The sequence below is a fragment of the Crinia signifera genome, chromosome 19 (genome assembly GCF_055691185.1).
Source record: "Crinia signifera chromosome 19, ASM5569118v1, whole genome shotgun sequence".
Lineage (NCBI taxonomy): Eukaryota > Metazoa > Chordata > Amphibia > Anura > Myobatrachidae > Crinia > Crinia signifera.
The window spans coordinates 14,353,628-14,417,390 of record NC_139226.1 but is presented as its reverse complement, the minus strand read 5'-3'; the positions used below and the strand labels follow the sequence as shown (position 1 = coordinate 14,417,390).

The window sequence follows — 63,763 nt, the reverse complement described above, 5'->3', positions numbered from 1 at the left end:
TGTTCAGGGGACCTGCAACCGCTGTGGCTACATTTCCAGCCAGGGCCTTTGTAAGGCTTGCGTCCTCCTTGAGGGACTGAACCGTGGGCTGCCCAAGCTGGGCATCGGCAAGCACCATAAACTTCACCATAAGCTCCTGGCAGAAGAACCGCTGAGTGAAGCGGAAACACGAAAGCTGAAGGCTGTAGAGTTCTGATGACTAAGGACAAGAACCCCTGTTGTCCCCGCCAGCTTTTACTTGATAGCTTCGTATTGCCACCCACGCTGGCTGGAATGTGGCCGCATATGCTTGGAATTAGTGACATCATTGAGACACTAGAAACTCCGTGTCCCATGCCTCAATGATGTCACTGGGTACTGATAGGCTGCATTCTCCTATTACTGTAGCTCAGCACATAAAATGGCGGTCTTCATGTCTAGGACTCACATACACCTCAGAGGGGAATATGCCAAAGACTTTCATTCGAGATTTCACCTTTCTTTTATTTAGTATTTTATATTGCAATATATTTCCTGCCTCAAGCTTGATATGTTCTGGCTGCGTTATTGCGCCTTTTTACACAATATCGGTCAGAATTGAGAAAAAAAAAAAATATATATATAAAAAATAAATTAAGCTAGTAACTTAAAGGGGGTTTATTCAATGTGGGGTCACTGCTGTCGAGCTGGTTCGACAGCCGTGACCGTGTCCCGTTCTAGGTCCGCTCGACCGAGAAATCGCAGGCTGGATTCAATGTCCCGCCCTCTGCGGGGCGAGAAAAGGGCGTGGCCAGGAATCAGCCAGGAGGTTGGCAATTCCCGGCCATTCTCGGCAGAAGGATCCTGAACGCTTGTGATGTCGGGATCTTTCTGCGAGTTCCCCTGCACAATGCTGTCAGAAGACAGCATTGAATACGGCCCGGCGGCCATCTCCCTCGTTGGGAGATGGTCGCCGGTGATTGAATATCCTCCTAAGTATTGCAATTTTCAAAAATATATTAGAAAATTGTATTTTTAAATATCTATATTTTTTTTTTTTTTTTTTGTGAGCTTCTTGTAAGCACAGAAAAACCAGAATATGCTCCTCCTGTGCTTTTATTTGTTGCTGGAGACAGTGAACTGTGTACAGATGTTCGGAGAAATTTACCCCCCTTCCCCACACCCCCCCCCCCCCCCCCCCCCATGTAATATACTAAATGGCTGAGAACGAAAAACAAAAGAAAAATTCTATATTTTTATTTTTATTTTTTCAGTAAACTTTAGACTGAGCATTTACGTAAAATAGTAATTCCTTTTTTTGTTATGAAAATTAGCTACAGGAAACCATTTTTTAATACATGATCCACCTAAATCTCTATTTGATGCTAGTCAGATTGTCAATTTCCCCCCATTGTGAGACTGGCGTCGGACGTGACCGCTGCACCTAATGATTCGTTTTTAAGTTTGTATTGTAAGCGAAACATAATAAGTTGCGTTATGTGTAAAAGATCACAACAGGCTGTTTCCACATCACTAAGCAGCCAATCCGGTATGAGCCTTTATTACAGCTGAAAGTACAATATAATACCTGGTTTGTCTGGCTTATGACACAATGACTTATGATTTGTTCTTAAACTGGATGTTCCAGCCAATCACAGGAGATGCAGATATCTAATCATTTCTTCATTAAAACATTAGGGTGTCAGTCCCCCGGGCATGAAGGTGGGGTCCCGTCAGGCGATGTCTTGCAAGTTGGCGCAGTTGTCTAGCTGAAATCGTTTATGCAGTGTTTATTCTTTCAAATAAAGTTTATTTGGGTTACATGCAAAAGCAGACAGTATTTAAACTGCATGCAAAAGAATCATGGCATTTGGACCACTTGTATTGTGTAACGGGTTGTCCAGGTGCACAGTTGTTTGTTTGTATTTCTCCCAACTCACCGAAATGTCTCCCATAAGGGGTGTAAATCGCAGCCATGGTCCAGGGAAGAGCTGCATTTACTGTCCCCATATACCCACTTGAGCCGCACATGTTAGTGTTGCAGGAAATGCTCTTTGAAGCTGTTTCTTTAGTTGTAGAATAAGTCCCCAGCTGCTGCAGCGCCTGTTGCCGTGTTCTTGCAGATGCATCGTCTGGCAGCGGGACAGTCCCCTCCATGCTTCATAAAGCATATTACAGGCATCTGATATGCTCCGTGCTTGTCAAATACAGGAGGTCAGGGCAGCCAGAGGCCTGTGAGATGCTCCCTTCCCCGCCCAGGATCTGAACTGGTTTCTCTGAACTTTACCTTGTGAATGACTCATTTCTCTGCACATTGCACAATGATGATGTTCCAAGTACAAACCTAGCCCCGAGAGGGGGAGTTAGACGATGGCAGCGTTATTTAGGGACTGTGTGGTTGTCAGTCGTGTCATTGTTTTATGTAATCTATGGGTACAAATTTTAGATGTCCAGGTTTGGTATGTAACTGGTTTCGCTCTTTTCTATTGAGAACCGTTCCCAACTTCCGGTTATTCCTGGTATGGAGATGCCATGTCAGTTACTTGAAAAAGGAGAAACATTGTGGCGGCGAAGTGTCTGTGGTTCTGGACCAGCAACTCTGGGCTAACAATGTAGTTTTCTTACACCGCCAATGTTGAGCCTAGTGTAATTTACCGGCACGTGGGTCCGTTTTGTCTGTACAACCAACGACCCGCACGTACAGCAAGTCTCTCTGTGATATTACTATTATAGTTTACCAATATTCAATGGGAATCGGTACATCTGTCAGACCAGAAGAGGTCTACAGTCATTAGGTCGACCCCGGAAGGTCGACTGTCTCCAAGGTCAACATGGGTTTAGGTTGACAGTCATTAGGTCGACATGAGTTTTTCACCCGAATGTCGACACAATCGACATGGACACAGTTGGAGTTGAACCGCAGCCCCTCGCTTTGCTCGCAATGCTTTGGGCACGGTGCATCGCTACGCTCGGCACACTATTTTATTCTCCCACCACGCCCTAGTGGATGGTAGGGCATGAAATACCGCATGTCGGCTCAAAAAACAGTAAAAAAACTCATGTCGACCTAATGACTGTCGTCCTAAACCCATGTCGACCTTTAATCCTGTCGACCTTGGGGCCAGTCGACCTTCCGGGTTTGACCTAATGACTGTCGACCTAAGTGTGGTCCGTTTCCCATTCAATGTGTACACTGAGTAGTGTTTACCTGGGCGTTCAGAGGGAAACTAGATATTACTAAAGGTGCCCATACACTAGGAAGATTTATCTTCAGATCTGGCTGGTTGGAACAAAAACATGGTTATGGATGAATGACAGTTTGGCAGTTTTCCAGCAGTTCCAAGCAAATGGTCAACTGTCCTTTGCTCTCATCCATAACCATGTTTTTGTTCCAACCAGACAGATCTGCAGATAAATCTGCATGTGTATGGCCACCTTTAGTGTATTTCGACTTTACAAGCTGTATATGACTGGCAGCCATGTTTGTTAGTGCTCCAGGAAGATTGTGAAAAAGAGATTTTTAGAACTGCTAAAGAAAAATTCCACCGCCTCTCGCGGTGAGAGGCGCTGGCATTTTTAACGGCAATTTTGAGGATCTCTCACGGAAACGTTGACACTCAAAAGGTTAAAGGTCATTACTATAATCTATTTTTTACATCTAACTTTTTTTCTCACTACAGTATTATTAACCTCAATAACATAAATTTCCGCTCATGTCCAGTCTATTCTGAACATCTCACAATACAGAGGGTTGTACCAAGGTAGCTGGATGACATTGCTAAATGATACAAGTGGGCGGGACAAACACTGGACTGATACGGCCCACTTTGCATAACCTCTGGACTGATACGGCACACAGGGCAACCCTGCAGTAAAAAAAAAAAAAAAAATACTTGTTTCCTAGCACGGCGCCACCGATTTCAATTGTATGAAATCAGGTGGATCGATCGCATGGCTGATTACAATGTTAAATGCCACCACAGACCCGATTTTTTTTTTTAATTGTATACCCACCCTGATGGGTAATTACTATGTCAAATGCCCCCCCATTGTTAACGCCATGCCACCCCGAAGCGTGGCGAGGGCAGCGGTATGCGTCCTCCGACCTTTTCATACCCCCACTATCCACGTCGGCGCGGAGTTGATTTTATATAGTGTGGCGAGCGCAGCGTGCCCGAAGCGTGGCGAGTGGACGCGCATTACTTCACACGTATTACGCGTCCCTTGTGGGGCTTTCCACACTTCTGGCCACACTATATAAAGTCAACTCCGCGCCGACGTGGATAGTGGGGGCATGAAAAGGTCGGAGGACGCGCAACACATACGCTCGCCACGCTAAGGGTTCACGTTGACCGTGGTGTTGCGTTAACAATGGGGGGGCATTTGACATTATAATTAACCATCAGGGTGGGTATACAATTAAAAATCAGGTCTGGGGGCATTTAACAATTGTGTCCAATGTAAAATCAAGTCTCGGACCATTTTTACATTGGGTCCAATGTAAAAATCGGGTTCGGTCGCGTCACGTCGCATCGCATGCCATTATATTGCCATGCGATGCGACCGTTTTTTAATTGTACAGGAAATGTCTTTAAAGCCCGAAAATCAGGTCGGTCGGGTCTGATCGGGTCCCATCGCATACAAGTTGTGGTATGCGATGGGACCCGACGGGCACCGTGCTATGAAACAAGTACCAAAAAAAATTGTATTTCATTTTTTTTTTTCTTTTTACTATATTTTATTATTTATTTATTAGCAGTTATTGATCTAGCGCACACATATTCCGCAGCGCTTTACAGAGCATATTAGAACAATCACATCAGTCCCTGCCCCAGTGGAGCTTACAATCTATATTCCCTACCACATGTACATGCACACACAGACGTTCTACGGTTAATTTGTTGGGAGCCAATTAACCTACTTGTATAATTTTGGATTGTAGGAGGAAACCCACGCAAGTATGGGGAGAATATACAAACTCCACACAGTTATGTACATGGTGGAAATCAAACCTCAGTACTAGATCCGTACTATAAAAAATAAAAATATATTTTTAAATAAAGCAACCCTTTAATAGTCCCCCCTTAGTATCCCCCCACAGCCATTTAGTAGTCCCCCTACAGCAGACAGCACAGACACATCGGTGCTGTACGAGTGTCACAAGAATCCAACAGTGAAAAATGGAGCGGAAGATGAAACCCATGTCAAGCCGGCCTTGGATCCGTTAAGATCGTGGAGGTTCAGTACTCTAGGAGCAGAACCCGCTCATCTCAAATAGAAATCTTGGCTCTCTGTAAGGATATGCTTGTGCTGTTCTCAAATGTGTTTTAATCGTTATACTTGACCTCTACAAACTGTGATGGGAGGATATTCCAATTGCCCACAACCCTGTCTGTGAAGTATTTTTTTACACCTACATTGCCGCATCCAATCTATCACATGTAAAAAATCCGGGGAGCTGCAGGAGAGCAGGCGGTGTGGGAGCGGGGACCAGTGAGAGGGGGGGTGGGGTGTTTGGGGAGTGGCAGGAGCAGGCTGGTAGGGGGGAGCGGCATGAGATGTGCGGCAGGCGGGGACCGTGGCGCAGATGCAGAGCAGAGACCAGGGGCGCGGCGGGAGAATAGAAAGAATTCCTATTCAAAGACTGGACGGCCGCTGATTGGCTGGGAACTCAGTCTTGTGCCGTTCCCCTGGACCGGTCCCCACTCCCAGCCTGTTCCTGCTGCTCCCGGACAGGTCCCCACTCCCAGCCTGCTCCTGCCGCTCCCCCAGATGGCTGCACATGATTTATCTTGTGTGCAGACCGTCCGACATCTGATCCGATGCGCACGGACCTCGCATCAGATCAGATGTCGTACCCTACGCAATTTGGCCAATTTCACCCGATTTCTCTGCCCAATCCTCCAGAATCGGGGCCAAATCGCGTAGTGTATGGGGGCCTATAATTCTGTTGTGCCATGACTCTAATAGCCACAATATCTGGCTGATCCCTAGTTAGGCCAAACGGACAAAAACAGCGATTAATTTTTCTTTCGCATTTCCGACTCACAGGAAGGTTGGGGAGTGGGTAACCGGCCAATTTTGGGGGGAATGTCAGGGAAAAAGCAGGCGTTTTAAAGGCGTGTGTGATGTCATCTCTGACATAGCTCAGCTTGTATCTGCTGCAGATGTGTGGAAGGGTCAGACTATTACTCCCACTTGTACAGACAGGGAAAATTACTCAATGGTGAGTAACAGTAGTTGCGTATGTATTCGCAGCTGGCCGCCAATTGGCGGTTCCACTTCCAGGATTGGAAGTGCAATCTGCGAGCATTGGACAAGTATCCAGCTTTAGAGTTTAGGTTGTGGTCCCCATGTAAGGTGTTGTGAATCTGGCGGCCACGTGGAATGCCGTCTGAAGGCAGAATTTTTTTTGAAGGGACTTTACAAGGCAAAACCATTACTTGTAAATGACTGCCCCTTTAAAAAAAAAAAAACTAAGATCTTAGCCGGCACCCCACACAGCCAATCGCGTGCGTGCTGGGACATTCGCTGTGCGAGTGGGTGGGAGTTTGTTGGGGGGGGGTGTCCGTGCGGCCGGCATGTAGTTGGCTTTGCTTAGACATGCTCTTTTAGGGCAGTATTCAATGTAAAATATCGCCGTGTGCAGCTAATCCTGTTTAGGATTCGCTGCACACTCGCTGTGTTCCGGAGGGCTGGCTGCCACTCGCTCTCTCAGTATTCAATGTCGGAGGGGCTCGTTATATTTTTTATTAAATATATATTCATGTGCTATAAGCACATGAATAAAAATAGCATGCCCCTTCTCAGAATAAAATTCCTGATTTTTTGACACCAAAATTAAAACAAAAAACCTTTTATTTTAAAAGTTCACATTCCACTTCTCCATGAAAAGAAGGAGAATTGCTACACGGAGAGACACGGCGAAAATCACTTAGAAAGATGGCGAGAAGTGCACGTTGAATAGGGTTGTTCGCTTTTTGAGACCAAAAATTCTCGGTGCAACGCGAGAAAAGCACAAACTCGCCATAAAACACTGCAAATGGCGAAATTATTGAATACTGCCCTAAGTCTTTTCCTTTATTATGTTTGTCTATAATCTTCTTTCTCTTCTCAGAATATTTTCGGTACTTGTTTATTAGCACGGCGCCAGCGATAAAAATTGTATCCATCGGGACCCCAAAAAATTGCGTCGATCACATCGCATGCAACCAAATCACATGTGATGCGATGGATGCAATTTTTACATTGGAATCAATGTAAAATGGTCCCTGAGACCCAATTTTACATTGGCCCCTATGTTAAATGGCCCCCAGACCCCAATTTTTATTGTTTCCAACCCTGATGGCTCAAATGCCCCCCCCCCCATTGTTAACGCCACCCCACGATGAATGCCAACCCGAAGCGTGGCGAGCGGCGGCGGTACGCGTCCTCCGACCTTATCATACTCCCACTATCCATGTCGGCGTGGAGTTGATTTTATATAGTGTGGCGAGCCCGAAGCGTGGCGAGCGGATGCGCATTACTTCACAGATATTACGCGTCCCCTCGCGGGGCTCGCTGCACTCACCACGCTTCTGGCTCATTGGCTCGCTGCGCTCGCCACAATATATAAAATCAACTCCACGCCGACGTGGATAGTGGGTATGAAAAGGTCGGAGGACGCGCACCGCCGCTGCGCTTGCCACGCTTCGGGTTGGCGTTCATCATGGGGTGGCGTTAACAATGGGGGGGCATTTGTCATGTAAATACCCATAAGGGTGGGTATACAATGAAAAATCGGGTCCATTGGACCATTTAACTTTGCCTATGTAAAATCTCCTCCATCGCATCGGTCGCATCGCATGCCTTAACTTAAGGCATGCGATGGACGCGATTTTTAATTGTCGGGGAAAAGGCTAAAAATAGCCCTAAAATTGCGTCGGTCGCGTTCATCACATACCTTAAGTTAAGGTATGCGATCACCTACGATGGGCGCCGTGCTAGGAAACAAGTACCATGGTTTCTATTTGCTTTCCCTGGCCTGTTTTCAGTGTGGTGCACACGATGATACCAAACAGCAGAACTACATTTCTCCATTGAAAAAGACTGAATAGTAGAATGAAGATGTGTGATGCTAATCAAAGAAATAGTATGAAATATTACTATAATCCAAGTTACTACAAATTTTATTCTGTTTCCAGCTCTAATTTGACCCCAAAATATCCCCGTACTTCCTGAAGTAATTTAAGCCCCTTTCACATTGCAGCTTTAACACGGCATATTGCCGATTTTTAACTGCTTTAAAACGGTACCAGCTGCAGTATGAAAGCTCCACAATCAATTTACCGGTTACAGAATACCGGTTTTTGGAAACGTGTTAAAAGCAGGATCCTACACGTTTCAGAGCCGTTTTCCCTGCAGTCTGAACAGCTCAGAAACGGTATTTGCTACAAATGATAACCACACTTGATCCCCGCCCACAAGCAGGGAAAAAAACATTTAAAATGACATTGTATGGCTTTCTATGGGTGAAACGGGTTGAATCTGAAGGTACAAAAAAGTATTGAAACTGCAATATACCTTTACATTATGCAATATGAAAGGGCTTTAACTGGCTTTTGACCCGTTTTAAGACACGTTTACAAAAACGGGTTAAAAGCAGGTTTTTGCAATGTGAAACCAGCTTAATACCACTTTCACATCGCAGACCCGTTTTAAAAACCGGTATTTTAAACCGGTAATTAAAACGGGTCAGAGCCTTAATAGTGGCCAGATTAACGTTTTAAATGCAGGTTCAGTGTCATTACACATTGCAGTTGAAACGTTTCATTCTGAACACGTTTCAAGGCAGAGTGTTATGCACTGATCAGCGCCATCCCCGGTGCTCGTCCGTGCGGCGCGGAGGTACCTGTTAAGGGAGAGCCTGGAGGTCCCTGCGCCTGCGGCGCTGAGTATGATGCTGCCGGGGTCCCTGCAGTGAAGTGGAAATAACGCGCTATCTCCGCTGGAGATAGCGCGTTATTTCCACTTCACTGCAGGGACCCCGGCAGCATCATACTAGGCGGCGCAGGGACCTCCAGGCTCTCCCTTAACAGGTACCTCCGCGCCGCACGGACCCCCCTGCCAGCTCCCGGGGAGGTCTTTTAACGGGAGACATCAGAAGCAGCAGCGGGAGTGAGTATGGCCTGAACACGGGGGAGACATAAGCTGCCAACAGGGGAATGTGACACAGCATAGGAGACAGTTCTGTAGATGATTCAGCGACCCCAGTCTACGTGCAGTCCGCAGTCATGTATCTGCATGTCATTTCTCAGTTATTTAGTTTTAGTTAATGCGATTGTCAGCACCCCTAGCATTTAAGATTTTTTTTTAAGTTAGCTGCTATGTGACACAATGTAATGCCATGGCCAGGCATGAGTATGACACAAGGTGACGATAGTGGATTGTGTGACGCAAGCTCCCGGGGAGGTCTTTTAACGGGGGGGGGGGGGGGGGGGGGGGGGGCAGCTGCAAAATTGTCCGGGGGGGGGGGGGGGGGGGGGCTATCAGTGCTTGTGCTTGTGTTGTTTGCCTGAAATACCGTTTCAGACAAACTGCACACATTCACATTGCACAAAAAACGGCAAGGAACCGTGTAGGACTCTGCTTTTTACACGGTTCGAAATGCCAGTTAACTTAAAACGGTAAATCGGCTGTGGTGCATTCACAGTGCACCCTTAAACGTTTTAAAAAGGGAAAAAAACGGCAATATACCGTTTTAAAAGTGCGATGTGAAAGGGGTATAAGAGGCATCTCCACCAGAAGAAACCCCAACATACGACTGACAACAAAACACAACTATTGCTAAAGTAAATAAATCTTGTTTTTGTTTAGTGTTCACTCTGTGCCCCTTAGAAGCCATACAGTAAATCTCTGTGAATCCTTTGGGTTTGGAGAGAACGCATGGCTGGCGCCAGGACAAACATATCTGTGACCACGGCGTAGTCAGTGGCACAAGCATGAAGAGCTGCTGTGTGGGAGACACTAATGGAGCAGGTGTATCAGCCGCGCACACACACAGTAATTGATGTAACCTTTGTAAATCCCCTGAGCACACATATGGCGGATTAGTGCTGGTCGCTCAGGTGCATCGGAGATGAGAGATCGTCTCTCCCACCTCTGTGTTCACGTTAATCGTCATCTGAGGATTATTCAGAAATGTGACTCCACGTAAACCTGTAGTCACTGGGGTTACCCCCTAGTAACGTGTAGCAGGAAGCCACGTGCTGATATAGACTCATGTACACCGCGTGCATACATTGGCCCTTATTCAGATGTGATCGCAGTACAACTTTGTGGCAAAACCATGTGCACTGCAGGTGGGGCAGATGTAACATGTGCAGAGCATTGTGTGGATACATATATATATATATATATATATATATCCATACAAGACTGCCGGCACTCACTCCAAGCAAATTTTCCAACTGGCCCCGGTGCCCGACGGAGATTCTAGTATACCATGTACAATAAACGGCACTCAGGAGGCAGGATACATCTGGTTTCAAAGATTTGGTGTATTAAAGCATGACACTCAGCGGACAAGCTTTCGGGGGATTAACCCCTTCTTCAGGTCACAACACCGTAGGTGTTGTGACCTGAAGAAGGGGTTAATCCCCCGAAAGCTTGTCCGCTGAGTGTCATGCTTTAATACACCAAATCTTTGAAACCAGATGTATCCTGCCTCCTGAGTGCCGTTTATTGTACATGGTATATATATATATATATATATATATAGTGTATGTCACACATTCTACACACCTCTTCATACATGTCCCACATCACATACACCTCTACATACTTGTCCTGCATCATGACACTTCTACATATGTGTCCCACATCACATACACCTCTACATGTGTCCCACATCACATACACCTCTACATGTGTCCCACATCATGAGACTTCTACATATGTGTCCCACATCACATACACCTCTACATGTGTCCCACATCATGATACTTCTATATGTGTCACACATTAATTACAACTCTACATACGCGTGCCGCATCCTTAACACGTCTTCATACAGGTCCCACATCATTACACCTCTACATACATGTCCTATTCATATGTGTCCCATATCACATACACCTCTACATACAGTATATGTCCCACATCATCACACCTCTAAATACGTCTCCCACATATACACCTTTGCATGCATGTCCCAAATAATATACACCATTACACGCATCATTGAACCCGTTTCCTTTTTGAGAACACCTGAACTTGTCCATTGTCCGAGTTATACCATGAAGCCTTTCTCACCCTGTCATCTGCTCAGGGCGATGCCCACACAAAGACATAAATAGATGTCACCATAATAATTGTCCATGACAAAGATATTCTCACATACATATTCCTTGTACAGGAGTCAATTTGCCGCAGAATGCCCTCATTGAATTATCCTATAAGGTTGATGTTATCTTTTCCTTAAAGGAGAACTCCAGAGGGATACTTCTCTACAGTCAGTGCCGTCTTTCCCATTGGGCACGATGGGCAGTTGCCCGGGGGCCCTAGGACCTAGGGGCCCCCGGCCCAGCCCAATGGGAAAGATGGTGGCCGGGGTCCGGGAATCCGCTCACCCTCGCTGGGGGATCCGGGCAGGGGGATCAGGGCGGTGGCGGCAGAGGCGTAGCGAGGGCGGTGCCGGTGGAGTACCAGCTCCGGCCGATGGAAGCTATCCTGGCGCCGGAGCCGTCCCAGCACCGCCAGCTCGCCCGCTCCATCTCCCCCGCTAGCTCCCACCGCGGCTCGCTGTGTGCGGGAGACGTGATGCTATTTAAAATTCACGTCTCCCTCTGGACCGCCAGCCAATAGGCGCTTGCGGTCCAGCAGCCAATCAACTGGTGGCTGCTGGACCGCGAGCGCCTATTGGCTAGCGCGGTCCAGCGGGATATGTGAATCTTAAATAGCAGGCGCAGCAGCACACACTAGTGCACTGTTACAGCGGGGACTGGGAGCGCCTGGGCAGCGGACAGCTGGGGGGTCCCCACTGTCAGATGTCGCGAGCAGGGGCGATCCGCGGCACTGCTCCCCTCTCGTGACAGCCATCACAGCCGCCGCAGCTAACATCATCATCCCGCCCACCCGGCTCCCAATGTGCTGGTAAGTTGTGGCCATCAGAAGGGGGACCATGCTCGAGCTCCAGGATAACAAACCTAAAAGAGGTCCAGACTCACCACCCTGGTGTTGGATGGTATGGGTATGTTGGGGACAGTGAAAGAGTAGGGTGTGTAATTGGGAGTGGTGAAGAGGAATAGGGAGTGAATGTGGCACAAACAGGGGGACTAGGGTGTATATGTGAGTACAGCTTTATAGGGGGTCTGTGGGTGGAACAGGGTGTTTGTGGTGGGGATAGAGGGTTATGGGGTGTATGTTGGGGGACAGGGTGTTTGTGGTGGGGATAGAGGGACGTGGCAATGAGGTCTCTCCTCTTATATGGAATCAGTATGGGAATTCTGTAAGGGGCAGTAATATGGGCAATGTTTAAGGGGCACTACGAGGGGAATTATGTGTAAGGGACATTACGCCGGAAGCTGACTGGCTGCCGCACGGAGCCAGAGAGGTGAGGGTTGCGGAGGTGACTGTGGGCTCCTGGGCAAACTAATTTGGGGGGGGGTCCAGTGAACTAGGTTGCCCAGGGGCCCTTCCTAATGTTAAGACGGCCCTGTCTACAGTATATAACTCTTCCTGCATATAGTCATCTGCAGTTTGGGGTATATCCCCTCCCCCAATTCCCCGCCAGCTGCTGTAATCAATGATTCAGTCCTGCTGAAGACCCCATGGAGACCCAGGCAAGTACCAAAACCAAGATGGGTTATAGTCATCCCGGCCCCTCCGCCACACTGGTCACTAAGCATGAGCCTTGGTTACCCATGGACTGATTATTGGGCCTAATTCACACTTGATCATATGCCTGTAAATTTGCAGGCCAGGCAATTACCGATAGACTGTACATGTGTACAGACGTAGTACGCACCAGGCCGCCCTGCGACGAAATCCTCCTAATTTTAAAATTGATGGCTGTACACAACTTGATAGACAGGAAGCCGACATTCGGGGGGGTGGTAACCGCCCGTTATCTAGGAGTGTCAGGGAATACGCAGGCGTGGCCAGGTGTGTGAGGGGAAGTCATGTGATGTCAGCTCCGCCCCCGATCAGCCTGATTCTATCACACCCACTGAGTAAGTCCTGGGCTACACACAGACTGCACACACTGGGGAATCATTACATGGTGAGCGGCTGTTATCTGGGAGTGTCAGGTAATACGCAGACGTGGCCAGGTGTGTGAGGGGAAGTCATGTGACATCAGCTCCGCCCCCGATCAGCCTGATTCTATCACAGCCGCTGAGTAAGTCCTGGGCTACGCACACACTGCACACACTGGGGAATCATTACATGGTGAGCGGCTGTTATCTGGGAGTGTCAGGTAATATGCAGGCGTGGCCAGGTGTGTGAGGGGAAGTCATGTGATGTCAGCTCCGCCCCCGATCAGCCTGATTCTATCACAGACGCTGAATAAGTCCTGGGCTACGCACACACTGCACACACTGGGGAATCATTACATGGTGAGCGGCTGTTATCTGGGAGTGTCAGGTAATACGCAGGCGTGGCCAGGTGTGTGAGGGGAAGTCATGTGACGTCAGCTCCGCCCCCGATCAGCCTGATTCTAACACACCCGCTGAGTAAGTCCTGGGCTACGCACAGACTGCACACACTGGGGAATCATTACATGGTGAGCGGCTGTTATCTGGGAGTGTCAGGTAATACGCAGGCATGGCCAGGTGTATGAGGGGAAGTCATGTGACGTCAGCTCCGCCCCCGATCAGCCTGATTCTATCACAGCCGCTGAGTATGTCCTGGGCTACGCACAGACTGCACACACTGGGGAATCATTACATGGTGAGCGGCTGTTATCTGGGAGTGTCAGGTGTGTGAGGGTTAGTCATGTGACATCAGGTCCGCCCCCCAATCAGCCTGATTCTATCACAGCCGCTGAGTAAGTCCTGGGCTACGCGCACAGACTGCACACACTGGGGGAATTGTTCCACGGCGAGCAGCAATTCACAGGCTTGCACGGGGCGGGATTTCACTGTGGCGGGACGGCGTATACCTGATAGCAGGGCTCCAAAAATGAGCTGGTCAGAATTTGGCCCATGGTGAAGACTGTAGTGCACTGAGCTTATCGTGCATGGCATACTAAGGCATATCCAATGTGCGCAGTTTCGTTTACTGTTCCAAAGGTAAGTATCCTAAGAACTAACTTTGGGGCTAAGTATGTCCCCCTGGCAGGACAGTACCTGCAGTTGTACTATTTGGGAGAATAACAAATAAAAAACGTCCCCATCACTCTGACATTACATATCCCCAAATGTGAAGAACATCTGACTGAGGGGGTATTCATTTGCCTGCTGTATAATAATGAGGAGGGCATTTGGAGTTTGCTTCTCAGCATATAAGCCTGTAATGCAGACAGGTGTGTGGTGACCTGTAAGGAACTCCCCCACAGGTACACACTTATAAGGTGTGTGCCATCTGCTGCCAGTGCCCTTCACTGAGACAGAGGAGACGCACAGGAGGCAGGTAGGCACAGGAGATGCTGCTGCTGAGGGCAGGGCTGGGGCACTGTGATAGACCCATTCCACCTGCTGAGTTACACCTGTAGGACGTATGCCCCTGAGTGAGTCGCCCACTGGTACAAAAGCCTTCAAAGGGCCACAGCTTAGTCTAATGTCTCTATAGAGATATTTGCACCTCATTTATATTATACAATGGGGGAATATATATATATATATATATATATATATATGCAGCTTTTGTAACAGGTTCTGTTACATGACAGCCTATTATTATGTAACTATTTATTAATAAAACATAACTGGGACCGATTCAGGAGTTGCACGGAAAATTGCCTGGTGGGGGCAAATGGGCGAACAAGGGTGGTGACAAGGGAAGCTCTGCTCAGGGGGGGTAACAGACAAGGGCATTTAGGTAAATTTACAAAGATGGGATGTTGCCCATAGCAACCAAATTCTGCTTTTTTAGCTTTTTTAGCTCCTTCTAGGAGATAATAGATATAATCTGGTTGGTTGCTATGGACAACGGGGGAAATTTACTAAAGAAAATTTGTAAAAAAATAGGTGGATTTGTATCCGGAAATACACCTATTTTTTACAAATTTCCTTTAGTAAATTTCCCCCAACATCTCATCTTCAATAGAACTCTCATCTTAGTAAATTGACCCCTTTATGTTACTTGTATCTTGTTCTGAATTTCTGTTATGACATTTTTTCTTTGGTCTCTCTCTCTCTCTCTCTCTCTCTCTCTCTCTATATATATTTAATATAATTTCTTTATGGACAAAATCTTTTTTTTTGGTGAAAATAGTAAAAACTCAAATAGGGGACGCACAGCAGCTGCCACCAACCATTTCACACTGACTCGCTGGCAGTTGGCGTTGCTTCCCTTTTGAATTTTGGACTCTGCTGCTGCTTCTCCCCTGGAGCCGTCACTGCCTGGGACTGTGTTCAAAATCCAATTTACTGTACCAAACAGTCCTTTTTCTGTTACAGTGAAGCCTTACCACAAACGCACAAGGACAGTGGTTCCCAAATGTTCTTGAATCAGAGCACCCGCCTAGAGCATCAGCTTTTTTGGTACTTGTGTATTTTGGCGGCGCCCCCGATTTCCATCGCGCAATGTTTTAATCACATCGCATGCCATGCACCCGATGGCATGCGATGCGACGAGATTTTTGCCCCATATACGATGAAAGATTGTATAAGCACCCTAAAGGGTGCTTTTAAGCACCGTAATGGGTGCTTACAATGTTAAATGCACCCCCACGCCACCCCCCCACTATAAACGTGAACCCGAAGCGTGGCGAGCGCAGTGAGCCCGCTAGAGGTGGCGGTACGCGTCCTCTGACCTTTTCATACCCCCACTATCCACGTCGGCGTGGAGTTGAGAATAGAAAGTGTGGCGAGCGCAGCGAGCCACCGAGCCCGAAGCGTGGCGAGGGGACGCGGATACCTTCACAGGTATCGGAGTCCCCTCGCGGCCTTCACAGGTATCCGCGTTAGGATACCCATTAGGGTGCTTAAACAATGTTTAATCGCATCACATCGCATTGTATGGCATTGTATGCCATATACAATGTCATACAATTTAAAAATTGTATGGCATTGTACAATATCGCGCGATATTGCGTCGCATCGCATACCATCGTATGCCTTATGGTATGCAATGCGATGGGCGCTGCCAAAATACATAAGTACCGCTTTTTTTATCACTGCACCCTAGGATAAAAAATTTTTATTGATACATTTGGAGTAGGAAAAAATAAAGTCAATTTTTCCTACTTGTCACCCTTAGGGTTAGTTATGTGGATGTGGGCAATTTTGCTTCTGACTGTTAATATGTTTTTGGTTGTTAGGCGCTAGTGACTCTCACTTTGACCATACATAACTTAAATTGGTCCTAGACCACCAATCCGATGCCCCCCTGCAAGAGCCCCATGGCAACCGGGGGCCCCAGGGTGCCTAGAGACACAGTTTGGGAACCACGGCACTGGTTTAGTTTTACACACAGCTGTATCTGGACAATGGGGAATAAATGTACACAATGGAGTTTATTTAGACACATGGATACATCTCTGCTGGGAATTGGTTTTGTGACCTCAAAGTTGTCTAACGGCAATGCTCTCCACTGTGCCAGTGAGACAGAGAGAGGAACGTTATATTCACTGTTATATTCATTAACCAACATACGATTATATCACTCCGATACATCGGTGATCATGGGTATTTGTAGTTACATCTATTTAAATTAGAGTATTTTTGATACAATGCTCATACATGTCATGTTTCATACACATACTCTTACATGGCAGTTAGTAGCTGATTGGTTGGTGCTTTATGTTTCGCTATTTTTCCTGTTATCTCTCTGGATATTATAATCGATATACAGTCTCCAGAACCTTGGGGACAAATTCATCTAATTTTGATTAATGAGGCTACAGTATATATGGATCATCAAGAGGGGAGCTGAGTTTCCTACACAGGGCCTAATTCAGCTTTTTTAGCAAAACCATGTTGCATTGCAGGTGGGGCAGATGTAACATGTGCAGAGAGAGTTAGAATTGGGTGAGTTATTTTGTTTCTGTGCAGTGTAAATACTGGCTGCTCTATTGTTACACTGCAAGGTAGATTTCAGTTTGAACACACCGCACCCAAATCTGTGCGCTGACTGACGTGTAAATATAGAAACCGGTGAGATGTGTATTGTTGGAAATATCAATTCTGTTACAAAAATGGAGTCACATTGCTCCTACTATTAAACATATATCAATTGCATCTTAGGGAAATACAAAATTAGGTACTTATGTAGTATCTGGGCTGCCGATTTTGTGATTGTATGCCTTACCCAGGGGCGTAGGGAGGGTGGTTCCAGTGGAGCTTGTGCTCCAGGCACCAGAAACACTAGAGGGCGCCTTCTCTCCCCTCACAATGGAGAAAACGAAGCAAAGCAGCAGTGGCCAGCGTTTTTCTCCCTCTGCCCCAGTGAGTAATACTTAGCATTAGCAGCAGCAGCATGCCTGGAGGCTGTGCTGTCTGCAAATACTACCTGACTGCCGGCTGTCTGGTACAGGCTCAGGCTGGATGCAGCAAAGGGCTGATGGTGCCATGTTAGTGTGAGGCTCTGTGAGGGGGCGGGGCTTAGCGGGTCGCGGGGGCGGGGCTAAGCATAACCTGTGCAAGTATGAGGGGTTAGGGTGGTCTGCTGCCCACAATGTGCTGAGCACTGCCTGGCTGGGTGCACTGTGCAGGCAGCAGCATCCCCACAGTTCCTTTCCACTCCTCCCCTTCCTTTCCATCATTCAGCCTGCAGAGGCTCTGCCCCCAAACACACTGAGGAGCTGATGGTCTGATGCAGCTTAGCAATGCTGCTACCTTGGAAAGAGGAGGGCAGCCAGTGATCAGGAGCATGCAGCTGTACAGCTGTAACCTGCAGCTGCTACTCACAGTAAGAGATTTTTTTTTTTCCCCCCATTTAAAGTCACTCTATCACCCTGCGGCTGTGCCCCCCCCCCCCCCCACACTCCCCCCCCCCACACTCTTCCACCCAATGGCTGTGGTGTCTGTGTGTTGGTGTCTATAGCGGGCCATACACTTGTCCGATTTTGCCACTTTTCACCCGATTCCGAAAGTGGCTAAATCGCATGTGTTTGACATTTGATTGATACCCAGTCCTGTGCGCAATTGGATAGGAGTCGGATTTACTTGCAGGTCTGACCTCCGACAGCCTTCCGGCAGCGTGGAATTGGATTTCATGCGATATATCGCATATAAAAGGACCACATGCGATATATTGCACGCGATCCTAACACCTGGGAAGCTTCCGGATGTCTCAAGAGGATCTGCGACTACTTACAGTATGTGTCACTGCCAATGTTTTAGTTTGTCTATGTCTGTCTGTGTCAGCATCCTTGTGTCAGCGTGCCCGCATCTGTCTGTGTGTCAGTGTATCAGCGTATGTGTGTTAACATCTGTCAGTGTGTCAGCATCCATCTGTCAGCAACTCTGTGTCAGTGTATGTCTGAGTGTCAGTGTTTCAGCAGCTGTCTGTGTCAGTGTGTCAGCATATTTGTGTCAGTGTCAGCATTTGTCTGTGTGTCAGTATCAGTGTGTGAGTGTCGGCATGCAGAGGAGTCTAATGGCATAATAGTGGTATGCGGAGGACTTTGATGGCATAATGGTAGCATGTAGAGGCGTCTAATAGCATATTAGTACCCCACTTGAAGGCATAATAGTGGTATGTGGAATAGTCTAATGGCATAATCGTGTCACACGTAAGAGTCTTATGGCATAATAGTGGCACATGCAGTGTATGGAGGTGGTCGTAACTGTCAAATGTGCTATAACCAGCACTAACCTCCCCATCCTGCAGCCTAACCCACCCCTTGTAGGTGCCTAAACCTATCCCTGGAGCCTAACTCTGATGTTTCCCTTCTTGCAACCTAACCCTAACCTTCCCCTCCCCTCAACCTAACCCTAACCTTCCCCTCAGCCTAACCCTAACCTTCCCCTCCCCTCAGCCTAACCCTAACCTTCCCCTCCCCTCAGCCTAATCCTCCCACTAGTAACTAACTCTGAGCTACCCCTCAGACTATACCTAATCCCCTACCCTGCAGCCTAACCACCCTCACCCTGCAGTCTGACCCTAGCCTTCCCCTCCCCGCAGCCTATCATAGTTACCACTGTCTGTATTCCGGCATAGGGTTCCTGATCTATTTGAAGTTCTGGGGTTGTGAGAGCAGTTGTTAAGCCAGCATCTGTATACTGACAACCAGCTTCCTGTAACCGCATGCCACACAGAGTGATAATATATAATAATCCATGGGGTATAGGTGATTGCATGATGAGCAACTGGATGCCTGGGGCAATGTCCGTACTCTTCCAGTATTTAAGCTTGTGTATGTATGTATGTATATATGGGGGCGCCGCTGCATGAGCTTGCTCCGGGTGCCATGACTCCACGCTACACCTCTGGCCTTACCTTAAGTCATACAATCAGATGCGATGCGATGCGATTTTGCATAGGATTCAATGTTAAGAAGGTCCTGTTCATTTCCCCACTATCCAAGTGGGCATAGAGTTGATTTTATATAGCGTGGCGAGCGCAGCGAGCCACCGAGCCCGAAGCATGGCGAGCGAAGCGAGCCCCGCGAGGGGACGCATATTTCTTAAAAAGTATTCTGTGTCCCCTCGCGGGGCTCGCTACGCTCGCCACGCTTCAGGCTCGGTGGCTCGCTACGCTCGCCACAGGTTTATATCCAACTCCATGCCCACTTGGATAGTGGGGAAAGGTAAAGGACCCCTTTTTCCTATTGAATTCTATGTTAAAATGGACTCAGACCATTTTAACATTGAATCCTATGGAAAAATCTTGACCATCGCATCGCATACGATTTGGTCACATGCGATGCGATCCGATCCGATTTCTAAATCGGACGCCCAGATACTACATAAGTACCCAAAATTATTACATTTATTGTCAGCCGATGTGTGACCAGAAACACACCCAAGATGGCCGCAACGGCACTGAAGCCGCCAGTGAACTTCTGCACCATATTCAAATGATCTAATGGTGTTAGATGCCAGTTTTAGTGATTAATAAACAGCCCAGTGTCCCAGTATTGCAATACACAGATCAATCATGTTATGTTTTAAATTGTTTTCAATGTGTTGAAATTGTATGTTTTGGGGATGCAAAACTGTTTTTCAGATCAATTCATGTTTAAAATAAACTGGCACAATTAAAGACAATAAACAGAAGTGTTTAAGGTGCATACACACTGTACAATTTTTTTGACCAATTTTGTTCATTTTGGCCCTTCTGAACGATACTGGTCAAAATATCTTTCAGTGTTTATGTGACGAACGACAAATGATGATGCGCATACCCACCAGTTGTTCATCAAGGTTGTTTGGCAACTGTGCATGCAGCTTAATTTGCGTATATTAAAAAAAAAAAAAAAGACCATAAACTTTAGCAAGAGTGTTCGTCTTTTGTCTTTCATAAACATCTTTTGTCCAGGACAATGGGTTCAAGGGAAATTGGTCATCATTGTCTTTCAACGAAATTGGTCGAAAAAATTGTATAGTGCTATACCTAAATAACAGAGTGTAATGCATTGTTTACTGAACTTACTGTAGCATTCAGTAAAGAGATGGATATTAAAAGACACAGAGGCGCACTATTCTATTAAGGGTAAACAAAAGGGATTTACCCTGATTTGTTTTTTTCTTGTTCACTTCAAGTACAGAGCATCCCATGCCCCCCACCCCTTTTGCACTAGGACAAGCTCGTACTCTATTTTACTATGCTAAAGTATATTAATGTACCTTTAGGACGTCCTGACATAGGCCCTTATTCAGATCTGATTGCAGTACAAATTTGTTCTTAAAATGGGCAAAACCATGTGCACTGCAGGTGGGGCAGATGCAACATGTATAGAGAGAGTTAGATTTGGGTGGGGTGTGTTGAAACTGAAATTTCAATTGTGTAAAAATAATGCAGCCAGTATTTACCCTGCACAGAAACAAGATAACTCACACAAATCTAACTCTCTCTATACATGTTACATCTGCCCCACCTGCAGTTTAACCCATTTTGAGAACAAGGGTGACACTTGATAGGGTGCAAATTGTGTTTTAGCCAAAACGGCCGGATTCGCACTTTTTTCATAAATCGACAACTTAAGGGGGTACAAAAAGCATAGGGGTCCCCCGTATTTCTGAAACCAGCCCCTGACTCTTGGACTGGTCCTGGTTCCAAAAATCTGGGGGACAAAAAATCTGGGGGTCCCCCGTATTTTGAAACCAGCACCGGGCTCCAACAGCCCGCGGTGTCATGCCTCAGCCGGGGGACACTTTTTATATAAGATCCCCCGTCCGTACTCTAAACACTGTGGCTGGTCAGCCTTCGATGGGGTACCTGGAGGAGTGGGGACCCCCCCAATATAGGGGTCCCCCCCCCCCGGGCTTCACCCATCCAGGACTGAAGCCCGGGGCTGTCACCGGCGTCCCTGGCCAGTGGACGCCGGTCTGATAGTGTTAAATCTCACATATGTAACATTGCTTTATGCAGGAGAACTACAAGTGCCAGCAGACCTCCCCCGCATGCTGGGACTTGGAGAACCACAAGTCTAGCATGCGGGGCATTAGTGGGCCCGCTGGGAGTTGTAGTTCACCTGTAAAAAGAATGTTAAAAGAAAACACTCACACACAGAAAAGTATAACTTTATTTTACACACAAACACACACCTCAGTTTTACACCAATATACTTACCGATCCAGGGTCCAGCGCTGGTCTGTCTGCAATATAGCCGGCTCACCCCGCACTGACAGCGGGGTGACCCGGCTTTCTCCGACGCAGCTATCACCTTCTGTAGCGCTGTCCCACCGTTGCAGAGGCTGAGAGCGTCTTCGGCTTATGCGTCTCCATGGAGACGCCTCGACCAATCAAGCTCTCAGCCTCTGCAGCGCTGGGACATCTTCATAGGTTTCGTAATTTTCACACAAAGCGATCAGTGTAAAGAGTATCGGAGCGCAGTTACCAATAAGTTGTAGGATTGCATTGAAGGACGATGAGGCTGAATGTGAAACGCGTTGGTGGTGCTAAGTAATGCACTCGGTGGTGGGTATCTTCTTTGCGGCATTATTCGTTCGGTGATACATGCTTAATGTGGTCACCGTAAATGAACGCCATGTAGGCCAATGTTTTTGAATAACCAGTAATAGTCAATGATTAATAATATGTTGCATTTTCAGGTAGGAAATAAACCCAAAATGAAGACCTGGACATGTTTAACGTTTCTTCTCCTGGGTAAGAAAATGAATGCAAATTACAAAACAAAACTCAGAACAAAACTCACCCCAATGAAACGGCACCAGAATTATTTACTGATCGGTGGCGGAACATTGTGACAGTATAATGGGGGTATGACACAGCAGACGTGGGCTAGATGAGAGGAACTTTGGGCCCGATTCAGACATGATTTCTGGGCTGCGAATCTGCGTGCGCAGACGCGCACATGAGTGGAAAACCATTCGGAATCACACAATCTAATGATGTTCCCCTCTGGTTGCAGCACTGAGTAGGCCAGGACTTACTCAGCGCCGCGATGGCCGTGGGGGAGAAGGATGATGTCAGGGTCCCTCCCTCCCAATGGTCAGGAACGCCTGCGTTTTCTGGTGAACTCCCAGAAAAGGGTTATCGCCCCCAAACGGTTGCAGGGTGTCATACATGGTCGCCTGATAATCAGCAGGGTTGTGAAATTGCAGCCCTGCATGCAGGCCTGAATTGGGCACATTGCACAAATGAGGTACATTTAAAAGAGTATTCACCCTCAAATGTTTAGTTTATGGGTTTGAACACAATTTTCCTATATAAATTGCATTACTTTGTAATCACAATGTTTGTCTGCATTTCTCTGGGTAACTATTTTGCCTTTACTCCCTGTGCATATGTCTGACTCAGAACAGACTTTGGAGAATAATAATAATTATAATAAAAACCACTAGCTGAGGTTTACTGGGGGGGAACATTTTTCCTATTTTCACCCCTTTAGGAGTCAAAATTCGAAAACAAAATCCCTGCTTAGTGGGTGGCAGTAAATAACCGTCACATTTTCCAAACCACCCAGCAGGCCACATATACCAAGTCACCCAACAGGTGCACAGGGTGAGATCACTAACTGTCTCATTTTCCAGAGCACAATGGTGATTCCTTGTGGATGGCAGGAAGAATTTTTGCCACATAACTCTGAAATGACGCAACCATTAAAATTATAAATCTGCAATCTATGGACCAATATCTTTCATTTGGCATTTGATGTGGACTGTTCAGACTCATAGGGCGGTATTCAATGAGGCTGATTCGCCATGTTTTATGGCGATTTTGTGCTGTAAGGCGATTTTTTTGACTAAAACGGTGAATCACCCTATTCAATGACCAGATGGCGAATACATTTCAAGGTTTTTTTCGCCATGATTCACCGAGTAGCAATCGCTATCTTTTTATGGTGAAGTGGAATGTGAACTTTTAAAATAAAGTGTTTTGTTTTTTTACATTTGGTGTCAAAAAATCAGGAATTTTATTCTGAGGAGGGGCATGCTATTTTTATTCATGTGTTGTAAACACATGAATATATATTTAATTAAAAACATTTTTTTTTTTTTTTACACAGAGCAGCCAGCAGGGGGCCGGGAGCCGAGACGCTCATTAGATATTCATATATTCACTGCACCCGATCATTACATATGCACGATCGGGTGTAGTGAATACCCGGTCCCCTGTTGGCTATCCCAGGGGGCAGCCTGTGCTGCCTGGCTCCCGGGGAGCCCACCTCCCCCCCCACAAACGTTCTGGGGCAGGCAGGGAGACTTCCATCTCCCTGCCTGCCGCCGTCCTCAGGCTCCCTGCGGCATCGCCGCAGGAGTTAAAATTCGCCGGTCAGGGGCAGTGAGCCCTGACTCGTTGAATACTGGAGCCGGCGAGGCTCCGGAACGTGGCGGGCAGTGGCGAATGTGCAGCGAATCCTAAACAGGATTCGCTGCACATCGTCAAAATTCTCATTGTATACTGCCTATAGGGGTAAGATGTAATAGGATGAGAGATTCAGAAAGTGAGAGATTTGGTAAGAAATCTCCGGTTTTTTTTTTAAAGCGGCAATCATTTACACTGCAAGATCAAACTGGTTTTGCAGTGTAAATGATTGCCGCTTTAAAAAAACCTGGAGATTTCTTACCAAATCTCTCACTTTCTGAATCTCTCATCATTTTAAATATCACCCATAAAGTAATTTTTCTACTATTAATGATAATAATAATAATAATAATAACAATAATAATAATAATAATAATAATAATAATAATAATACAATTACCACCAGTATTGACAGTTGATATTGGCTAACTATGCAACATTGAAATGTTGTTTACTTTATGTCTTTACATTCTTTCACTTTACACTTGATTTAATGCAATAACAGTAACGGAGGATTGTGTGCTGGTTGGCGGTACGTATGTGTATGGGCAATTTCAATTCCTAGTCATTTACAATGCTGAGCCCTCGGTCTATATACCTTATTATAAGTAACAGCTAAATACAAAATGCTTCTTTAATAACTACACCGGCACCAATGTCTACCTAACCCTCTGCCTCTTTATTACAGCGCTGCCGTCCGTCCTCTCCTACGCGTATACAGTTCCAGGTATAGTACATAGCTTACAAATATATTTGGAGCTACACTATTGGGTAAATTTACTAAGATGGGAGTTCTATTGAACATAGGATGTTGCCCATAGCAACCAATCGGATTCTACCTCTTATTTATTTAGTACCATCTAGAATATAATAGAAACCTATTGGTTGCCCATAGCAACATCCCATTTCAATAGAACTCCCATAAATTGACACTTACGGTTTTTGTTCTCGTTTCCGTGTATCGTAGTTGGAGATAAAGTAAGATTCTTACTAATATTTTATGTGCCGGGATACATACGGATGATTGGCGATTGGAATACCAATGCTGGCATACCAATGCCGGCATATCAATGTACGGAATCCCGACAGGGTCAGGAAAGCATACTTATGGTCATCCTGCCCTCCCTAACCCTCCCTCTCTGCAAACTAACCCTATCCCTCCCCCCTCGGAGCCTAACCTTCCCTGCTAGTGTCTAACAATAACCCCCACACCGCGCTGCCTAAACCTAACCATTAGTCTTTCAGCCAAACCCTTACAACCACTTTCTATCTGCCTAACCCTCCTCTCAGCCTGCGTGTGGCGGCAGGCAGTTGCCACAAACATCTCCGGAAACAGTCCGGAGACCTCCCCCACTATCATTCAGACTTGCAGAATTCCGAAGATCTGCAAACGTCGATTTTTGCCATTCTGAGTGATTATCATCAGACTGCGCACATGCTGTGTTCACATTGCACACGTGTGAAGGTGACGCTGCGTACTGGCACACAATAAGGTTACCTCGACAAAGTGATGACAGGAAGTGAACATTTGGAGGTGTTAGCGGGGAGTAGTTGGTAAAACATGTGTGTCATGACCATTTTCGGGGCGTGTATCTGACGTCAGTGGCGAGCCATAGAGTAGACAAACTGACTACTGCCATATCCATTTGCATAGCCTTACTTACTCGAGCAGTGGATGTTTCCCGTTCTTGCGTATAGGTTGAGTATGCTCACGCAACTGTGAATGGGTTTTCGACTGCTCCAGTAGGCATCTCTTTTCTGAGTGGCAACTTCACTTGCAGCTGCATTGGCATCAGTTGTGGCTCCAGAGGCGGGGCTGCAGCAGGGCTGTATTAAAGGGGGGGCACAGGGGGGTCATTACCCCCGGGGCCCCCTCTATCTAGGGGCCCCCTGTAGTGCTGGCATGTATTTTTTTAGCTAAATGTTTTGTGCATGGGAGTGGGGTAGTGCTGCAGCTTCACCTATCTGCCAATGTGACAATGATTATTGGTGCTGAGCATCGGGAGCCAAGGCACACTGACTGCACAAATGTGCAGTGCATTACTGGGAGTTGACTAAGTCCCATGAGACTTTGAACAAGAGGTCAGAGGCTGAGATGCTTGTGCTGAGCTCTGATTGGTGGAGCTCATCATATGCTTCGCAGGCCCATGGAGGATTGCAGCAGCAGCAGTGGCCTTGACATGGGAGGGTTTTAATTATTTATATATATATATATATATATATAAAACCAGCCCCCCCCCTGCAGTTACCCATTGACCAAGTTTATACTGCCTTTACAGTAATATTCTCCCATGCAGTTTGTGGCCAGTAATGACAAGTCAGAGGGGGCCCCCTGTCTAAAGTGCCCAGGGCCAAAGAAGGCTGGGCTGCAGCACAGTTCAAAACTCAAATAAGGGAGCCACACCTACTGCCACCAACTGCCATTCCAAATGTACTCTCTGGCAGTGGGTAGGTCTATGCTGCAACCTCTGGAGCTACCACTGTTAAGCATATGTCACTTAATCAAGCCCTAATTGCTACGGGGGTGACTTTTGACACTTTATTTTTCTAACATGAGTAAAATTACCCTTTTATATTTTGTAATTCTCCCTCTCCACTCTTAGGTTCCCTTATGTATCCGTATGGTCCTGCTTACAATGATCTGGTAACTGAGCAAGAGGATGACGGTGGAACCGACAAAATTGACCTGGCGCATTCATTCAAATTCTTCAATAAAACCTACAGACACTGTTATGTAAGTACTTATCATACCCTTCCAGAGCTCTGCCCACTTCTGCATAAACCCTGCCCTTTTTGAGGTCTTTGATTCGGAACTGTTATGAGTCATGATTCTAACATCAAAGCAATCGTCTAAACACAATTTTTTTTGCCTATAATTACCGGGTTCATGCCGGTTTGTTGTAGGTTCGACCCGGTAATTGGTGTAATCTAAAAGGGTTTACCGGGTCCAGCAAACTGGCAGCAACCCGGCATTATGTACAGGTAAAAAAGATGGGTTCTTACTGGTTCGTTATTGGGTTGCTGTGCAGTGTGAACGGGTTAACTGAATTGAATGAATGGAAAGTTGTGGCACAACTCCCTACCCTCTTTTAAGGGTCCTCTAAGGCACTTCAACCCAAGTTTCTCTTTCTGGTGCCTCCACGATCCCGACCAACCCAAATTCTCCCCCGTTTCCTTCAAAACAACCAGTTCCCAGTTCTCTCCAGCACCTTTACAACTCAGGCGTATTATTCCACTCTCTTTCCCAGTGTCCTCTAGCTAAGCCATTTCCCTCACTCAGGATTCTCTCTGGTACCTCCTCCCACCCAACCAACTCAAGTTCTCCCCCGTTGCCTTCACAACAACCTGTTCGCAGTTCTCTCCAGCACCTTTACAACTGTGGCATATGCTCCCCTCAGCTATGGCTTTTCCGTCTGAGGAGTCTCAACTAGCTATGATCATGAGGAGCTACAGCTCTTCCATCTCGCTAGCTCCTCTTAACTGACTATGATAATGAAGGAAAGAGCAGAGAGCTGGGAAACTCGGTACTTGTGTATTTTGGCCGCGCCCATCACATCGTATACCATAACGCATGCGATGGTATGCGATGCGACGCGATTTCGGTGCTTAGTGTACGATGGCATACAATTTTCAAATTGTATGCCATTGTACATGGCATACAATGCCATACGATGCGATGCGATTAAACATTGTATAAGCACCATAATGGGTGCTTATACAATGTTAAGCACCCTAATGGGTGCTTACAATGTTAAAAGCACCCCCACGCCCCCCCACTATAAACGTGAACCCGAAGCGTGGCGAGCGCAGCGAGCCCGCGAGGGGTGGCGGTACGCGTCCTACGACCTTTTCATACCCCCACTATCCACGTCGGCGTGGAGTAGAGAATAGATTAGTGTGGCGAGCGCAGCGAGCCACCGAGCCCGAAGCGTGGCGAGCGGACGCGGATACCTGTGAAGCCCGCGAAGGGACGCGTTTACCTGTGAAGGTATCCACGGCCCCTCGCGGGGCTCGCTGCGCTCACCACGCTTCGGGCTCGGTGGCGAGCGCAGCGAGCCACACTAATCTATTCTCAACTCCACGCCGACGTGGATAGTGGGGGTATGAAAAGGTCGTAGGACGCGTACCGCCACCCCTCGCGGGCTCGCTGCGCTTGCCACGCTTCGGCTTCACGTTTATAGTGGGGGAGGTGGCGTGGGGGTGCATTTAACACTGTAAGCACCCTTTAGGGTGCTTATACGATTTTTCATCGTATAGGGGGTCAAAATCGCGTCGCATCGCATCGCATGCCATCGGGTACATGGCATGCAATGCGATACGATCATCGTATGATGCACAAATCGGGCGCCGCCAAAATACACAAGTACCGGAAACTCTTTATCTGGAAAGGAGGATCAGAATCTCTGTCCATTGTGGACAAAATATGTTCTTCATTGCTTCTGCCTAAAGCCTCCGAACATTTATTTAGGCAATTTTGCAATACTTTTCCAGTGGGCTGGAGCCAAACATGTGCAGTAGTGCAGACAGGCCCAAACCTGACACCTTTGTTTGGCATGATCTTCCCTCAGAGGAAATTCCATGTTGTGTGGGAGCCGAAAACTTGGTGCATTTGAGATATTATGCATTTCTTTTAAGTGTTTTGCCATCAATTTCCCGACTACTGCTAAGACTCACTGGTTGGTAGTTGTTTGTCTTTTCCTTGCTACCACTTTTGTGCAGTGGTACTATGGTCACTAATTTTCTGTGCACTGGAATTCCTCCTGTAGCTTGAATAATAATGTTATTGGTGATGCCAGCACATTTTTAAGTTCTTCTAGTATATACTGTTATACACCACATTTTTATGAATGTCCTTGTATCTTATCTGTAGCTAATTGGATTGAGATCTGTCTTTTGTTTTTCTTATTTCACTTATATAATTAAAATTATTTTTGCTCACTTACTTACTGAGGTTACACCTCGTTGTCTTCATTGTTCCAAGTCTGCTCCTTTGCTTTCACACTAGTTGACTGCTCCTTTGCTTTCACACCAGTTGCTATCATTTTCCAGGTACTTTTCCTAACCCTATACTGCATTCACATGGCAAAATGCAGGGTCGCACCGGGACATTGAAATGGTTCAGTCCCAGTTCGACCCTGCATTTTGCTCTGTTCAGATCCCTACAGCGACCCGGCAATATTGGTGGTTCACTGACTTCATGCGGTGGAGAGTCACCAGTGGCGGGGCAGGAGGCAGTGCTTGGAGCTGGCACTGCTCCAAGCACTGCCTCCTCTATCAGTGTGAACAGGAACCCGGTCGCTCAACCTGGTTAACCCGTTCACACTGCACAGCAACCCAATAACGAACCAGTAAGAACCCATCTTTTTTACCTGTACATAATGCTGGGTTGCTGCCAGTTTGCTGGACCCGGTAAACCCTTTCAGATTACACCAATTACCGGGTCGAACCTACAACAAACCGGCATGAACCCGGTAATTAGGTGTGCTCTGAAAGGGTTATTAAACAAAGGGCCCAATTCAGATCCTGTCACAGTGCTGCAAATTCACAGCCGTGCCGATGATCTGTAGACTGCGCATGTGCACGCACTAAGTCCCCTTGTAAGCAAGAGGATTGACAGGCTACACGCTGGAGTTTTCTGGGAGTGCTGCTGCAAAACGCAGACAAATACTGGCCATTGGCAGGGAGGGGCACGAACGTCAGCAGTGGGCCTGATCTCCCCATGGCTATCACCTTGCCGAATAAGTCTTGGTTTACACGGTGCTGCACACAGAGAATGGGGTGGTGCAGAAATTCATTTGATGGTGCAACTGCGATGCACAGGGGAGAGATTTTACTCTGGTGGGGACGGGCTTACTGTTTGCTGCCCTAGACAATGGCTGATCTTGTGTGAGTGTCTGATCTCGTGTTAATGTCTGATCCTGTGTGAGTTGATGATCCTGCATGAGTGGCTGATCCTTTGTCTGATCCTGAGTGAGTGGATGAGCCTGTGTGAATGACTGATCCTGGGTCAGATTCCAGGTGAGTGGCTGATCGTGTGTTATTGGCTGATCCTTTGTAAATGTATGATGCCTTGTCTGATCCCCTGTACGTTGCTTTTCCTTTGTGAGTGTCTGATCCTGTGCTTGATCCCGTGTGAGTGGCTGATCCCATGTGAGTGTCTGATGCCGTGTGTCTGATCCTGTGTAAGTGGCTTAACATTTGTGAGTGTCTGATCCTGTGTCAGTGTCTGATACTGATACTGGTTCCATGTGAGTGTCTGATCCTTTGTCTGATTCCATGTGAGTGGCTGATCCTGTTTCAGTGTCTGATCCTCTTACTGATTCCATGTGAGTGGCTGAACCCGTGTGAGTGACTGATCCTGTGGGTGAGCATATGTGAGTGGCTGATCCTGTGTGAGTGTCTGATCCTGTGTCAGTGTCTGATACTGTTACTGGTTCCATGTGAGTGTCTGATCCTTTGTCTGATTCCATGTGAGTGGCTGATCCTGTTTTAGTGTCTGATCCTCTTACTGATTCCATGTGAGTGGCTGATCCCGTGTGAGTGGCTGATCCTGTGGGTGAGCATATGTGAGTGGCTGATCCTGTGTGAGTGTCTGATCCTGTGTCAGTGTCTGATACTGTTACTGGTTCCATGGGAGTGTCTGATCCTTTGTCTGATTCCATGTGAGTGGCTGATCCTGTTTCAGTGTCTGATCCTCTTACTGATTCCATGTGAGTGGCTGATCCCGTGTGAGTGGCTGATCCTGTGGGTGAGCATATGTGAGTGGCTGATCCTGTGTGAGTGTCTGATCCTGTGTCAGTGTCTGATACTGTTACTGGTTCCATGTGAGTGTCTGATCCTTTGTCTGATTCCATGATTTGTAAATGTATGATGCCTTGTCTGATCCCCTGTACGTTGCTTTTCCTTTGTGAGTGTCTGATCCTGTGCTTGATCCCGTGTGAGTGGCTGATCCCATGTGAGTGTCTGATGCCGTGTGTCTGATCCTGTGTAAGTGGCTTAACATTTGTGAGTGTCTGATCCTGTGTCAGTGTCTGATACTGATACTGGTTCCATGTGAGTGTCTGATCCTTTGTCTGATTCCATGTGAGTGGCTGATCCTGTTTCAGTGTCTGATCCTCTTACTGATTCCATGTGAGTGGCTGATCCCGTGTGAGTGGCTGATCCTGTGGGTGAGCATATGTGAGTGGCTGATCCTGTGTGAGTGTCTGATCCTGTGTCAGTGTCTGATACTGTTACTGGTTCCATGTGAGTGTCTGATCCTTTGTCTGATTCCATGTGAGTGGCTGATCCTGTTTCAGTGTCTGATCCTCTTACTGATTCCATGTGAGTGGCTGATCCCGTGTGAGTGGCTGATCCTGTGGGTGAGCATATGTGAGTGGCTGATCCTGTGTGAGTGTCTGAATCCAAAAAACATAATAATAATAATTTTATATATGTATAGTGCTTTCTCCAACAGCTATTTGCACGATCACACATTTTGCCATTTGCAGGCCTCTGACTGAATATTTATTTTCTCTCTCAGATAAGCAACAATGGTTTAGTCTCATTCGGAAAGGAAATGGAGGCGTATACTCCGGATGGATTCCCCATTAAGGGTTACAATCTAATCTGTCCCTATTGGGCAGATGTGGATAACGAAGAATACGGGAATATATTTTATAGACAGATCAATGATAAAGAGATGCTGAAGCAGCTTTCAGGCGATGTGAACAAATATTTTGTAGAATTAAAGTACAGCGCTGTGTGGGCCATGATAGTGACATGGCATGAGGTGGCGTATCATGGAACTGAATCAAACAAGGTGAGTGCCCAAACCAGAACTGTGCTTGTCATAGACTGTACTAAGCCGCTGCTCGACCGCTACCGCCTTCCGTACAGCCCCTGCACAGAGACAGCTTAGTGCCCCAAGAGTGATGTGCACATCTGGGGCATTCCCTAGTGGCTACTTCTAGCTAGCTGGAGTTTTGTATTTCATATGATAAGGGGTCGCTACATCCAGGGGCGGATCCAGGATAAAATGACAGGGGGGGCCTGTGCCCGGGTGCCCCCCCCCCCCCTGAATTCGCCCATGGCTACATCTGCATTCAAGCACTGGGTTCATCAATGGCAGATTCCGTTCATAAAATTATTGGGATCTGTGAATCTGGTGGTCCAACATGTTGGATTTTGAAGACCAATTAAGGCTGTACAGTAGATAGCCAGTTTTGGGCAGATCGTTGTGACAGATGAAACAATCTTTACTGTATGTGACCAGCCCTTGAGGTGTTGTATTGGCATTTTCATGATTGGTGGATCATACCATTAATAAGGGACATTTGTATTAAACAGATACTGTGGGGTCAATTTACTAAGATGGGATGCTTCCCATAGCAACCATTGAGATTCTATCTATTATCTTCTAGAAGGTGCTAAATAAACAAGTATTCGTATCCGTTTGGTTGCTATGAGTAACATCCCATCTTCAATAGAACTCCCATCTTAGTACAGTACATTTATCCCTATGACTGATTGTCCTTTTAGTCTCCATATAATCTGGTTTTAATCAGCCCCAGAACCTATGTAATTCACGTGTCCATTATTGAAGGAATGATATGGTAATCCTACACCCCGTGGGCTTACATGCCCACCAAGTCACCAAACATGCCACTGCAGCTTTTCTCAGTACTTAACATTTCCATAAGACTTCCCCATATGACATTAGACCTCCCCACATGCCCATTGGAACTCTCCACAGACTTCCTCACATGTCCTAAAACCTCTACATGCCATCAGACCCTCCCCATATTCCATCAGACCTCCCCATATTCCATCAGACCCTCCACATATTCCATCAGACCTCCCCATATTCCATCAGACCTCCCCATATTCCATCAGACCTCCCCATATTCCATCAGACCCTCCACATATTCCATCAGACCTCCCCATATTCCATCAGACCTCCACATATTCCATCAGACCTCCCCATATTCCATCAGACCTCCCCATATTCCATCAGACCTCCACATATTCCATCAGACCTCCCCATATTCCATTAGACCTCCCCATATTCCATCAGACCTCCCCATATTCCATCAGACCTCCCCATATTCCATCAGACCACCCCATATTCCATCAGATCTTCCTTTATGTCCTAAGGTCTTTTCATATGCACGTGAAACATTCTGAAATTCAACCAGACCTCCAAACATTCGCATTGTATGCCTGTCAGACCTGCCTACACACACACCACAGATCTAACAAGCCCACATGGCATGGCACAAATGCCTTTTCATGCCCATAACGAATCCCCACATGCCACCTAGATACCCATCAGATGTCCTCATATGCCTATAGGATGCTCTCCAAATGGCCATCAGATGCATGTGACATGGGCATGTGACATTTCCCCCACTTACCTTTTCATCTGTCCATAGACTCTGATTGAGAATAACCAGCTGGGGCCAACTCTACCTTTGACTTTCTCAGAAGCAGCTAGAGCTTTGAGCTATATTTACAGGTTCTAAGAGCCACTGGTTGGCCACACTGCTGTCATCCGGGGATGTAACAAAGACTGTTCTCTCTTTCTTCCTGCTAGACAAACACCTACCAGTGTGTCCTTATAACTGACAGTTTCCAAAGATGTGTGGTTATATTTAACTACCATGATATGCAGTGGACAACGGGCACAGCAAGTGGCGGAGATCCTAAGACAGGTCTTGGTGGTACCCCTGCCCAGGTATGTTTACTGGATGCTGGACGCATGTTCCATGTTATTGTCATATTTCTCACACCGCCTTTCCTGGGGATATGGATAAAAGAACATTGTGATGGCTTGTTTCCTGCTGTCGCCACTGCTAGGAGCATGCCACAACTTGTGGCTTAAGTCAGGAGGTCCATGCATCATAGACAGACGAGGCTTCATAGATGGGGCTGCAGCACAGTTCAAAATTCAAATAGAAGAGCGCCACCCACTGCCATGTCAAACAGACTCACTGGCAGTTGGTGGGGCACCCATATTTGAATTTTGGACTGTGCTGCAACCCCCCCCCCCCCTCACTGGAGCCTCCCATCCTCAAAGAACAATATAGCGTCCAAAAGTCCAACTGTGTGTCCCGGAAGCCGGAAGCTTTGACACATATTGCATATTTCTAGGATTATTGGCACAAAGTACTATGGGGTTATTCAGAGCTGATCGCATCCCTGCAATTTTGCTAGGTGGACGATGATCAAACGACTGCACATGCATGTAGGTCGTAGAGCACATTGGCGAGGCCATTCAGCATTTTCTGATCGCAAGCCGTTCCAAAGTTGATTGACAGGAAGTCGGCATTTGTGCGCGTCATCCAGCTGTGTCAGGAAAGGCGCAGGCGTGCCTGGGAGGGTCTGTGATAACAGCTCCGACCCTGATCAGCCTGTTTCTTTCACACAGGAAGAGTAGGTCCTGGGTTACGCACAGACTGAGAAAATCATTCAGAGGTGAGCGAGTTGCGAATGGATTTGCGGCTGGCCTCCAATCAGGGTGATTTTCACAAGCCATTCACAGACGGGACGGGATTTCACTCTGGGTGGTGGCTGTCTGATTGCAGGGCTTTGCCAAATCATGCCAGGTCTGATTAACCCCCATGAACTCTTGCAGTCGTATCTCCCAGAGTGCCACGGTATTGAATTCAGCAAAACGGCCTAATTTATGTTGTTCTGATTAGGGATGAGCACCGGACACTTTTCGCGTTTAGGGTTCTGATTACATTTAGGTGTTGGGTTCTAATGAGTTTTGCCAAAACACCACCCTCAAGATTTTGGGAACATCTGATTAAAAAAAAAAAGAATAAAAACGGCTATAATCACAGAAATGTGGGGTTTCTTTGCTCCTACGCTATTATTAACCTCAATAACATTAATTTCCACTCATTTCCAGTCTATTCTGAACACCTCACACCTCACAATATTGTTCTTTAGGCCAAAAGGTTGCACCGAGGTAGCTTGATGACTATGATAAGCGATACAAGTGTGCGGCACAAACACGTGGCCCATCTAGGGGTGGCACTGCAGCGGCAGACAGGATGGCAGTTTGAAAATCTAGGGACTAAAGAGCACATAATGCAAAGAAAAAAATAGGTGCAAGATGGAATTGTCCTTGTGCCCTCCCAGCCTTATGTTGCGGAAATAGGACATGCACACTTTAACAAACCAATCATTTCAGCCACAGGGCCTACAAAACTGTGGATGAAATGATTGGTTCCAGCAGACTGGAATTATATGTACGTCAGTAGGTATGAACCAGCAGACAGGTATTATATATATACGGCAGTAGGTATGCACCAGCAGACAGGTATTATATATATAGGGCAGTAGGTATGCACCAGCAGACAGGTATTATATGTACATCAGTAGGTATGCACCAGCAGACAGGTATTATATGTACATCAGTAGGTATGCACCAGCAGACAGGTATTATATGTACATTAGTAGGTATGCACCAGCAGACAGGTATTATATGTACATCAGTAGGTATGCACCAGCAGACAGGTTTTATATGTACATCAGTAGGTATGCACCAGCAGATATATATATATATATATATATATATATATAAATATATGGTACTTGTTTCCTAGCACCGTGCCCATCGCATACCATTACATAAAGTATGCGATGGTATGCGATGCGATAATCGGGTAAATGAGCCGGATTGTACAATTAAATAACACACAGCATCGCATGCCAGCAAATGGCATGCGATGCAATGTGATTTTTAATTGTACAACCCTGATGGGTGCTTACCATGTTAAATGCACCTCCATTGTCCACGCCACACCCACTATCAACGGCAACCCGAAGCGTGGCGAGCGCTGCGAGCCCGCGAGGGGCGCGGTACACGTCCTCCAACCTTTTCATACCCCCACTATCCACGTCGGCGTGGAGTTTATTCTAGATAGTGTGGCGAGCGCAGAAAGACACCGAGCCCAAAGCGTGGCGAGCTCAGCGGAATACATGTTATGTCATCCGCGTCCCCTCGCGGGGCTCGTTGCGCTCGCCACACTATCTAAAATCAACTCCACGCTGACGTGGATAGTGGGGTTATGAAAAGGTCGGAGGACGCTACGCACGCCACGCTTCGGGTTGGCGTTGATAGTGGGGGTGGTGTTCACAATGGGGGGCATTTAAAATTGTAAGCACCCATCTGGGTGCATGTACAATTAAAAATCGAATTGCATCGATTCGCATGCCGCTATATTGTATGCAATGCGATGAGATGTATAAGATGCTGTAAGATCAAAATCGTGGGCGCCGTGCTAGAAAACAAGTACCAAATATATATATGTCAGTACTAGGCACCAGCAGACTGGAATTATATATACGGCAGTAGGTAGGCACCAACAGACAGGTTTTTTATATATATGTCAATATATGGGGGGCGTGGCCCCCCATTTTCAGGCGTGATGGGTCCATGGTCATCGTTGTCGAACACAGTCCATGGATGGTTACGCAGCCTAGCCAATTCCACCCAAACATGAATCTGGCCCAGTGTGGCAGCCCATCAGCTAGAAATACCCTGATGGCTTGGTACTTTTTCTCCCTCTACTTTATGTCTCGCCCGCACAGTATATTATGTTCCAATCATTCAATTGGGCATGGCTGTCAGGATTGTTGACTATACAGAACTTCAGTAATTAATTCCCTCACGCAGGCTGGATTCAACACAGACGAGGAATTCTTTAATATGCCCAGCTCCAGAACAGCTCACATTGTGAACATTAAATCTACCAGCAACGTTAATTGCCCAGGCCGTTGGGTCTTCCGAGTGGATCACTTTCAGCTGCCAACTGGCTGCATGCACAAAGGTAACCTTTCTTACGCATTAGCAAACTCTAGGATCTGTCTCCTCTTTCACTGCTGTTGGTCATTAATAAATCATTCAGATATCACATCCCAAAGTCCCTCCCTTCTACTAAATACACAATAATCTATATTACGTCATCGTTTAAAATGATAGTAGGCCGAATTATACGTCATCTTCATCTACAGGAGGCGGTGACCTCTGGGTTTACATGTCTACTTCTTCAACGTTCACCTGGGTGGCGGCAACCTTAAGCTCTTTTGCATGGCCACCTCCCATCAAGGACTTCTGCGGTGTGTTCATTTTCTGGAGCTCTTCAGTGCTCCTCCAGCTTCAGACTGACTCCCTGGCCTTGCACGATATTAGCCATTACAAGAAAATTGGGTGACAATGGATTGAGCTGCGACTGAGTCACCACAGCTATTTTTGAGAATCCAAGATGGCGTGGTGAACCAATAGTGGCTTACTGCATCATCGCCTCATCCCTGTGTACCTGGCTAATATTAGCCAGGGTGGCAGTCAAATGGTGATGAAGGAGCGATGAAGAGTCTCAAAGATAAAAGATGCCGTTGATATCCTGAATGGGTGGCAGCACTTAACGCCACCGCCCACAAGATAAAGGATGCCCACTGCCCATAGTACATGCCCATAAAAAAAAAAAAATGACCAGTACATGTCCAATACACTTCTAAAGCCAGGCATCTGAATGGGTCTTGCGACTCTACATACACACCCAATGGGACAAATGGGCAGTATGAATTTTTAGGGATGAGGATGCGTGGGCAATTGAAAAATGTTGACAACTTTCTTGAACAGAATTGTGTATGACTCATGCCCTACACATCAAAATGTTGACATTTTGACATTTGACATTTTTAAAAGTGAGCATTTCGGCCGTTTCAGCATTTTGACCATGTCGGCACAATTAATGCAGACCAACATTCCAATGTTCACTTGTCCCAACATTCCTCCTGTCCCTCCAGCATCCAGCTCCCATCATCCCAGCCTCCTGTCCCTCCAGCATTCTGCACCCCATAATTCCAGCCTCCTGTCTCTCCAACATTCTGTCCCCAATCAATCCAGCCTCCTGTCACTTCAGCATTTTGTCCCCCATCATTTCAGCCTCCTGACCCTCCACCATTATTCCTGCATCATTCCAGCCTCCTGTCACTCCAGCATCCTGCTCCCAAACATTCCAGACTCCTGTCCCTCCAGTATCCACCTGCCATCATTCCAGCCACCGGCCACTGTCTCCAGCATTCTGCTCCCATCTTTTCAGCCTCCTGCCACTCCAGGATTCTGTTCCCAATCAATCCAGCCTCCTGTCACTCCAGGATTATGTTCCTAATCAATCCAGCCTCCTGTCACTCCAGCATTTTGATCCCCATCATTTCAGCCTCCTGTCCCTCCATCATTATTCCCACATCATTCAAGCCTCCTGTCCCTCCAGCATCCTGCCCCCAAACCTTCCAGTGTCCTGTCCCTACAGCATTCAGCTCCCATCATTCCAGCCTCCTGTCACTCCAGCATCCTGCCCCCAAACATTCCAGACTCCTGTCCCTCCAGTATCCAGCTCCCATCATTCCAGCCTCCTGTCACTCCAGCATTCTGTCCCCCATCATTCCAGCGTCCTGTCCCTCCAGCATCCAGCTCCCATCTTTCCAGCCTCCTGTCACTTCAGCATCCTGCCCCCAAACATTCCAGACTCCTGTCACTCCAGCATTCTGTCCCCCATCACTCCAGTGTCCTGTCCCTCCAGCATTCTGTCCCCCATCATTCCAGTGTCCTGTCCCCACAGCATCCAGCTCCCATCTTTCCACACTCCTATCACTCCAGCATTCTTCCCCCCATCATTCCACACTGGTATCACACCGGTATCTTGCCTAGGGCCCCATGAGGTCTAAATCTGCCTCTGCCATATACAGTAAACCTGTCTATAATTGATTCTTATCCACACTGATACCAGTATAAACCTTACACTTGTTCTTTGTTACTGTTCCATCCTTAGACAGCTCCATGCAATTCGGAGAAACGGTGTGGACTGACGACCAATGCAGCCAGAAATGTTCCTGCAAGTTTGATGGCAGAGTGCAGTGTGAAGCCAAGCCATGCGACGAAGGCCAGGTCTGCCTGCCTGCAGGCCGCAACTTCTTGTGCCAGATCAACGAAGAGGACTGTTAGGTCTCAGCCTATCGCCCTGTTGATGCGTCCCAGAGCCGCAGACATGTATCCCTGCTTGCATTCTTTCTCCAGCCAATCAGCTCATTTAGATCATGTTATTTAGACCCAGAGTATAGATCCTACCTTCTACCATTGCCTTATAATAATCTACTAGGAAAGCTGTAAGACCAAAGGCGGCTCCAGAGGTGGGGCTGTAGCAAATTTCAAAATTGAAATAAGGGAGCCATACCCACTGCCACCAACTGCCATTTCCAACTGACTTACTGGCAGTGGGTGTGGCTCCCCTGTTCGAAATTTAAACGGTGCTGTGCCCCCCCTCCCCACATGGAGTCGCCACTGGGTTAGACCATACAGTACTCCACTTTTCACATTGCATGACGAAAACCATTAACACAATGAGTCCAAATTCTTTCACCTGTAGCCCACCCTTTTCCCTGTGCTGCTGTCAGTATTCTAATTCTAAACCTAGCTTTGCTCCAGGATGTAACACCGCCCAAGTTTGTCAGCCGAGCGGGATGCCGGCTGAACTTGGACTTTTTTTAAAGTGGCAATCACTTACAAGGCAAAATCATACCTTTTAAGTGATTGCCTTTTTTTAAAAAAAAACATCTAAATTCGTCGGGCATCCCGCACGGCTTCCGCACTTGAGTGACATTACGTCCCGCCTTCTACATCTCAGAGAAAGTCTTCTTCTTCATACATGACCCAAAGAGGTCCTAAAGTTGTGAGTTGCAACAATTGATGTATTACCCCTTAAATTGAAGTATTCTGACTTTTACTCTTAGCCTATCACACATTAAAGGAATAGTACCCGCGTCCATTTACCTCTCCCTTTATTTATGTCTACTGTATATTTACTTTTATAATGGGACTTAAAACTTCATTCTTAACAGAAAGAACAGGGGGAGGGGGGGATTTTCAGATTGCAACTTGTCAGCTCAATAGAATTTGTGCATTCTCTGGGGTGAACCAGTTGTCAGGGCATATTGTACCCCAGGCCCCCATTTGTACCCCAAGCCAGGGCTGGGCAACACCGGCCCTCCAGATGTTGATGAACTACACATCCCAGCATGCCTTGCATCAGTTTCAGCATGGCCACATAGCAAAACTAATGCAAAACATCCTGGGATGTGTAGTTCATTAACATCTGGAGGGCCGGTGTTGCCCAGCCCTGCCCTAAGCCATAGAACTCTGATATCACTATCTGTCCCTCTTGTGCAGCAGCAGAACCAGGCAGTCAGAATGTCAGCTGGATGGAGCTTCCCGACTAGTGGAGAGAGAGGAAGGTGGAGAGAGCAATAAGGGACACCGGGATCCCAGCTTTTCCTCCTCCCTCCCTGCATATCTGGGTACTGTTAAACTATTAGTTTAACTCCAATGTACACCAATTAAATAGTTTAACACAGGTGACACCAATCATATACTAAGAGTGAAGTCCAAGTATTCGCTCCTGGAATGGGTCAGGTTGGGAGATTTGCATAATCGAATATAATCCCCCCTCCCCCCCGACCGTACCTTCCCCTTGTCTTAAATGCCCCGGGCACCTCCAAGGCTTAATTTGGCCCTGACTATATGACTATATCCACTGTGAGTACAAGATAGATGCGCTTGGAAAGTCAGCAGTATTTCTAAGGGGCATATACAGTTAAACAAGGGGATTACTGTGCGGGAGGGGAAATTTTGGGTTTCACTCCAGGTCTTATTCAATTGTTCCTCATTTCCCTGTTGTGGAATGTGCAGGATTTCTTAAATACTACAGACTCCAAAAGGTTTCCTTTTAATGCAGACGGTTCCTCACCGCTCTGGATGGATATGCGTTTGATACAAGACCTAACTGAATAGGTCAGAGCCGACAATGAGAGGGATTGGATTTGTCCTATAATCGTAGCTCTGTGTGTATCTTATGATTTGCTTCAATCTCTCTCCATGATGACATTTCAGGGACTAGAAATTCCAAAATTCACAAAGCTTTTATTGTCTCCTTGTAATATTCTACGGTCATTTCACACTGATAGTCACACTGCTGATAGTCACCCTGCTGATAGTCACACTGCTCATAGTCACCCTGCTGATAGTCACACTGAGCCTACACATTGAAGCCACACAGAAATGATGTCATGGGATGGATGTGTCTTCACCTATCTACTCTCCTTGCTGATATACAGTAACCTAATATTTTGGACCTGTTAGCTTGTATTAGTAACATCACCCAACCTTAGCATAACACATGACGGTGGATCAAAGTATAAACACGTATGCAATTTTTTTTTCATGTGGCCCTTGTACTTATTACATGTCAATAAAGGGAACTATCAAAATACAATCCCAAAAATGTTTTTGTATTGGATCTCATTCTCATCCTATAACGTTGTTTCTATGATACGCCATGATAAATATGGTGCCTACGGGACCCTATCTATATTCATGAGATTGTAGCCTATGAATTCAGGAACCAGTGGCATCGCTAGGTGGCATCTATTGTGGTCCTGACACACTTTCTGTGTGGCATCATGTAAATAATGCCATGACCTCTGGTGTATGACTTTTGGGGGCATTACTGCACGTCACTCCCCGTTTCCCATCATGCTGGGTGCTTGTATAGAGCCCCAGGAGCTCTGGGGGCAGTTCCCAGCCTCTCCTGGACCAATATGGATGACGAGCACATTTTCACTTCAACTATTAATTCTGCTGTGCTATTTTGGTGACACCCCCTTAGATGGTGTCAACCAATGCCACTGACATCAGTAAGGCAAAAGATTGGAGCCTTTGAATTCATTAGAAGCTAGTGACATCACTGAGGCAAAAGAATGCAGCCTACCCATGCATTAGAAGCCAGTGACATCACTGCAGCAAATGATTGCAATCCATACATTCATTAGAAACCAGTAACATCATTGAGGCAAAAGATTACAGCCTATATAGTCATATAGTCATTAGAAACCTGTGACATCACTGAGGCAAATGATTGCAACCTATCCATGCATTAGAAACCATTGACATCACTGAGGCAAATGATTGCAACCTATCCATGCATTAGAAACCATTGACATCACTGAGGCAAATGATTGCAACCTATCCATGCATTAGAAACCATTGACATCAGTGAGGCAAACAATTGCAACCCACGCATTCATTAAAAACCAGTGACATCACTGCGGCAAATTATTGCAACCTATCCATGCATTAAAATCCAGTGAAATCACTAGGGAGTACTCTAGTTTTAAGACTGTTCTTGAGATATTAATGTGTGTCTTCTCATTGCTGGAAACATGTCAAGGTCAGCAGCAAAATCTTGCAGAAATTAACATTTATCTTCCTGTGATTTAAAGTATGATTGTTGTAGGATATCTAATAAAATATTTCTGATGCTAAAATCCCCGTTTATTGGTCCTGTACATTGAACTTAAAGTCAGCATTCCTTCTAGAGAAGAAACTACTATTGGTTTATTCACTATCTCTGGGAACAGGGGCGTCAGTTACCCCGATGCAGTTACAAAAAGGGGGTACGGCTTTCAATAAGGTGACATGGCTTTGCACCCTGAACACTGAATTTGGCCACTCCGGGGGTCTTTGAGATGCCCCCAGTGACTGTTGTCAGCAAGAATGGCTTCTACCAAGTGAGAGGAGATGGTATTTTGATGCCCCCCCCCCCCCTCCCCTCACCACCACCACCAGCAGGCTGCATCCCCTACACTCCTGTCGTGAGTCCACTGCCTGGGAAACTCTGTATTTTATAGGAATTTATGCTCAAAATGTCTCCTGAAAGTCCGTGTACGACAGGAAAGCCTTGGTAAAGGTGTATTGTCTATTAAACCATACTGTGGAATGACACATGTAGGCGAGAAAGAACTAAAATGGGACTGATCTGAAATAGTTTTGGTTACACATAAAAGCAAACCAACACGTTTGTGAAAATTTATGTACAGTATAAGGGCATCGTAAAATATAAAGATATTATATAATTTGTTGTGGTGCATTTCATTTGACCTACAAATAGGATGGATTAACAAATACTTCAGCTGGAAAAATATGTTATCCAGCCGCGCCAAACTGGGGCTTATTATCATTAGGGGGTGGGGCTTGTTAATGCTGGGATCTTTTTCCACTGGCAAAAGATCAAAGGGTCTACGCAAGTAAAAGGTCAACCAATGAATGGAGCTCTTGGGACTTTTTTTTAATTTTTGGGCAATTTTGCATCTAGACCTAGACATTGTTTGAGATGTATTCCACACCCATAAGGATTTCCCTTGAAAAAACGGGCGGTGAAGCAGAATCTGAAGTGGATGACTGTAGCTCTGGAAATGTGCGCCACCGCAGAATGGCCTGATGAAGGTCTCTTGTCTGGAAATTTCCTTACAATATCACTAATCTCTATGGTTGCTCAATGCACACTATGGGGGTGATGCTAATTGGCTTGATTCATGGCGATTGCGCACTGGAGACCGATGTTTAGCATCTGTCCATGCACATGTTCAGGGCTGCTGTGCGGGCACCTTCAGCGACTTGCATAGTCGCCAAGGCGTTTGCACGGGGGGGGGGGGGGGTGATCGAGGCAGGCAGGGGGCATTCTCATTGGGATCTCCAGTGTTTCCTGGGTGTACCCAGGAAAATGCGGTGTGTGCCCAGAAAAACGCTGGTCATCCCCATGTGAACGCGGGTGGGCAGCTGCCTGCACAGGACGTCAGCCGCCTGCCCTTTGCTCGGACCGGATGCCACAAGTCCAGACTGACTTAGATTTGTGAACAGGGCAGAAATCAATTGATGGTCGGTGACCAGCTAATGATTTCGGCCCCGTACGTTGCCCTGCTAATGGAGGTTTATGCAAGACATTTGTACAGCAGCAGGCAGGGCCAGATTAAGCCTTCGGGGGGCCCGGGGCCACTTGTCATTACTGGCCGCAAACTGCATGGGAGAATATTACACTGTTAAAACACAGAGTAAAGGCAGTATAAACTTGGTCAATGTGTTTGTGGCAGCCCACCCCAGCTGTGTGCCCCTTTGCCCCAATGGAGCCCTTCAATTGCAGCCAATGCTGCCTAAATAGACCCCTATCTGCTGTCCAGCACAGGAGGAGTTAAAGCAACTGGGGATTGGCTGGCTGGGGGAGCGCGAAGCGGGGAGGTCAGAGGTCACTCCCCGGGAGGATGGGAAGAAGAGAGACTCTCACGTGCAGGAGGGGTAAGCAGCGCGGAGACCAGCAGCACGTGGAGCCAGGACCCGCAAGTGGCATGCTGCACAGGAGCTGTGTGGGCAGACAGGCGGCGAGAGGAGAGCGGGCGCAGCAGCAGAGATCCCGGCGGTGATTGACAGCTCTGCTTGTCCGGAGGAGTGCGCGCCAGCAGGGGGATGCCAGGAGCAGCCTGAGACAGCGGGCGGCAAATACTCCCGGGCCCGGCGGTGATTGACAGGCCGGGACGGCGCGTCGGCCGCATTGCACCCCATGGCAGGGGAGTCACATGCCACAGAGCAGCAGCATCGAGAAGAGAGCCCCTGACCGAGAGCCAGGCACAGCAGTGACCTCCAGGGCAGGAGGCAGCCCAGTGAAGGAGCCAGGAGGATCGTTACTGGCAGGAGCCAGCATCTGCAGCTGATTACACAGGTACCCAGGGCTTACCCCAACCCAGGCAGTCTGCGATACCAGGGACGTTTCAGTTGCCCCACTTACAACCCCGCTCCAAACAGCCCTGTTAACCCCGAGTCACAGGGACACCCCAGGATCCAGCTCCTACCATCCTTCTGTAACCCCATTGACCCCGTTGCCGAGGCCCAGATTGTCAAGGCCAGTTCTATTCTGAGGATACCCCTGAAGCCTGTTTTTGCCATTAATACAGGAGGTTGCCCCAGGAAACGGGAATCTGCCTGTCCCTCGATTCAGAGGATCGTTTTACGTCAGTGTGCATATTATAGGGACATACCCTTTTACATGTGAGGACCTGTCGACGTGGGACCATTATGTTGGGCCAGAGACTGGTACTCCGTGACAGTGTATGTTGATTCATTTGCCATTAGATTATATTGAGATTTCTGAGCCATTTAAATTGATTGCTAGATAGAGTGATTATTGTTTGATTGTATGCTTTACTGTAGACGTTTGTTCATTGAGTATTTCTTCTTGTCATTTGTCATTGAGATATTGCAGCGGTCAGTCCGTGTGTTAGTAAATAAATTATTATTGCTGCTAATTGTGGTAGAGTTGTCTTTTGTGGGTCTCCTTGGGTTGTGCCGTTCCCTGCCACAGGTTCTCCGGAAGAAGGCGTGAAAAATCCAGAAGCTGCCGCCGTCATCAGCTCCAGACTCAGGTACCATCTTACACCACACCGTTACAGGGGCACTGTCACACTTGGCGTCTACGAACAGGATTGCAAAGACCCCTGTGAACGACGAGATGTGGCGATCGCAATATGCAGCACCTCAGGAGATGCGGACAACCGCCAGTCCACCACCCCAAGTAGGTCCAGACGCTATCGAGACCATGATAGAACAAATCAAGGAGGCGACTAAGGTAATCCGTGAAATGCGTCGAGAACGGGAGGAAGATGAATATAGAAGATGGCGACGTGAACTTGATAGAAGGTACAGACACCAGCGGAATCCCCGATGGAGGTTGGAGCGACGACCCACTGACCAGGTCACTGTGTGCCCACAGACCATGAGAAGACACGGGAGAGGCGGTCCACCGGCAGTGTTCCAGAATACGACGAGAGCGTCCTGTGGAATGCAGATGACCGATAGGCCGCAAACCGGCCCAAGAAGAATTACAGGTCGTGTCCTATGGTTTGATGTACCACGCGGGTATGGATTCATTAAGCGCGCAGACACTGGCCATAGCGTGTATGTCCACTATACCGCCATCCAGCATGCCAACCCCCAAAACAGCTTCCGGAGCCTGAGCAACGGTGAGGCCGTAGAATTCGAATTGACAAGCGGGAAGAAAGGCACCAAGGCCGCCAACGTGACTGGACCGAATGGAACACCGGTGCTACGTAACAGACGCACCCCAGCACACTATCCAAGTCATAGAGAGCCCCAACCGTACTACCAGCAAGAGTACAGCCACAGCGGAAGTAGAGCTGAACTGAGGGAAGTAAATGGCGAGAGTGACCGATTTAATGCCAACCCTCCTTGACCAGGACAGATGCCCCGCCCACCAGAACCTGACATCACGAGGTCAAGCAAGAAACCGGTCGTGCGGAGTGAGGCAGTCCATCAGAACTGGCAAGAAGTGACCAGGCCTCAACTTCCAGAGCCGACGCGGGAGTATGTGCCCAGGATGGACGATGCCAATTACCGAGCGGCGAACCTAGGGCCAAGAAATATCAGAATGGCTGAACCAGAGAGAAACTCCAAAATTGTGGTCCATATGGCCGTGACAGAGACCGTGGAGCCATCAGAAGTGGAACCAGCTATACCGTTGCCTGAACCCAAGGCCAAGATAGAACCAGCAGAGAGAGATGAAAAGGCCGAGACCTGTTTCATCAATGGGAAGCCTGCAACGGACGGCGAGTACACGACCATCTCTGGAGAAGAATTCGCCTTCAGAATCCAGCAAGCAATACAGAGGTCGAAGAGGCAAGATCGAGAGGCGAGACGTGTCTAAAGCTGAGTGCAAGTCGTGAGAGTGGGCGCCATCCGTTGACAGCAGTGGAGAAGCTGGACCGCAGAGGGATGGAGTCCTGTGGCGGAGGGATGGTTGACCCGGGGAGCCCACATTAGTTAGGAAGGTAGTGACACTTGTAATGGTTATGTAATGTATAATTGTTCACACCTGTTTTCATTTAGCGGTTGAATGTTGTCATGGACATTGACAGGACTTTGTCAGGAACTTATTGGCCCTGGTGAGGTTGCCTGCGGACAGGCAAATTTCCAGCAGGGAGGTGTGTGGCAGCCCACCCCAGCTGTGTGCCCCTTTGCCCCAATGGAGCCCTTCAATTGCAGCCAACGCTGCCTAAATAGACCCCTATCTGCTGTCCAGCACAGGAGGAGTTAAAGCAACTGGGGATTGGCTGGCTGGGGGAGCGCGAAGCGGGGAGGTCAGAGGTCACTCCCCGGGAGGACGGGAAGAAGAGAGACTCTCACATGCAGGAGGGGTAAGCAGCGCGGAGACCAGCAGCACGTGGAGCCAGGACCCACAAGTGGCGTGCTGCACAGGAGCTGTGTGGGCAGACAGGCGGCGAGAGGAGAGCGGGCGCAGCAGCAGAGATCCCGGCGGTGATTGACAGCTCTGCTTGGCCGGAGGAGTGCGCGCCAGCAGGGGGATGCCAGGAGCAGCCTGAGACAGCGGGCGGCAAATACTCCCGGGCCCGGCTGTGATTGACAGGCCGGGACGGCGCGTCGGCCGCATTGCACCCCATGGCAGGGGAGTCACATGCCACAGAGCAGCAGCATCGAGAAGAGAGCCCCTGACCGAGAGCCAAGCACAGCAGTGACCTCCAGGTCAGGAGGCAGCCCAGTGAAGGAGCCAGGAGGATCGTTACTGGCAGGAGCCAGCATCTGCAGCTGATTACACAGGTACCCAGGGCTTACCCCAACCCAGGCAGTCTGCGATACCAGGGACGTTTCAGTTGCCCCACTTACAACCCCGCTCCAAACAGCCCTGTTAACCCCGAGTCACAGGGACACCCCAGGATCCAGCTCCTACCATCCTTCTGTAACCCCATTGACCCCGTTGCCGAGGCCCAGATTGTCAAGGCCAGTTCTATTCTGAGGATACCCCTGAAGCCTGTTTTTGCCATTAATACAGGAGGTTGCCCCAGGAAACGGGAATCTGCCTGTCCCTCGATTCAGAGGATCGTTTTACGTCAGTGTGCATATTATAGGGACATACCCTTTTACATGTGAGGACCTGTCGACGTGGGACCATTATGTTGGGCCAGAGACTGGTACTCCGTGACAGTGTATGTTGATTCATTTGCCATTAGATTATATTGAGATTTCTGAGCCATTTAAATTGATTGCTAGATAGAGTGATTATTGTTTGATTGTATGCTTTACTGTAGACGTTTGTTCATTGAGTATTTCTTCTTGTCATTTGTCATTGAGATATTGCAGCGGTCAGTCCGTGTGTTAGTAAATAAATTATTGTTGCTGCTAATTGTGGTAGAGTTGTCTTTTGTGGGTCTCCTTGGGTTGTGCCGTTCCCTGCCACAGGTTCTCCGGAAGAAGGCATGAAAAATCCAGAAGCTGCCGCCTTCATCAGCTCCAGACTCAGGTACCATCTTACACCACACCGTTACAGGGGCACTGTCACATGTTACTGCGGGGGGGGGGGGGGGGATTAATATAAACATAAATATATATATAAAATACCACATGAAAAGCCTGTGTTTGCCCTGACAGGCTCAGTGGTGCCTCTAATTAAAAACCCTCCCATGAAGAGGCCGCTGTTGCTGTCCTCCCTGGGCCTGAGAAACATATGATGAGCTCCACCAAGCAGAGCTCAGCATAAGCCTCTCAGCCTCTGACCTCTTGTGCAAAGTCTCATGGGACTTAGTCAATGCCCAGTAATGCACTGCACACTTGTGCGGTCAGTGTGCCTTGTCTCCCGATGCTCAGCACCATTAATCATTGTCACATTGGCAGATAGGTGAAGCTGCAGCACTACCCCACTCCCATGCACAAAACCTTTAGCTAAAACAATATATATATATATTTTAAATACATGCCAACCACAGGGGGCCCCTAGATAGAGGGGGGCCCAGGGGTACTGACCCCCTGTGCCCCTCTCCTTAATCTAGCAGGGGCATTCACACGCCCTGTGGGCGTCATTAGAAAGCCCGCTGTTATGCGAAGGGGACCCCTGCCGGACCCTAACTCCGTTGCCTCAGACAGGAGTCAGCAGCTGTGTGCAGAGCTAGGCTTCACCTGGGCCCGTCTCGGCTGGGGAGCGAGTTAGGCCCGCTCCGCTCCGCTACAGGCAGGTCTTAAGGTTGGACAACACCTGCTGCTGAGGCCAGGAGAGCGCAAGGGCAAAGCTAACTATACCTACAGAAGGCAGGGGGACCCCGGACGCCTGGCGTGTACTAAACGTAACAATACGTGAAGATGGTACTAAATGTAAATGGTGAACAAGGAAGCAACAATGCTACAAAGATGGGATAATATCACAACAACTGAGGGCAACAATGCCGAAGATGGAATATAAAGATAAAAGATACAGCTGGCAGCAATGCTTCTAACCAGGTGGAATATGGAGCTAGAAAGCACTGGCAACCAGGTCCTCTGATGACACTTATCTGTAGCCGGACACAGGTAAACGGGACACGGCACGAGGAACAGCACGAGGCACGACACAGAACGGGAAGGCACAGGACTGCAGAGTACTTCTGGAACCAGGAACACCAAGGCACACTAAGGTATGACCAAAGCTATAACCGGCGTCTGTTCCCAGCAGACGCCAGCTATTTATTTGAATCTGCCGCCTGTGATTGTGCTGACGTCAGCTGCGCTGACGCCGCACGCTGCTTGGAGACTCGAGAGCGTTGCCCAGCAACGCCCCGACGTCCAGCAGCCGGAACCACGGAGCCGGAAGCTCGGGGCGTTGCTAGGCAACGCCCCCGACGCTCCCCCGGCGCTCCATCTCCGCCGCCCGTCCCGGACGTGACATCACGCAGAGGCGCTCTGGGACGGCGGCGGCTGACAGTACCCCCCCCTTGAGGAGAGGTCAACCGACCTCCAAGTCCTGGCTTCAACGGATTTTGCTTATGAAATAATTCTTTTAAAGATGGAGCGTGAAGGTCCTTGTCCGGGACCCAGGACCTTTCCTCAGGTCCATAGCCCTTCCAATGGACTAGAAAGAACAAACGCCCGCGAGTGATTCTCGAATCCAGAATACTATCGATCACAAACTCCTTGATGCCTTGACGAATTACTGGGGCCGGCCTGTAAGCACGTGGCCGATGGGCAGGTTTAAGCAATGAGGCATGGAACGTGGGATTGACCTTCAGAGAGCGTGGAATCTGGAGTCGAAAGGCCACAGGATTGATCCTCCTAATGATCCTGTAGGGACCGATAAAGCGAGGACCCAACTTCTTGGATGCCTGATGGATATTAATATTCCTGGTGGATAGCCACACCCAGTCTCCGACTTTAAACGAACAAGGTCTCCTGTGACGGTCGGAGAAGCGCTTTGCGGCCGTGGTCGCAGAGAGGAGAGCCCTACGGACCATAGCCCAGATACTTCTCCTACTGGTCACCCACCTCGAATTACCTGTTCTGGCGGGAACAGGATCAAACGAATTGGCCCGAGGGTGGAAACCATAGTTACACAAAAATGGAGACATTTTGGTAGCAGAATGCCAGCCATTGTTGTAGGCAAACTCTGCGAATGGCAGATTTTCCACCCAATCCTGTTGGGACTTTGATACGTAACACCGCAGGAACTGCTCGAGTGTCTGATTCACACGTTCCGTCTGCCCATTAGATTGTGGATGATAGGCCGAAGATAGACTGAGCTTAATCTGTAACGCAGAACACATAGACTTCCAAAACTTGGCCACAAATTGAACGCCCCTATCTGAGACGATATCAGTAGGAAGACCATGCAAGCGAAAAATGTGGCATAAAAACAAAGAGGCCAACCTTTCCGCGGAAGGTAAACCAGTCAAGGGGACAAAATGTGCCATCTTACTGAATCGGTCTACCACCACCCAGATGGAATCACAACCCCTGGATAATGGTAAATCAGTTATAAAATCCATGGAAATGTGTGACCATGGCCTCCGGGATATTGACAAGGGAACCAACTGACCAATGGGCGAAGAACGGGGAGTCTTATTCCTGGCACAAACGTCGCAGGCAGCTACCCATACCTTGACATCCTTCCTCATGGTGGACCACCAGACAGCTCTTGATAACAAAGATAACGTTTTATCACTGCCGGGATGACCCGCTGATTTACATTGATGAAACTCCAAAAAAATTTTTTTGCGGAGCTCAAAAGGTACAAAGAGTCTACCTTCTGGCACGGCCTTCGGAGCCGAAGCTTGTGCCAACATGACTTGATCCATAAGGCTATGAGTAACCCCAGCAATAATACAAGAGGCAGGAATAATAGACTCTGGTTGTAAATGCGGTTCTTGGACAGCGGAAAAACTTCTTGAAAGAGCATCGGCAATGACATTTTTTGACCCTGGCCTATAAGTAATAATGAAATTAAATCGGGCAAAAAATAATGTCCACCTAGCCTGCCTCGCATTGACTCTCTTGGCTGATTGGAGATATGCCAGATTTTTATGATCTGTTATGATGGTAACCTGGAACCTAGCCCCCTCCAGCCAATGTCGCCATTCCTCTAAGGCTGCTTTGATGGCGAGAAGCTCCCGATTGCCGACATCATAATTACATTCCACTGAGGAAAATTTCCGAGAAAAAAAAGCACAAGGATGTAAGAACCCATCCTGCCTATCCACCTGTGAGAGGACTGCCCCAATCCCTACTTCTGAGGCATCAACTTCCATGACAAAGGGTAATTCAGGATTGGGATGCCTCAGAACCCCGGCGGAAAGAAAGGCTGCCTTCAACTTACTAAAGGCGTTAACAGCGGCATCGGACCAGACTGAAGGATTGGCGTCCTTTTTGGTTAATGCAACAATGGGGGCTACAATATCAGAGAAGAATGGAATAAATCTCCTATAATAGTTAGCAAAGCCCAAGAACCTCTGAGTGGATTTGAGGTTAGATGGTTGAACCCAATCCTTAATGGCCTGAAGCTTTACTGGGTCCATTTGAAAACCCCGAGGGGAAATAATGTAACCCAGGAAAGAAATGCTCTCCACCTCGAACTCGCATTTCTCCAACTTGGCATACAAATTGTTCTCCCTCAATTTTTTTAGAACTGCGCATACATGCAAGCGGTGCTGCTCCAGTGATGGGGAGAAGATCAAAATATCATCCAGATATACTACGACAAAAACCCCCAAAAACTCCCTCAAGACGTCATTAATAAAATCCTGGAACACTGCAGGTGCATTAGCGAGACCAAAGGGCATAACCAAATACTCATAATGTCCCGAATGCGTATTAAACGCAGTTTTCAACTCATCACCGGCTTTAATGCGGATTAAATTGTACGCCCCTCTCAAATCAATTTTAGAAAAAATGGATGCCTTACGAAGCTGATCAAAGAGTACAGATATGAGTGGAAGAGGATACGAATTTTTTACTGTAATGGCATTGAGCTGTCTAAAATCAATGCACGGGCGAAGGGAGCCGTCCTTTTTCCCCACAAAAAAAAACCCGGCTCCGACGGGTGATTTTGAGGGCCTAATGAACCCTTTCTTCAGGTTTTCCTCAATATACTCCTCCATCGCCTTCTCCTCAGGAAGGGATAAGGAGTATAATCGCCCCTTGGGAAGTTTGGCCTCAGGAATGAGATTAATGGCACAATCATATGGTCTATGAGGGGGCAAGACGTCTGCTTCTTTTTTGGAAAACACATCAGAAAAAGACAAATAAGGTTCAGGTAACCCAGAAACTGAGGGAGTCACCATGCGGACTGGCAGGGCTAGACAATTATGAGAACATTGCTCACCCCAACTTACAAGTTCCCCTGACTGCCAATCAAAATGTGGGTTGTGTAGTTTAAGCCATGGTAATCCCAGCACTACGGGTGTAACAGGACTATGAAAAATAAAAAAGGATAAGAGCTCGGAATGGGTAACCCCAACCTGGACCTGTAGGGGAACGGTGCGCTGTGTAATAACTCCATTGGGCAATCGATTGCCATCTAAGCCATACACCGAAATCTCTGGAGATACTGGTATGAGGGAAATCCCCAGTTCTTTGGCTAACTGGGAGTCCAGAAAATTACCCGCAGCCCCACAATCAATAAATGCCTGGCCATCCCACCTATGAATCTCAGAACAAATACATATGGGGATTAATAAAGAATTACTGGGAGATATAAGAGATAGGCCTGATAGGATGTCTCCCCGCATCCTCAGGCCTTGGCGTTTCCCGGGCGCTCAGGACAAGCATTTACCAAGTGTCCCCGCACCCCGCAGTATAAACAGAGGCCCTGAGCACGCCGTCTGGCCTTCTCCTGCGGAGATAAGCGAGCTGCGCCCAACTGCATAGGTTCCCCCAGGTCAACAGCAGAATCCTCGGGGACACTGGGCAATGGCACCAACCCTGCCCCTCGCTCTGAGCGTCTCTCACGGAGCCGGCGATCCACCCTGATAACCAGCTGCATGAGATCGTCCAAGGACATTGGTGTGGGATACTGCACCAAGGAATCTTTTATTTGGTCAGACAGCCCAACCCTAAATTGGGAGCGTAAAGCTGGATCATTCCACCCAGAATCATTAGCGTATCGCCGGAATTCAGAGCAATAGGCCTCTGCCACCTGGCGACCTTGTTTGAGAGATCGAAGGTGAGCTTCTGCTGCGGCTGCCTTATCTGGGTCATCATATAATATCCCCATTGCCTGGAAAAAAGACTCCACGGACCGGAGAGCCGGACTGTCTGACTTCAGCCCAAATGCCCACGTCTGTGGATCCCCCTGGAGGAGGGAAATAACCAACCCCACTCTCTGTATTTCAGACCCGGAGGACAGGGGCCGTAACCGAAAATATAATTTACAGCTCTCTTTAAAATTAAAGAACTGATGTCTATCCCCAGTGAACCGATCAGGAAGGCTCATTTTGGGTTCTTTAACAGACATAGCCGTTGCAGGAGCTGCTCTACGAACCTCCTCCTGAGACTCAACTCTGAGAGTAAGATCCTGCAACTGCTGAGTAAGGTGGTGTAACTGTTCAGCAAAAACCTGGGCCGGAACCCCCGCATTGGGATCCATGCTAAACCAAGAGATACACAACCACTGTAAAGGTAATATGGTTGTGTTACAATATTATCTGGCCGGTTATAATGTTATGCGAAGGGGACCCCTGCCGGACCCTAACTCCGTTGCCTCAGACAGGAGTCAGCAGCTGTGTGCAGAGCTAGGCTTCACCTGGGCCCGTCTCGGCTGGGGAGCGAGTTAGGCCCGCTCCGCTCCGCTACAGGCAGGTCTTAAGGTTGGACAACACCTGCTGCTGAGGCCAGGAGAGCGCAAGGGCAAAGCTAACTATACCTACAGAAGGCAGGGGGACCCCGGACGCCTGGCGTGTACTAAACGTAACAATACGTGAAGATGGTACTAAATGTAAATGGTGAACAAGGAAGCAACAATGCTACAAAGATGGGATAATATCACAACAACTGAGGGCAACAATGCCGAAGATGGAATATAAAGATAAAAGATACAGCTGGCAGCAATGCTTCTAACCAGGTGGAATATGGAGCTAGAAAGCACTGGCAACCAGGTCCTCTGATGACACTTATCTGTAGCCGGACACAGGTAAACGGGACACGGCACGAGGAACAGCACGAGGCACGACACAGAACGGGAAGGCACAGGACTGCAGAGTACTTCTGGAACCAGGAACACCAAGGCACACTAAGGTATGACCAAAGCTATAACCGGCGTCTGTTCCCAGCAGACGCCAGCTATTTATTTGAATCTGCCGCCTGTGATTGTGCTGACGTCAGCTGCGCTGACGCCGCACGCTGCTTGGAGACTCGAGAGCGTTGCCCAGCAACGCCCCGACGTCCAGCAGCCGGAACCACGGAGCCGGAAGCTCGGGGCGTTGCTAGGCAACGCCCCCGACGCTCCCCCGGCGCTCCATCTCCGCCGCCCGTCCCGGACGTGACATCACGCAGAGGCGCTCTGGGACGGCGGCGGCTGACACCCGCTAAGCAATAAACTTTCACTGCTTAGCAAGCCAACTATATTCTAATAAAACATACAATAAAAATTACCCAATAATCAATGTTTTATTTATTTATTTATGTTGCAGCATGAAAGAAAATATCTAGAATAAGTGGGGTCATATTCTGTGTATACTGACTGCATATCTTACAGCAATTAAGTATTAAACTATGATGACACACGGCACAGATATGTATAGCACAAAAAGTGGTGATGTGCTGTAACCTACGGCAACCAGGAGCCAGCTTTTATCAGGTGCGCACAAGCCTGTCAATGAAAGTTGACATTTCATTGGCTGCTATGGGTTACTGTACAGTATATGTATACCGTAATGTTTGGGACATTGTATTAAATGAGGCTTACGGTCTCTTTTAGATTTAAATGGGCAGGACGGACATTTACGTTTATCCCGGGTGCATCTCAGAAGCAGATTTTTTCCTTGATTTTTTCCTGGATTTTTTCCTGGATTTTGCAGGTGAAGAATGATCCGGAGGCTTCGCAGGTGTCAGGGGCAGCGCAGGCCTTCTTCACGCAGGAAACCTCATTATCCTGGCAGGTACACATAGTGTCGCACGTGGATTCTGTCCAAAACTCTTCCCCTTCTTTGGCAAACTTTGCTGTAGGAAAAATATGAAATTTAATAGTTTCCAACATTTCTTGTACGGCACTTCCCTAAGCAATAAGTGCTACATACGGTATTACACAACAGTTCATGTTCTGGAGACAATCCCATATCGCTACAGAAAATACCTGCTGAGGTTACGGTAAACAGTGGACGTGTCGGGATAATTTGGGGCATGACCGTGTTGAGTAGGGGGGCGTGGCCCGCAACAGTGGGTGATATTTAAAGAACCAGAAACAATGGAATTATTTGGTTCCAAGGTCATTTGTTTAGTGTTTGTTTGATTTCACATGACTGTTGTATAATTGATAATGATTTATGATTTTTCTAATCTAGTGCTTATTATTAATCGTTAATATGATTAGTCATTAATATGTCTCATTAGATATTTTGCAGTATCAATTATTTTTTCTTACAATAAAAAAATGAAATAAAAATAGGTTTCATAAATTAGCTCTACGCCTCCATCACAGCGTAACAGCTTTAAGGCATGAATACCGGGTGTAGTATAGTGCACTGACAACATTTAGGTGTTTTTTTTGGTGTCATTGTGGACATTTGAGCAAGTGGACCTGCAATTAGGAATGGTTCTGATCTACTGGCTATTTTGTGAGTTCTGCACCCATCCCGATGTTAGGGGATTGCTGATACGCATCGTCTATTAGTATTATGTGCATGGGCAGACCAGTTCCCCTTTGCGAATGGATTTGGCGACTTGCACATTCGCCAAGCCCTTCGCAAACATCGAGACAGGCCATGGGCAGATGGCGGCGGGCACAGGCAGCGACCATGGAAACGCCCATCCCAATGGGCATCCCCATTTCAAATGATCGACGTTCAATGGGTATGTGGGAGGGACGATGTCTGCCCCATCTACGTCCCGGCGCTCGCAAATAAAAGACAGTTCCCACTGACTTTTATCTGCGAAGATAGGAGAAAACATTCCATGTTTGGCGACCATGGAATGAATTCTCCTGCAGCGGAGACACGCCAAGGGATGTGTTTTTGTAACACATCCCCTTGCATGTAAAAGGAAGAACTACTGGTTCCATCCTTTATCAATTGTATAGCGTGGGTAGTAATGGAAAATGGATAATTAAGTATGCCACAAAGATTACATTTGTTCTTTGCATAGAGATGGTCTTTTATTCTTTCTTTCAGTAATGTTATAAGAGTTATGGATACCTTGGAAAACGCATCCTCCGGGAACCTTGAAATCAGCCACTTCGAACACCCATCGTCCAGGGTAGTTGACGTTGGAAGTAGACTTAATTTTTAATACTTCATTAGTTCTGGATCCGGGTATATTGAAGTAGTGAGTGTCATCACCACTGTTAAATCCAGCCTGCCAACAACATGTGAAACTATATTATATGGGGTATGATGCAGCTTAGAAAACGCCAGAGAAAATATATTAACCTGTTATATTTGGTACATACCAACAGAGTTAGACTGAGACATGAAAGAACCATTGGGGAAAGCATTGGTGAGGGCATGGCCAGAAACCCGAAAGGGCATGGCCAGGCATGAGGGACACAATCCCCATATGTATCAAGCTCCACAAAGTGAAACATTCCATAGATTGTACCTGGCAATCAATGTCATCTATAGATGCCATTGCCCTATGGGCTTCTCACTGCAGAAATCTCAAGCGAGGGAGGGTTCCAAAGGATCCCTCTCTAACCTCTCATGGACACAGAAACATAGAATTTGACAGAAGATAAGAACCATACGGCCCATCCAGGGAGTCTACCATTTAGAGCATTGTTAGAGCAATGGTCACCAACCTAAAATAAATTAATATAATCTGGTAGTTTCTCAAGTGGTCTGTGTACCTATCAGACCGACTTCCAGCCCTTGGCCCACCACATTAACCTGACAACCTCCTGCAGCGTGGAGGATCTTCTGTGGATTCCCTCGCCATCCTGCAGTGACTCTCATTTACCTTCCCGCTTACCACCACTGTGGAATGTCAGCGGTGTTGCTGTCTCCCACCGGTGGTGTTGATGTGAGTCTCTGATGAAGCCACCTATCTGTCCTAGGACACTGACACTGGATCACTTCCTCCTAACTGTCTCAGCAGTACTGTATCTAGGGGAGCTACCCAAATTATGGCTATGAGCTACTGATAGCTTACGAGCTACAGGTTGGAGACCACTGTGTTAGAGTACAGATGTAGCGCTGCTCATCCATTGCCTGCCAGATCCCCTTCTCTGGGGATAGGGACTGGGACGCGCATGCGTCTCATGCGCACGCGTATCCCAGTAGGAGCTGGCTTCACATGACTAGGCCAACGACTAGTGGTAGCTCCAGGGGTGGAGCTGCAGCACAGTTCTAAATTCAAATAGGAGTGACACACCAACTGCCAGTGAGTCCGTTTGGAATGGCAGTTGGTAGAAGTTGGTGTGACTACCCTTTTTGAATTTTAAACTCTGTTACAGCCACACCTATGGAGCAGCCTCTGCCGACGACCATGAATGTGCAGTAGGACATCAGTCCTTAGCCCAGAAGTCCCCACAAGATAAAGGAAGGCTAATTTTGGAAGAGCTGTTTTTTTTGCATTTATATTCACAATTATTCATGCAGATGGCATTAAGGAATGCTGCTATGCATGCGATAAGTGGCGGGGTGTATCGCATGCAATATGGGATGCATTAAACATACTGATATAGGGTACAAGAGGTGGTATGAAGAATTGACTAAGAGTATTTGCATAAAAACCTGAGCCGGGGTTCCACCCAAACCAGTCACGGCGTCTCCATCGCTGGCCGTTCCAGTTGTCCATTGGATATCACCATAATTAAAGATGGTAAAGAAATGGTACCCGTCAGTGGTAAGGACAGCCTGGAACGTGTTCACCTGAAAAGCAACCAAAGGGAATATGTTTTTTTATGGATGTGTGAGGAAAATAAAAATCACAATGATTTTCTCTCTAATTATTATATTACATATTATTAGTGTTATATTATAAGTGCCTATTGATTATTGAGGGCTGATTAGCTCCCTATAATCTTCTATATATAAAAATCGATGTATGTATGTGTGTATGTTCCCTATGGACTCCAAAATGGCATGACCGATTTAAATGAAATTTTCAGGCAATCTTCAGATTAGCCCAGCAGGTGATCCTGTGAAGTTTGGTAGTGATTGGATCAACAGAATTTTTTTTTTGGGCAATTAATTGATCGCGCCACGAATGAGATTTCGTTCCCACCGAACCTCTGTCAAATGCAACTGAATATTCAAGCCGTTGTCAACAAGGTATTCCTAAATCTAACAACCAACTACAAAAATCTGGATTGGCTGTGCAAACGTGCAATTGTGGCACCAAAAAATGATGATGTCAACAATACAATACAAATACAAATCGCTCGACACAGTAATGGACGAAGAACAAGCCGTCAATTATCCGATCGAATTTTTGAATTCATTGGAACCACCCGGAATGCCACTGCACGTATTAACATTGAAGGTTGGATCATCGGTGATGCTTATTCACTACTTAAACGAACCAAAGTTGTGCAACGGAACCAGATTGACCATCGGCACTGTAACTACAGATATCTGCAAAAACTTTGTCACATGACCGCCCCCATCCATCCACCAGAAGTCATCTGTCTATAGATAATTAGTGCTTCCCGTGCAAAGCCAGGGTGGGTCGCTAGTTAAGTATACAACTTGCCATGGGCTGCAGGGGTAAATTCTATTGGTCCGGTGGGAGAAGAGAAGTCCCAGTAAGTAGCCGTCCCTGAAATACCTACTGATGATGTGATTCACCCGGCAGCGTTATGCTGGGTACACACCAAAACGATTTGGGAACAATCCCATCAATCTGAATCCAATTCAGACCAATTGGATGCAGATTGGATGCAGATTGGGTCAAAATCATTTGGTTAGATCTGAATTGGATCCGAATCCGATCCTACCTGCTGCAGTTAGGATCTGTAAAGGATCCATTCATCTGAATACAGATGGGATCGGATCGTATGCAAATAGTATGCAAATCGTATGCAAATCGGATCACGCTACCTACTGTAGCTACTAGTGGGAGCAGCACAATCTCGTACCCTGTGACACCCCCTAACGATATGAGGCCATTGTTTGCTATAGCTCTGTACTATGTGCAGTGGCACCACCAGCACCACCGTCCATTGTGCCCTGTGTTTTTTCATGCAGAGTAGTAAAATATTACCATATTTTTTTTTATAGTTAGAATATCTCATTAAAATAAAACTCAGATGTTTATCCTATATTACAGTATATCGCACATAGCAATGACAATACTGACCTTGGCAGAGGCGGCACCGTAAAAGGCGACTTTGTCCCAGGTGGCGATAAATGCCCACGTGGCTACGTAATGTTTTAGTGGCAGGTGCTTGGCCATATCCCCTGTTATCCTCTGCAGTATAGAGGCGTCGGTCGTCTCCCTGTAGTACACCAGACCGCCCAGACCATTGTCCACGTCACCCCAGAAAGGCGTGATGAACGTCTCTCCGTGTGCCAGTGGGAAAGCGTCGGGTGTGTATTGTGACACAGCGCTTTTGAAGGAGATCACGCCGTTGTTGTTCACCTACAGACAAGGAGCAGAAGGCAGGTGTTATATGTTATACCTACAAATGGATTCTCACCTAGAACGCACACAGATGGCTCAAGACTTAGGGACAGGTGAAGTGATAAAGTGACCGGTAACAAAGTGCCAGCCAATCAACTCCTAACTGTCATGTTACAGGCTGGGTTTGAAAAATGTCAGTTAGGAACTAGTTGGCTGCTGCTTTACCACCAGTGGCAGATCCAGGGGTGGGACCGCTTCACAGTCCAATCTCTGGATCAACACAACTAGGATACCGGAAAGGTTATGTCTATAGGACCTGTGTCTGTATCAGCAGCTATTAGCTATGATGGGTATTAAACTAGAATTTCTAAAAACAAACAATTAAAATAACTGATTCCTGGCGGAGGTGATGGTCCTGCTTACAAAGAGGGATTTGTATTCTTTCCCAAAGAATTTGAAGTTGATAGAGAGCGGGACTTCGCCGGATGTGCCGTCATCTTCTACTGGGGTTGTTTTGTCGCCCTCAGGTGGTCCATATGGATACATAAGGTCATCTGGAAAGCGGAAAGCAGGGAATATATGAGTGTAAGCAGCAGGGGGCGCTATGAATGAGAAGCGCTGGGTACAAAATACCAGCAGTGGGGATCTGGACATTCAATATCTAAACACATCCCTTTATTTTTGGACGTTCCTTACCCCTAATACCTATCCTAACCTATCCTAATGACCCTGTCAACCTAACCCATGTCGACCTTCAATCATGTTAACCCTCCTGTATGATCTATAGTCATGTTGACAGTCATGCCTGTCAACCTAGTTGTTGTCTATCCAATGATCCATACCCCCACAGCCAGTGGCGTAGCTTGGTTTGGGGCGCCCCCCCGCCGTTAATGGGGGGGGGTGCCCCCCCCTCCCCGCCGGTCTCCCCCCGGCCACCGGTGCCCCCCCTATCGCCGCAGGCTTACCTGTCTGCGCGTCCCGGCTCCTCTCCTGGCTTCAATTAATAATTCTATGCAGATGGACCACGATAAAATGGCCGCCCCCATACCGCAGACAGTTTCAGAGAACTGTCTGCTTTATGGGGCGGCCATTTTATCGTGGTCCGTCTCCATAGAATTGATTGAAGCCAGGAGGGGAGCTGGGATGCGCAGACAGGTAAGCCTGCGGGGGATGGGGGGCGGGGGCATTACTATAGCACCGCAGCCCCCCCCGGCGCACCCACATGCACAGCACGCGACCGCGGGGGCTGCGGTGCTATAGTTACGCCCCTGGCCACAGCCTAACCCTCTCCTCCTGCAATCTAAGTCTGTGTGTGTGTGTGTGTCTGTGTGTTTGCAGTATACTGTACAGTATATGTATATTGTGCTTATTTCTGTGTTTCTTGACTGTCCCGTATTTTTTATCTCTGTGTTTTGCATTTTAGTCTTATGTCCTTACTTCTATCCTCTACGTTCCCACTGACTAATAATAATAATAATAATAATAATAATAATAATAATAATATACAATGCTTAGAAGGAATATACATTATTCCTGGAATTGTACCTTAAACAGATGTCATCTTTCTTCTGCCCTATAATTAGCCCCTTGGTCTTATACTAACCTGCTAACTGTCTTTGCATCACATTTATACAGTAAGTGTTCCATAGTGTTTTGAATGAAAGAGTTCCCCTTAGTGTCACCATCCTGATTAATTACATTTTTCTATGATTTGGTTTTACCTGATCCTGCTGATCCCAGATCCAATACTGAAATCACAGCTGGAAAGAGATAGGGTGACATTAGCGTTTGTCTCTGTCTTGTACATAATGACGCTTTCTGTGCTGTCGGGAACCGCACTTACCCAGTAGCAGCAGCGACGTTACTCTCCAGGTCACTGCCATCTTGCCTCAGTTCTCTAAGACACTGAAAATAAAATGTCATCTTTACATTACATATCGATGTATCTTAAGGTGCATCCACAAGATGCGATTTGAGCTTCTGATTTTGACTTTAAAGTCAAAATTGGAAGAAAAGTTAGCACAAATTGCACAGTGTGTATACGGCTTGTGATACCGATGTACTGCGCCATGGGATCGGCATAGTAAGAAAAAAAAAATGAATTCAGACTCTATTGTATACAGTGTAGTGTTCTAGTGTTCTTGTATAATCAAAATCGTCCCTAGCCAAAATCGCAGAGTGTGTACATACAGATGGAGCGCCCCTCAGTGTTGCGGGTCCTGGCGATTCTATCGCCAACCGCCAGGATCCGCCGTTAGTCGGAAGGAGGCGCGCACGCACGAGACGCGCGCGCGGCCCATTCCACCTGAGCCCACTACCACTCCTCCGCCTCCCCGCCAGTCCCCGCAGCCCCCCACACCCCCTCCCTGAAGCGGAGAAGGGCAAGGATTACGCTCTGAGTGACGGAAACGTGCGTGTGAGGCGCTTGCGTCAAATGGAGCACCTCTCTGCCGGCTCTCGCCAGCGCATGGGGAGCTGGCGCTGAATGACGGGCGCTGCATCTGTAGGACCTAATTCCAACTTAATCGTAGGAAAAATTTGTTCTTAAAATTCTCCCAGAGTTACGCCTCTGACTTGCAGGTACTTGCTCTTTCTTGGTTTGCTTCCAATTTTTCTATCCGAATTCGATGGCGCAGGGCCGCGCATCGGGATCGAATCGAAATCGAATGTGTTCTATTTCCATTTGATTTCGATTCGATTTTGTTTATGTAACCAAAATCTAATAGAAAAATAGACAAAATCGAACCGTGTGTACGCCGTATAAGTTTAAGCAACAAAATATAAAAAACAAACCCAACAAATTTCTTAACCAAAAAAACATTTTATTTCTGCCGATCAAAAACAATCAGAAGATAATAATTAAACATCCTCATTTGACGTTCCTCATCCAAATGATGGTGTTTCTGTTGTTTTTTTTTTGCCCCCTCCAAGGCTCTTCTCTGGAATGCTACGCACCATTTTAACCCTTAAAAAACTGCCCGAACTGCTAGAAAGTAACTCAATCATACAATCAGGCCAGACTGTCACATCACGGTATTGTACTCACAGGGAAACCAGATCAACAAAATTAAGTCTCTTTGGGCCAGATGTACCAAGCTTTAAAAAAGTGATAAAGTGGAGAGTAATAAACAATCAGCCAATCAGCTCCTAACTGCCATGTTACAGGCTGGGTTTGAAAAATAGGACAGGTAAGAGCTGATTGGCTGATTGTTTATTACTCTCCACTTTATCACTTTTTTAAAGCTTGTTACATCTGTCCCTCTGCATGAAATCTGGATCCTTACCTCTGTGCCTTCGGGTACCTGCAGCCTGCGGGCACGCAGATGGTGCAGCATCTTATACAGTCCGGGCTGAACGAGAAGGGCGGAGCAATAATGCTTAAACAAATCTCAGGACCTATTGCAGCTTTATTCCGCCGTTACCTTGTGTGTGCACATACCGCATATAACAATATTTAAGTATGTCTGTAGCAATACAAAGCTGTTGGTGTTTGCCACCTTTTCTGATTCGCCCTTTTCAAACAATGATTCAGGGTATTTGCATGAAGCTTGTCCTGTATGCGAGCACTGAGTCCTGGCCGACAGCTCATTTTCAATTACAGTCCCACGTTCGACAGATTTAGGAGCTTATTCAGGTCTGTTCGCTGCCACCCTGCTTTCGCACAGGGACAGATGGTCGTGCTCTGCACATTTCTGCGCATTTGTATATGCAGGGTGCAGACAGACTCTTCACCGGGTGCAGAGGCGTAACTAATATTGTGGCGCCCCCCCCCGCCAAAAAATTACCTTACCCCTCCGCATGCCGCCGCCG

At 47.3% G+C, this 63,763-nt stretch overlaps 2 protein-coding genes across 3 annotated transcripts; one reads left to right on the top strand and one right to left on the bottom strand.

Moving 5' to 3' along the window:
* Positions 1 to 8,983: 8,983 nt before the first annotated feature.
* Positions 8,984 to 40,081, top strand: LOC146041707 (alpha-tectorin-like). Of its 2 annotated transcripts, none has more exons than XM_083161620.1 (8): positions 8,984 to 9,114; positions 22,320 to 22,374; positions 24,725 to 24,763; positions 26,640 to 26,770; positions 31,559 to 31,837; positions 33,611 to 33,751; positions 36,704 to 36,857; positions 38,862 to 40,081. In XM_083161620.1, exons 2-8 carry the CDS (start codon positions 22,338 to 22,340, stop codon positions 39,032 to 39,034), a joined length of 954 nt encoding a protein of 317 aa, XP_083017746.1. In that variant the 5' UTR covers positions 8,984 to 9,114; positions 22,320 to 22,337; the 3' UTR covers positions 39,035 to 40,081. The 2 variants fall into 2 exon arrangements, with proteins under 2 accessions (XP_083017746.1, XP_083017745.1); XM_083161619.1 differs by lacking the exon at positions 8,984 to 9,114 and adding an exon at positions 17,760 to 18,009.
* A 14,755-nt stretch (positions 40,082 to 54,836) lies between these two features.
* On the bottom strand, positions 54,837 to 58,944 carry LOC146041448 (alpha-tectorin-like). The gene is made up of 4 exons (XM_083161428.1): positions 58,933 to 58,944; positions 58,123 to 58,260; positions 56,587 to 56,746; positions 54,837 to 55,396 (listed from the first exon to the last, which is right to left on the bottom strand). Exons 1-4 carry the CDS (start codon positions 58,942 to 58,944, stop codon positions 55,200 to 55,202), a joined length of 507 nt encoding a protein of 168 aa, XP_083017554.1. The 3' UTR covers positions 54,837 to 55,199.
* Positions 58,945 to 63,763: the final 4,819 nt, after the last annotated feature.

Coding starts and splice junctions, on each gene's coding strand:
- LOC146041448 (XM_083161428.1), bottom strand. Junction 56,747..58,122: donor TGGGTGGAACCCCGGCTCAG/GTTTTTATGCAA, acceptor TGTTGTTGGCAG/GCTGGATTTAACAGTGGTGA. Junction 55,397..56,586: donor CGGAGGATGCGTTTTCCAAG/GTATCCATAACT, acceptor TTTTTCCTACAG/CAAAGTTTGCCAAAGAAGGG.
- LOC146041707 (XM_083161619.1), top strand. CDS start 17,914: ATGCAGCTTAGCAATGCTGCTACCTTGGAAAGAGGAGGGCAGCCAGTG. Junction 26,771..31,558: donor AAACCTACAGACACTGTTAT/GTAAGTACTTAT, acceptor TTTCTCTCTCAG/ATAAGCAACAATGGTTTAGT. Junction 31,838..33,610: donor ATGGAACTGAATCAAACAAG/GTGAGTGCCCAA, acceptor TCTTCCTGCTAG/ACAAACACCTACCAGTGTGT.